Source organism: Labrus mixtus, chromosome 1 (genome assembly GCF_963584025.1).
Source record: "Labrus mixtus chromosome 1, fLabMix1.1, whole genome shotgun sequence".
Lineage (NCBI taxonomy): Eukaryota > Metazoa > Chordata > Actinopteri > Labriformes > Labridae > Labrus > Labrus mixtus.
In genome coordinates this window covers 28,050,699-28,122,787 of record NC_083612.1, presented here as the reverse complement: position 1 = coordinate 28,122,787, position 72,089 = coordinate 28,050,699, and the positions used below count along the sequence as shown (strand labels likewise).

The following is a 72,089-nucleotide window of genomic DNA, read 5'->3' as shown; positions in this document are numbered from 1 at the left end:
GTGCAGAAAGTCAGTGGACAACCCGAGGGGAGGAAAAGTGAGCACACTGTATGGCAGAAATAGAAGGAATTGGAGAAATGGAGTTATCTAACACTCAGTACCAATTTACTCCTGTTTCCTTTCATCAGGTCTGTTCTCCTTTAACACACTGACAGAGATAACCTGCACATGTGTTTGTATGTGGGTTTCTGTGTGTGTTTAAGTATGTATGTTTGAAATGAAAATTAAACTTCTCATTTCAATGTTTTAAAGCTTCTTCACTTCTAATAAGCAGTCAGGCAGTCTAAAGCAAAGCTTTGCGTGTGACATTGAAAGGTCTGGAACATTTTATGCCTCAAGTGTGTTTTTTCCCCCCTTTTAATCTCAAGGTCAACATAAGTCTGTCGAAGGGGAATGGAAATTTCTTCAATTGCAAAACTATCAATCACCTATTACTAGGACTTCTTAGATCATTTTCCATGATCTCACTGGTTCCCTGAAGCTGCACCCTTAGAACAACACATACCATTGTTTTAAAAATGCTTTCAAAAGATCCTTTAAAATGTCTATATATTCCATGACATGCCTCTTCCTAACAACCAGCAAACAAACTACAGTAAATGAGTCGTGAAAAGTTCTGTTCTGATCGCGATACCGCCACAACAACGTTTCTAAGCTCAACCTTCATCACATATTATTCTGCAAAAGCGTAATATTGGTGTCCCAGTTTGTGAATTCACACTGCCTTAAGTCGTTGCAGACGCACAACGTGAAGAGAAGCAGCGGGAGCTCAAAATACACACAGCTGTTCTACCACGCTTGCTCCGCCGATCCTGTCTCACCCCTTTAATGCCTCTGTTACTACCTCCAAAAGGTCCAGAGGGGGGATCACTTCGGGCCTGTTACGTCCCTGTGACTAGACAGTTAAGGTGAAACGTTGCACCTTGAACAGGCAGTCCAGGGAGAGTGTTTTTTTACATGTTTGTACTTTCATATTGATTCTGCAACAGCATAATTTTGGTGTCCCAGTTTGTGATTTCACATTGCGTTATGACGTTGTGAAAGCTTGACGTGTAATCAAAAAGCAGGAGCTCCACATACACACACACTCTGACATGCACACATACACAACGCCTCTCTCCCCCACTGGCTATGCTGGTCCTGTCTCGCCTCTCTACGGCCTCTGTTACTACCTCCGATGGCAGCACAGAGATGGGATCACTACTTCACCCCATTCAACCTCTGTCAAATTCATATTAAAAGCAAGACATCACAATGGTATAAATTCTGCACTTTAAAAAGGCAGTCTGAAAAGGTCTTTAGATTGTCAACTGAGGCCCACACCAAGTAGGAACATCTTCACTGTGAAACTATCTGACTTAAGCTCGTATACTGGCTCATATCAAATCTAGTTTGGAATCTGTGTCACAGTTGGTGGGGCATGGTGGTTTCTGAAGTTTATCTACCAACCCAACAAACAAAAAGTCTTGATCAGGGATACTGGTGTCACACATTCTGCAGTTTGGACTGATTCATGAAAGCCAGACTAAATCAGATTACATTTTTTACCTTGCTACACGTATAATAAGTTTGAATAGATAGATTTGGTATCTATATATCTAAATATGTAATCACACATGTCTCTTTCGCTTTCGGACTTGCTCTCGAGCATTACATTTGAACTTTAATATCTCCCAATAAAAGGTTTGTGTGTGTATAATTGATATATAGCTCCATATAAGACAGCAGTTTTGTGAGAGAAGCAAAGTAACAAAGAACTGTGTGTGATGATGTGTGTGTATAATAGAAGCAAGGGAATTCCTCTGAAACAGGCTGCCTGCTCTGAAATGGTATGTGTGTGTGTGTGGGTTCATATGTGTGTCCTGCAGTCATGCGCTCTACTTTCTGAGAGCACAGGGCGGAGGGAGCGAAGCGGAGCGGGGTGTAATTAGGCCACGATTTGAACTCTCTTAGTTCCTCCCTGAGAGCGGGCACGGGGTCATGCCAACTATTATAAATCGAGCTGGGCTGTATATGTGTTCCGGTGAGTCTGTGTGGGTGTGATATGGTGTGAATTTGAGTGCATGTGTGTATGTGTGTGAGAGGTATAGAAGAAAAGGAAGGCAGCTTCTGATTGGTTCAAAGTATTCTCTTAAATATAGCTTTTTCATGGTAACTGGTTCATGACATGCTTTTAAAACTCACCACCGTAGGGTCACATCACACCGATCTCGTCTCATGCTCTCTCTGTTGACTGCTGTTAATCAAATACAAAAGAGCAAGGTTTCATGGTACAGAACAGTCCCACAGCAGGTTTCAGGTGAGACAAGATAATGCTCGATTTCAGTTTATTTTAATGCATTGGTTTACAGATAATAAGGTATATTTGTTGTGTGTAATTAAACCTGATTCATTGTGTTAATCATTTATTGTTTTATTGCAAGATAGGACATTTATAAATACACATAATAAACTTGTTAAGAGGTCATAGACTCCTGAAGAGTGTGTTGACAGTTGAGTGTCAATAACAGTTTTTAATAACATTGCAAACACATTTATTAATATGATCTATATTAATTTTTTTTCTTTTTTTACAAATCTTTTCTTGTTGTTTAATCGAGACATGCCTGATCTAAAAATCAATGTCATAATGAAGTTTATAAATCCTTTATTATGCATTTATTATACTTTGTTCAAAATGAAAAGTGAAGATTCCTAATCAGATATATCGTATCTATGTTTGCCATGCTCAAGTCTAGAAAACAATACCACAGGGGTGATGAAGCCCTGCTGGTGGTAGAACAAAACAGCTTCTCTGCCTTACTGCGACACATCTGCACAAGAGTTTTAAGAGATCAATCCAGTTTTATTTAATTCAGATAGAGCAAGCATAGCCAAGTTAGCCAGCTACCGGCATTAGTTTCACATTTATTGTTCAGATACAAGTGTTGTTGTCACCACCTTTCAACGACAGATTTCAACTGCAGCACATGAAGTTTATGAAAGAAATAACGCAAGACAAGAAACTTGGTATAGAAAAAGAAGGTCTTGGTTAGAGCATTCCCTTTCACAAGTATATTATTATTTATTACATTCATTTTGATTAACTGATGCAACTGTCCACCATCATTTTTTGTTAAATCTTTTACTTTATCCCTCAGTTGACTGAACTCCTACAAAGCTCCCATATTGGCGCTGTTGCTTGCGGTCTAACATACGTCAGGATAGGTCAGGTTATTGTTCCTTCACCTGATTGGCCGAGGCGTTCAACAAAGTAAAAGCTGCCCTCTTTGCACTCATAATTAGTTAGAGCCGAAATAAAACTGACACCATTCTATAAATTACGTTTTTTTTTAATCTCCAACGTGCTGATAGCCCATTTTGGACCAATGATCAATTAAAGTCTCTTTGTAATCTCCCTGCACCCACACACACAAACACACTCATCCCATTAATGAGCGGACGGCTAATTAAGGCTCCAAAAAGTGGGGGAGTCACTTCTTTTTGATTGATAGCACCCACAGTCTTCTCTTCCTGCTATTTTGCATTTTAATGTTCATTAATAAACTTTTATTGTTTTGTTAATTATAATACCATCCTCCCCTGTTGAGATAATAACTGAACAGTGATTTGTTCAGAAACATTTTCTTCTACATGAAGGAAGGCGACGGACCAAGGGGCTGGACATGGAGAAAGAAAGTGTCTAAATAAGGAAAACAAAGGAACAAAAAAATAAATTAACATAGAGAAAATGGCAAGAAGGGAAGGGTGATGTTTGGTTGTGAGAAAGTGTATAAACTCTTTTTCATTATTAAACATATTAAACAATACAACACAGTCATGATTAGTTTATAATTAAGTCCAAAGGAGAGCAGCCTGTGAAGCAGCATGCACCGGCGATTGAAATCTAGACAACCTCTTAAAGTGTTAGCCCTCTGTTGATGGACTTGAAGCTTTCACTGAGGCTACTTGTGCGGCACTTCTACACAATCCAGAAACAGTTTAAAACTTTCTCTAAACTTCCTCTCTTACTTGAATAATTTTAATAAGAAAGTATACAGTTAATGTGATTCTTTGTGTTTCTGCATGGGGAAAACAATTTCTGCTTCATGTGATTGTTTTTTCTGTCTTTAACACTTAAATGCATCTGCTTGTGTAGGCCTGTTCTAATATGCATATGTGAGCGTATGTGTATGTCTGTGTGTGTGTTAGCTCATTTAAATGTGCGTACGTGCACGTGTGCTGTGGCCCTAGAGGTGCTAGGCCAGGGACGCGCATGATGGATCGTGGAGGCCAGTTGATAGCGCCATTACTCACTGACACACACGTTCTCCCACACGCCCACACACATGCGTTGGTTGTGCGTACACACCTGCCTGACACCTGTCCCCCATGGGGGCCCTCCTGCCCCTGAGGCCATCACCCCGGAGACGAGCAGAGCCCAAAATTATTCTGCAAGACAGCAAATACAAGTAAAGTTTGAAAAAGGAAAGAACTTCAAAACTTTGTAGGACGCAGTCATTCCCATATCACCCGCTCTTTTCCTACTGCAAAACCCTAACCCTCCTTTGTTTGTATGTCTGTCTGTCTGTCTGTCTGTCTGTCTGTCTGACAGAACAGTACAGAAAAATAGCTCATCGGGTAGGACTGAGTCTAAATTGTTAAAAACACTGAACGGTTAGTCTGAGCTCCCCGTGTACGGAGGCTATAGTCCTCAAAGTGGGTGGTCTAGATTTGAGCTCGACCCGTGGCTCCTTTCCCGCATGTCATTCCCCACTCTCAATCTCCCTGATTTCTGACTCTATCCGCTGTCCTATCTCCATAATAAAGGCCCCAAAAAGCCTACAAATAAATCTTAAATCATAAATCATAATCTTACTATTTTGGACTGTGTGAGTATCAGTGTTAATTAACTTCATGGTACTATTTGACTTTCATTTAGTCTTGATGTGCAAAAGGCTCATCACACTGGAATTGACCTTGTTATTGAATTCCATACTTTTCTTTAACACAAGTTGATTTCAATTCTGAAGTCGCAAGTCAAAACTAATCTGAACTTTTTATTTCAAAGCGGGGCTCGACAGTACCTTCTGTTTACTGTTAAGACCTAACACATTTTATTGGTCGACATTGTCAATTATAATAAAATATTTTCGCTCCATGTGGAGAAAACTTGGTTTGTTGTTTGGAATGATACATACTCTAGTTTTTGGAGATCTGAGAAATATCAGGAAATAGAAAATAGGAAAATTTGTTGCATTTTCAGCTTGAATTCAAGTGGTGAGGAGTATCAATACTAAGTCTTTAAAAGTAAAAAAAAACATCTGTCGAAACTTTGAAATGTATCTTTCTCACATTTGATAAATTATGACCTTTCTCTCTTTGAGTCCTTACTTTATGTCCTAAAAGAAACTTAAGTTTTTTTTTTTTTACCAATCTATAATTAACCATTATATGACTGCATTCCCCAATGCCTCAACATAATATTAAAAGTTAAATACAAAGGTCAAGTAAAATTACGTGTGCTGCCACATCAGAAGTTTCAAATGAGGGCAGCATTTGATGCACTGGGCTGTGGGGGATAACTCAAAATCTCTAACCTGTAATTATGAACAGGGATTTGCACAGCTGTCATGTGTCTCTAATATTAGTACATTAGTACACTTACACATATTAAACTCTGCTGTAGAACCGGGTTCTCTGCTGTGTCAGCCCCACGAAAAACTAAATTATGAAATAGACTGTTCCAATTTTGGAACAATTTAGTTGCATATTTGGTGTTGTTGTTGTTTTGCTATGTTTGTTTGATGTGTAGAGTTCAACACTAAAGCTGTTCTCACATTTTCACATGTGCACTGCTGAAAATATCTAGACCATTTCAAGAGGACGGCTCCTGAAATTCTCCTGATCTGGCTGTCCAGACATGACAGAAAAAGAACGACGTGGAGTCCACTGTACAATGCTATAATGATGATATTTGTCTTTATATCAATGCTCTGTGTTGTTCAACGGAACAACACCAATAACAGTGCAAAGAGGAACATACTGTTTAATTACATGCATGGATGTCTTAACGGTTTTGGGCATATGTGACACACTGAAATGTGTCGTCACATTTTGTAATTGTGTTTGGTTATTTTGTACGAATATTATACAGACGTATCAGAATTTTTGTGAAATAAATTATGTTGAAGTTGTTCCTGAATGTGTCAGAAGGGGGAAATATGACATAGGTACAAAAATAAAAATGTCCATTGAGTCGACAGCCTTTTATAGTTTTCAGATAAGTGTCTTACTTCCAATACATTTACCCCGTACAAATGTTGAAACATGTGAAAAAGTTATAACTAGCAGATAACTAGCCAAACAAGTTAACAACCAGGTTGAAATACAGCTATAGGGACAAACTCAGGAATATTCAGACAGACACACAGAAACAGACAGCTAGCCTGGCAGACAGAAAGGAAGCTAATGTTATATCTAAGGACTCGCAGGGACTTTGAACAGCACACAGCAGAGCACCTGGGGACACGGCAGCCATATGTTTAAGCTTTGTCTCGTCCTACAAAACTCAGTCTGCCCTTCACGTGATTTGTCAAAGGGCTGTGTACAGTGACAGGTACAGGAGGACCGAGACACTGAGAAACACTGCAGCTAGAGGAGTGAGGGAGAGAGAGAGAGAGAGGGCGAGAGAGGTGGATGGAGGGAGACCGGCCAGGGGAAGTGGGAGGGTGAGCTGGAGGGATGAAAAGAAAAAGAGAAGAAAGGTGACGTGAAATACAGTAGGGCTCCAAGACGCGCAGAAAAAAAACTAAGGATAGGGAGACCGGCCGGAGACTTAAAGGCATGTTAGGTAACAAAACAAGTGTCTGGGGGTTGTGTGAAGTATTTTAGGAAGAAAGGAAGCGTGGAAGGAGAGAAAGAAGGACAGAAAAAAAGGAATACAGAGCTGGTAAAACACAGCAGGACCACAGATAGGTTGGAGATGAGAGGAGGGTGGGAGGAGGTGTGGGTCAAGAAGCTGAGTGCCTCCAGGCTTCTTTTTCCTCTCCTTCCTAACTCCGCTCCCCCTCCACCCACTCTTCTCTTGTCCCGTCTTTTAGTCCCCCTTACCTCCCACTTACCCCAACCCTACCCCCTCCTCTCTCTCTCTCTCTCTCTCTCTGTCCTTCTGTGCAGGGGGTTGAGGCGCTGAACAGATTATGGCGTAATTAAGGCGCTAAAGCAGCACATTATCCACCTGGTGGCTTATCCAGGGTGGCTAGCACCGCGGCTAGGCTAATCAGTCCATGTGTGTGTAGGTGTGTCTGTGTGTGTGTACAGCCAGCAGCATTGGGGCCCATCTCACCTGATTAAGGCCTCTTATAGGGATGTGTTAAAAGCATTAGGTGAGGACAGGAATGTAATTCGTCATGTTTAAAGGCTGGAAATTGAATCAGGGATTTAGAGGTGGCCAAATGAGCACACATACACATTCTCTGATGAATGGAGGAAAGTCATATCTTGCTTTTTTTCTCTCTTTTTTCTATGGTGTCTCTTCATCAGCCCTCCGCCTCCTTGTCTATCTATTTCTCCATTTCTATGCACTTATTTAATTCCTCTTATTTCTTCTCTAATTTTTTTCTCCACATCTCCATTTCCTCGTTGACTCTGAGGTTATACGTCTTACAGTAATAAGACAACACTTCTCATTCACACTCTGCCTTTTTGTCCTCTCTCTCTCTCTCCTCACTGTCCTCTAAGTGGTTAAATTGAAAATAATTGTGCACACAGACCCCAGAATGCAATCAAAGGCCGGGATAGAAGAGGAGCGGGAATTATTAGGTTGGAGAGAGTACTAAGTGTACAGTGAAAAACCTCAGAGAGTAATTTTATACCTTCAGACTTTATTAAAGCTAATAGGTTTATATATACCTCCCTGAGGCTGGTCAATTCATTAGTCGTAACTGTTAGGAAGTATCGCGCACACAACAAAGTCAGAGTGATCAGATAGAGAGGCAGAGAGAGTGTGTGAGTGAGTTTACGGCTCAACACTATATTCATGTATTCTGTAGACGTGTCAGAAATAACATATAGATAATAAATAGATGTGTTTAAAACTAATGCGAGTCTGTTTTTCAGATCATTCTACCTAAAAATAAAAAAACAAGATTACATTTTTAAATTAGAATAATAAGAGAAAAGGGAAAAAGTGAAACGAATAGTAATTTGAAATCACCATTACAATTTGATTTATTGGCATTTAAATAATTCAGTATATAATACTATGATGTCTTATTTCATGTGTAGTGTAAACAATATTCATACTGAAATGCTGAGCAGTATTTAGCATTGTAATCAGTGATAAGAGAACAATAAAAACTGTGACTAACACCTAATAATAACAATTATAATACAGCACATCTCATAATAATAATAAAAGTAATAGCTGCAAACAATTAAAATTGAATTTGTAAGGTAATATTTATGTATTAGAATAAATGTTAAAACAAGAGATGTGCTCAGTTTCGTTTTTTCTATGTGGTGTCAAACAAATGTTTTTTTTCAAGGATTTGAAAGTTTCAAATAACTGAACTTTAGCACAGAGGCGTCTTTGTCAAGGGGGTCGATTTATGGTCATACACTGCTTTGTAGGACATGCGGACCGGTAAAATGCAGTGAACTAAAGAGTCATCAGCAGTGTGTGTGTGTGTGTGTGTGTGTGTGTGTGTGTGTGTGTGTGTGTGTGTGTGTGTGTGTGTGTGTGTGTGTGTGTGTGTGAGTGAGTGCATGTTTGTGTGTGCCTTCAGGGACAATGCTTTGTTTAACTGAAAATCATCACTTGTTAAAGTACAAATTATGCAGCATTAATTAAAAATAATCATATTGCTTATTGTGTGTGTGAAAGGTTTTCTCTCTAATATTAGGCTACTTAAAATATTTAAATCTAGCTGTCAGGTTTGTTCATGTTCCCTTTTTATCAGGCAGTTTCCTACTGTATTGCCCTTGAGCAAGAGACTGGACTCTCACAGGTTAATAGGGTGTCATTTTGTAGTTTACCTTTCCCTCTGACCTTCTGGAGGAAATTCAACACCTTTTTTTTTACAGAAATTAAAATGAAAATACTAAATATTTTCCTTAAACCTTGTAAGGGTTCAGAGGACATCACATACAACAACACACAAATAATCACAGCTGATTAATAAAATACAGTACAACTCAAAATATTACGAGTGAATTGGTCTTCTATAATTACTGGAGGAGGAACAGTGAGGATGCCCTTGTAAGCACAGTATTTTAAATACTTTTAATCACAGAATTTATGAAAACAAGTTTTTCTTTTACAACTCTGCATGTCTGAAACTTCACCTTCTCCTCCTACCTTTAAACTGGAACAGCACGGAGGATAAATCTCACAAAAGTGAAATTAAAGGAGTAGAGAAGGCATCAATACAGAGAGGCTGAGTCACTGTCAAGGGCACCTTTTAGATATTCAGTGCAGGGTAGGACATATGTGATCATGCATCTGCAGCAACTACTAAATTATCTCTGTACTGTCGGCACCAAGACAGCATATGGTGCACAAGTGTTCCGCAATCAGTGACTAAATTCTTAAAAGACAAAATATCTAATACTCTAATTTCAGTATATGTTTATTTTACTCAAACCAAATGTTGAGGAATTTTAAAAAGTCAGTTTGATGGAGGTTCAGCCCCACAACGTGTGCACGGATTATTAGCAGATATTTATTCATCTCAAATGAATGAGATTCAAGAGCATGTCAGCTAAAAACTACAAATATATTTAAATCAGGTTTGTTAAGAATGCACTTGAATATGATGTCTATGTGTTCATTCATTTTTTAACTATGCATATTCACGTTAGAAATAAGTTTGTGGCTGCAGCAGTAAATCTGTAATGTTTCATGTGTCCGTCCTCTTGTTTTAAAAGTGTCATCATGTTTGAATTTTGAGTATATATAAATGCATTTTTCTGCATTAAACAGTTGTTGAGATCGCAGCACAGTGCATGTTATTTGGTCACATCTGTTATTCTATTTTTAGTCTGGAGTCTCGGAGTCTCATGAAGGTCATTGCACTGACACAATAAAATAAACCGATTTTACCCTGAAAAGTCTTCATTCAGAAGCTGCATTAAAACAAGGTGAATTTGGTGTGACTCCATGAATACCAGAATGAGATGGTGGCAATCTTTAAAATATTAGGGAAATAATAATGTACTATTATTAAAAGGAAACAGCTTGTGATTTGTCCTGTATTGTGTTATTGCTCTTTAAACAATAACAAACAATAATTGTCATTTCATCAAATGCATTATTTTGTGACTCAACATGTTAAAGAATTAAATCACCTTAGTCATCATGTTATTTTTAGTATGAATAACACACACAAAGCAATGACTTTTCGGCTTTCTTTTTCCTGTAATTAAAGTGTAATTACACCGTAACTGCATGTAACAAAATGTAACACAGCTGCTCGCTACCAACAGGCCAATTACTCACCTGACCTTGACTGAATTTACTAATCACACAGGTAGACATGGCTACACCACAAGATATAACACCAGCTGTCCCGAATATTCCTTTAATACAGTTCCTGTAGAACAACTCATAAGTCATCATTTTTTACATTTTATTACTGTCTAATTACACTTTAATTACAGAGACGAGGAAATAGTGATCAACTTAATGGAAATGACCGTATGGTTTAAAAAATATGAAGTCATTCTAATTATTGGGAAAATATGAAATGTTCCCTGAAATATCATCCAAAATTATCATCTTAGAAATAGAATGATAAACTTTCATTTTAACTATAAATATCCTGTGTGGCAGCGCTAATGGCCTAGCGTATGAAGGCCCAAGTACGAAGGTTATGGCCAGGAGGGTGGTCCAGGTTCAAGTCTGACCTGTAGCTCCTTTCCCGCATGACATTCCCCACTCTCTCTAGACCCATTTCCTACTCCATCCTGTCCTATCAAAATAAAATCTTTAAATATTCTGTGTGTGAATGCACATCTTTTGTTTTTACCATTGACTCAGTGAGTAGGTCTGTTTTGTGTGATTTGAGATTTCAACCAGCCACACTGTTACATATTCAGCTTTCCCATTTACCTGCACAAACGTAAAATAACTTAAGAAGCTAAATATTGCCTTTCAATGAGTTGAACACACAGCGGCTTGCAGCACTGGTTAGAATTTATGAACTATGTGAGAGGTTGCAATGATCAGAAGGAAAATGTCACCCTTACTCTGCCAGTCTCCATGATGTAGTGTGCTCTTTCTTTGTTTATAACTTCACTTTATGCGCAGTTGTTCTGTAGCTATTCTGGTGCTGAATGTGCTGGATGACTCTGTCTGCAAGCTCAAAGACAAAGAAGGACGGTCATTAGACTATTCTGTAACATCAGGTACTGTACACCTCACCCTCTCTCTCTCTCTCTATTTCTCACACTTTCTCTCTTTTTGTCCAAATCTGTAACACACACACACACACACACACACACACACACACACACACACACACACACACACACACACACACAAACTTTCCCTCTTTCTTGCTCTATTTTCCTCTATTCTCCCGCTCGCTCGCTCTCTCACACACAGACATACAGGGCCCACACACATTTATTCTGCGCTGCTGGTCCGCATTCCATCAAAGTCCAGTGTCATTACCTGGTTTAGAGCGCCATCTACAGGCACATGGACAACCACCTTTTCTTCAGCTCAAGTCAGATGCTGGTTTCAAAATGACAACATTTTCAGATTCAGGGAAAAGCTGTAGGGAAAGTTCTCAGTGAATAATGACAGTGATATTTCTTAAGAGTCAACACAAATGCATGCATATTATATAATGAAAAAGAATTAAATATATTTACTCAGGACAAGATTTGCTGTTTTGCAAAGAATGGGTAACTTTGGGAAATTTGGGTTGTTGCAAAAGTCAAATTTGTTTTACAAGAAATTATCATATGAAGTGGTATATTTATCTTCATGGGTTACAATTCAAATTCTTTGAGCTGCTTCTTTTCTGTGTCTTACTTTTGGGTTGTGTAACTATCACCAGGGTTTGTCAGGTCTATAAAGATGCATGTTTGCTCTGAATCTGTGTCAATTTATTTCTACTTAGATTAGATTTAGATTGAAAGTTATGAAGAAATTGTAATCTCTGTACATTTGTGGAGTGCACTGAACTGCATGTGCATACTGTATAAATTACATGAGGCTGTGTGTGTGTGTGTGTGTGTGTGTGTGTGTGTGTTGCATGCAGAGGCAAAAATATTCTGTGTGGCTGAGTGAATGCACTGCTTAAGCTTTTGTCTTCTATTTTACGAGCTCCTGCAATAGCCTGTTATATTTGTTAAAGTGATGAATGAGTTTGCCCAATCCATTCTTCATTGTGTGTGTGTGTGTGTGTGTGTGTGTGTGTGTGTGTGTGTGTGTGTGTGTGTGTGTGTGTGTGTGTGTGTGTGTGTATTTCTGCCTTCTCAAAGTCATTGTTTCCCTGGAGAGGGGTCAGTGTGCTGGTCAAAGCTTTCTGCTGCCACGCTCACCTCCCACCACTGACCACAGGGAGGGAGACTCACTTATACCTGTAGTGTAGGGGGATTTAAATAACACTGTGATCTTTCATTGTTACTGCAGTAACTTTAGCTGTATTGGGTTGGTATATTGTATATATTGTAATATTTAAGGTGGAAACAACGGTAGAATAAAATATTACTATCCCTCAACAGAATGCATTTTTTCAGGGTGAGGCCTCATAAACAGATTCTAGGGTTCAACAGTATTTCCAATATTAAGAGAAGAAGTCAAAGAAAAAAAGATAATGTTAAAGTCTATATTATGCAATATACATTATCAGGAAGTTTAAAGATAAAAAAACAAATTTCAGTATCTGTAAAGTACAACATTTCCGTAAAATCTGTAACAGGAGAATCCAGAAATAAGCAGAACTGTTCACAGGGCTTTAGTTGGGTCATAGGCTCACTTCCCCCCAACACACACACTCACATTATTAAGCAGTCTGTCAGGGGGTTGAGTGTGTCGTTTCTCTCCCTCAGTTCACTCACTGCCCCTAGAACAATTTCAATTTTAATAGCTTTTACTATGTATCTGAAGCACTGGAGACATGGAAAGAAAGGACGACACACGCAGCGTGAGGGGGGGGGGGGAGTAGTCCCGCTTGTTGAAAATAGAGCCATCAAAAATGAAGGCCGGCCCAGCACAGCCAACAGACAGACAGATCCCGGGAGCATCTTGTAATTATCCCTGTGGACGAGTTGCCTCTAGCTGGGCTCAGCTTCCCACCCCAACCCCCTCCTTTCTATCATCCCTCCATCCTGCTACTAACCCCTCCGCTGCTAATTTCATCCCAGGGATTAGCCCCCGCTTGCTTGTCTATCTTGTAATATTTTTTGGGGGGGGATATCGCCTTCTTCTACTTATAAAAGGACTTAGTGAGCTGGGCTGGGGCATGTCTGTGCCTCCCTCCCTCCTTCTTTCTTTTCTTACTGCTATTCAGGGATGGGGAAAAGGGTTAAAAAAGGGAGATGAGGAGGAAAGAGAGAGAGAGAGAGAGAGAGAGAGAGAGCGAGAGAGAGAGAACACCCCGGGAAGTGCCGCTGCTGCGACGCAAGCTCTACCGGGAAGTGACCGCAGAGAAGGTGTGAAGGTGAAAGTGAAAGCGGCGCATGCCGGCACAGCGCTCTGGTAGTACCTGCAGGGCAATGCAAGCTGTTTTCTTTATGCATAAAAGAGGAGGAGGTAGGGGGGAAGGAAGGGAGGGAGGGAGGAGAAGACTATAGAGAAATGTGACGCATATCCACCACCCTTTCTTTTGTCTAACTATTCGTTTGATGTTCTGTGATGACTACCTGTATGTCTCTCCGTCTGACTTCGGTCAAGACCTGTCTGTGTGACACTTTAATAACCAACATGTCTGTGATTTTGCTCATGTGACTGTCTAATAGAAATGTGTGACTGTCCAGAAAGACAAGACAATCCAGGGCAGATTAATGCAGACTTTAGAGGGTTTAAAAAGTTGGTGAATTAGATGATTGTAACAGAAAATAACACGATAGGAAGCTTTTATTTTAAGTATGGTTTTTTTTTTTTTTATATCTAAGGTATATAATAGTTTAGATTTCTACTGTAAATGATTTGTAACATTTAGATATTTCTCTGGATGGGTAATCAAAGATACTGAGGTTTTTTTCAGGTGTCTTTGTAATGTGTGGTCTGCTTTTCAAAGTTTGCGTTTTTTCAATTTATTAGTAAAAACTGAAAAAGTTCTGTTTTGTAATACTGTGCAGACATGGATTTAGAATGAGATTATTTGAAGGCCATTTCATCATTAACAAATAGTCAAATCATCCCAGAGGACAAATGACAAATTCTTTACTTGATTGGATGAGCTCATCTTGGAAACATTCACAGAAACTGCACTGTCTGGAAAAGTTCCTGCTTGTCTGGACGTATAAAGGTGCAGGTGCATGCAGGACACTGGGATGGAGATCACAATGACATATACACTGGATATCAAGATATGCTGCTGTAATGTTTTCATTGAAAATCCATTCTAGAGATTGCATTACTTTTGTTTTTTAAAGGGTTAATGTGTTTTTCTATATACATGTATATTTTCACTGGTCCAATTTTGTGTGCATCACCATGAGAACATCTGTCGTCTTTATTTCTGCGTATTTTCATCCATCTGGGTGTCCCTTTATTTTCATATATGTGCCCATACATTAACGCTATCTTTCTACCTGTGTGTGTGTCCGTCCATCTGTGTGAGTGTCCATGCATGTTTGTCTGTTCATACACAAAATGACCTATAGCCCTCTGTCTCTCACACACTCCTCTCCATCACTCCAGCCTCTCATTACAGCTGCAGAAGCCCAGCCTGTCACGTAATTAAAGGCAAAGTTATAAATGACCAGCAGGCCAAAAGCCATATTTCACAGGTGGCCGCATATTTATTTATAATTTTTCACCTTTAAATGTGTTTCTTATGCAAATGAGAGCCAGGACAGTTTTCAATTAACTTTGGGGGCTAGTCCCTCTAAGTACCACAGAAGCTTGTTATCAAAAAAAGAGTATTTTTGTTACCGGCGATAAATTATTCCAGTGTGTCAAAGAAATTGAAAGATGTAATGTATGGGCTTGTATTTGGTGTATTTCCCCTCCCTTAAGGACTTGGAGATTGCTTTCTAGAAATACCCCTTTTTTCATTCTCTAACAGGTACATGTACGATTCATCCTGAACATCCCCTCCTCCCCTCATTTTTTTTCTTCTTTTTTCTTCTTCACCTGACTCTTTTTCTTCTCTCACATACACGCACAGCCAGAGTTGCACTAACACTTCAGGGCAGTTTAACAGTATATTATACGAGCAATTGGCAGGCAGGTAGGTAGGTAGGTATGGTTCTTTTATGGTGACAGACTGAGAGTGTCCCCCTCCGCCTCATTTTCTCCTTAATTGACCTGCTGAGGGAAAGAAGTGAAGCGACCCTGCTATGCGATCACCTCAGGGAGAAAGCGGCAGAAAGAGAGGGAGAGATCCAAACCAGCTCTCTACAAGCAAGGAGAGGAAGACAGAAATACAGGTAGAAGTGTAAAAGAAAGAGAGAACTACAGAAACATGTCCAAACCCCCGTTCACACTGTGAGATGTTTAGGACATGCTTTGAGGTACCCATGTGTACCAATTTACAAGTGTGTTACAATTATAACAATGTGTGTGCACCAGATATTGAGGTGTGTGTGTGCAGCTGTGCCCTCTCCCTGGTGCGTAAAAAACGTCCATTAATTGAATTCCCCCTAATTTCCCGTCAGCCTCGCCTTGCAGAGCGAGACGCCTGCCTGCCAGCCGCGCAACGCCACACTTCAGGTATGGTGGATAATGGAGGATGACATTTCTGTCCCACCATGCCTCGGGGCAGCATGTGATACATGGCTTCCTCTATGAAGGTTAAACTCAGCTAACCTGCCTTTGGCGTTTCATTACCCACTTGTTAAATACTCTTTTGGTAATAAAATGATTAAAAATTTTATTGCTCCTCTCAAATGAGGCCTCTTTTCAAAGGGATTTAATGACTTTGGAGATGGATATGTGAGTGTGTGTGTGTGTGTGTGTGTGTGTGTGTGTGTGTGTGTGTTTGTGTGTGGGTGAACTCTGTGTGTGTGTGAATGCATGCGAGTGTGTGCGTCCAGATAAGTGCATCTCCAGTGTGTAAAAACCTAATGAGAGTGATATGCTTTACAGCGAAACCACCATTATTCTCCAGCAAACGACACGGGCCGTCATTATGTGTAAAATAGCCATACCTGCTCCCTCTGCAGGGGCACATTCAAACAGATACGTTTTACATACAGTAAAGGATGTGTCTTCAAGCGGACTCAAGTATTTATACTGAAATGAATGGGCCTGACTATTTTTACATCGCAAGCAAAGCAACCAGGCTATAGCAACGGGACATAAAATATTATATTCAGCCCATTAACAGGAACTACAAGTCTCGCCTCGGCCAATATGGCTCCACAGCGACTGAACAAATCATCGTACCCAGTGTCATTTCGGCTGTAAAATTAGCAGTAAAGGGACCCCAGAAACTGATCTTGAAATCCCAATGAAGCAGTTTTTTAAGGTCTGAGTCAAGAAATAGAAAAAGTTTTAAGGCCACCCAAATTTATGGAAAACAATAGGATCGGAAGAAATGTAAAGTAATGATTTTTTGCAGCTAAAAAAACAATGATGCTGCAACATTTTAAGTAAAAAGTTCATATTGAAGTTTCATTTGACTTCAGTATGGATTTATTAATGCAGTGTACTGTCAGCCCTTACATTTAATCTTAAATATAAAGGCTTTAGGCACATCTGTCTCTAATTATGGTACACAATGTCAAAACAATGTGTCTGTTGTGGAATGTAACATTTAAAATTGCTTCAGGCAAAAAAAACAATATATATAGTTTTTTTCAGGGATTTGAAAAAGCCACCCCCTTGCTGGGTCTTTGGGTCCAGATCAGTTTAGTTGGAGCTCACTATGGTACTGCTGCTGCCCTCACAGAACCTTTACACACACACACACACACACACACACACACACACACACACACACACACACACACATACACACAGACACAAACAGACACACTTAATAAATGGCCGGGTCCCCCTCCCTCAGGCCAGAGGAGTCGGTGCTGGCCGGTTTAGCTGATATATCATGGCAGGCCGCTCGGCTTTGCTCCACTGGACCCTGTCCAACACCTGTTCTCCCATCAGGGGATGTTGTGTTGGCGTGGCGTGGCTGTGCCACTGTACAGATTGGCACTGCCCAGCCAGGGCAGCAGAAACGATGAAGTATGAGTTTCCCAGTGACAAAATGCAAGTTGTAATTAGGAGGGAGGACCACAGAGGAAACGACAATGACTTTAATAAATATCCTCTGCATTTCATGATTTAAGTTTCACTTTGCAATAGTATTCTTCCAAGACTTTGCAACTGATTAATTAACAATTTCATCCGCAACTGAATTAGCTATTAGTTAATAGATGGATTAAGCATTTCAGCTGCAGTCACATTGTTTTTTTTTACAGTATTCTCATTAGAGAGAAACACCAAATAATAACTGTGATCTGAATTACTGTCAATAATCCAGTCATATAAATAAAGTCCTAAATACTTATTCAATACATTCAAGTGAAACATTTTTTTCAGCTGATTTTATTTTTTTCTGACAACTCATGTAGTTTGCATCTAAAGACGAAACTGCAATTTTGCATAACTGGCAAATCCCCAGTTCTCATCAAACAAACTTAAAAACAGAGACATTAAGTTAATGATCATAAGTTTGAGGCATAGTTCCAAGATACTCATTGTATGCCAGTTTAAATGGCTCAGCTGAACCACAGTTTCAACACAAATCTAATAAATCACTGATCCATAACCTTTTAATGTCTTGTCATCACTGAAATTTAGTTTCTGGTAGCACCAGGACTTAATATGGAATGTATAATAGAGTTATAGGATGTGTACGGATGCAGAATAAGAAAATATTGACAAAGCTGGTGAAGTGCATTTGCATCTGTACATCAAGGTGATGGAAATGTAACCTACAAATATTAGTGGCTAATTTAAACCCAGATATTATCCCCATATTTCTATCAACATGACCTGGATAAATGGGTATATTGCATCATTAAGGACATTACATAGTCACCTGTCAATGTGTTGGTCTGTTGTATCAACAAGAATATTTAGCAGAGGGCTCTGGGAGGTCCTCCTCCTGTCCCATCATCTGGATAGATGCCCTGAGAGAGAGAGGAGGCAAAGACTGAATGACTGTTTTTTTACACCGTCACATAGAAAGGGTCTCTCTACATTACTAGACAGCTGATTTGAAGTAATGGTCATGTATGACCGTTCATTACATTGTGTTTCACTAAATCTTAGTAAATGTAATGCTAGCAAATGTCCTAAATTGGAAAAACAGACCACATAGTTTGGAGATGATTCTAGTTGTTCATATCAGTGCAGATATTTTTCCTATTTTTGATGTAAAAAATAACTACTTGAAGAAAATATTTGAGGTTGGGAGGACAATATTTTATTGTGTGATGACTTGAGATACTTTGCATTCCCTCTCCTGTCCTACGTGTTCACTGAAAGTCTACTTTTTGTCCAGTAGAGGGAGACAGATATGTATTGCTTGTTGCAGGGTGTGTTTTGAGTTCCAAACAATGTAATTTACTTAACTTTGATACAATCAAATAGTGCTATGTTACAGATGGTGAAGCAGACTGAGACAAAAATAGTAGGCTACTTTTGGACGTTTATTTAACTTGACTATTTCCTATTGTGATAAGCAGGCTATAAGTAGGCTATGTAAGTGTAATTTAAAACATGTAGTCTAATTTGAATTGGCTAAATATAAACTTCCATAATGCTTCAAGCTACCTTATGTAATAATTAGGTTAAATTCAGTTCTGTCAGGTCTCCCAAACACATGGCAGTTTTGAATTTAGAGTTAGGCCTATGGGAAAATTAGGATTAAAACAAAGTTAAGACGAAAATAAATTCACACTACATTACAAACTAAAGTGCTTCTCGTTTATGGCTACAAAGGGCCTTGGGCATATTTTGAAGAGGGTGCTCTTTCAGGTTGGTCCATCTGTTCCAAATAGATAGCCTACTAATCAAATCTTAAACAAACCCAAACCAGGCAGACAAAAATATAGGCCTACGTTTGAAAAAAAAAAACATTGGGTCAAACACACTTATAAGGATAGCAAACGTTTATGTTAGAGTTAGCTTGATAAGTGTTAATATCTGATATAGAATATCCCAAAACTTTTAAGGTTTTCAAGAACTACCCCCGCCCTTTTCTATTGCAGTCTTTTCTTCCATGTTTATAGCATAGCCTACAACATTTGTAACATCATGTTAGCCATGATATGGATTTGACTTTTCTAATCTACATCATTTAGCCTGATAAGTCAGCCGCAGTAAGTGGCATAAAGAAAGTGAGCCGCAGCGTGGATCATACCATCTCTGTGGAGGAGGAGGGGAGGGACCTTTCGTCGCAGAGGATCAGAGGTGATGACACGCGCGACACCCAGTCCCGCCGGAGGTCTCTCGCCGGAGACATGATGACAGCACATTGGGTCAAGTCGCAGGTTTTTCTTAAGGAATAGAGCTGCTCCAGCTGGACTGTAGAGGTAAGTCCTTTCTGCTGTTATATTTACTTACTGTTTCGTTGCAGTATTTAGTGCAGGTAGAGCAGTCAGGCTACCTTGTCTGGACTCAAGATAATTAGAAGCAGACCTTCACTGTCTGCTCAGTTGTTGGTTATGTTGTAACACTCGTCTAATCCCTGCTCATTATGTTTTAGTAAGGGTTGAGCTCTGACTCTGGCTGTTGAGCTGTAATTTTTTAGATGTTTGCTGAAAAAAGATGTGATTTATTTGTTTTCACACATACTGCATGCTTACACTCTTAGTTATAACGCTTTAAATCGCTGTTCCCTGTGTAATAGATCCCCTTCATATACAAAGGGTTCCCCCTTTCTTCCCCTTTTTTACGTCTAAATCCTAAACTATGGTACACTTTCTCAATCATATTTACAATTGTTGCAAACTGGTTACAGTTTATACCTAACCTATATAAGACGTTTATAAGTTCAATTTAACTTACTTCCTTTTAACTCTCTGTCTGGTATTTTTCTCTGCATACCTCGTCTGTTATTTTGTAGGTTTTTTTTTTAAACTCAGGGCTGTTTATTTACAGTATTGCCCATCTTGTTGTACCAAAATAGGTAATTGCTCTTTCAATAGTTAGAAAGATTTAAGTTACGGTTGGATAGGCCTTACTATATGGCTGAGTTTCTGCTGTTCTTTAACACAGTATATGAGGCATCACAATCAGAAAAAAAAATGATGCATCTTGGGGGGAGGGGGAGGGGGGGCTCAAAGTATTTAGGTGGAATAAACACAGAGATGTTCCTCATGCATGGGGATCACCCAGCTCATGTTCAAATTAGTTTCACACATGCAGCTTAAAGATTGAAACCCACACTTGGGAAGACTTCCAGCCAGCTGTATGCCTGTTGATGACACAAGCTCTCCTGGAGTTATGCAGGATAGAAGGGAGAAGAAAAGAAAACTGCTGAAGGATATGGAGCATTATAGTGAACGGACCTGAAGAGCAGTGAACACTGAACATGCCAGGAGTAGGAGGTTGAAGTGCCTTGCAGGCTTCTGTTCTCACTAGCTCAAACTGGTGTATTTCACAGTATGTGGCCACACACACACAGAAGACAGACATTTAGCATACATGAATGTTTCCCTTCGTCTCACATAGCATTCAGTGGAGTAAGATTTCTGCGTTTTGTGTGGGAGAAATTGACATTGCAAAGATGGAAACATTCTATGCATGTAAAAGTAGAGGAATCGTTGTAAATAATTAGTTGGAAGATATGTGCAGGACAAATGTCAGAATAGTTTGAATGTATAGTTTTCTCAGAGCTCTCAGGTAAGCTGACCAGATAGGTGTGTCTGGATGTAGAGGTTGGCCAGTTGGCTGGCAGGCCATCGATCCAGTGTCTGTTGAGCAAACTGTGAATGAAAGCGTTTGATGTGGGTCAGTGGTCAGGGATGAGCCCGTGTGTGTGTGTGTGTGTGTGTGTGTGTGTGTGTGTGTGTGTGTGTGTGTGTGTGTGTGTGTGTGTGTGTGTGTGTGCAGCTAACGTCCTTTTGCTTATGTGCTGCCCTGGGTCAGTGATCACAGAGGGAGCATCTGCAAGTTGGACTTTTTTCTCTCAATTCTACTGTTCAGGCCTGAAAGAGATGCTGCACCCACCAGCTGACACTGCTCCACTTTATCTCCCTCTTTATCTCTCTTTCTTTCATACACACACAGACAGACAGTGACACAAAACCACACATGCGCACACACACACACACACACACACACACACACACACACACACACACACCAGCTTTGTTTGACTGTGCATTTGTACAAACTTTATAGAGAGCATCTTTGTAAAAGATTCATTAACTTAATTGTGCACGTCTGAATATGTGTCTATGTGTGTGTGTGTGTGTGTGTGTGTGTGTGTGTGTGTGTGTGTGTGTGTGTGTGTGTGTTTGTGTTGCAGAGTAATATGATCAGCTATTGAAGTTGGGGAAGGGTGGAGGATGGAAACTGCAACCCTTCCTGTCAGACTTAACAGAAAGGAAGAATAGCAGGGATGCTGTGTGTGTGTGTGTGTGTGTGTGTGTGTGTGTGTGTGTGTGTGTGTGTGTGTGTGTGTGTGTGTGTGTGTGTGTGTGTGTGTGTGTGTATAACTGGTATGTGGGGCCTGGCCAGCAGAGAAAGAGCCCAGGGTTCTTATCTGACCTCTCCCACAATGACCCTTCACCCCTCAAGACAAGCCCTTTGTGTCCACTGAGCCTGAGCCCATGGGTGAGCGTGTGTGCAGTGACTATGTGTGTGCATTCACATAGGTTTGTGTGTGTGTGTGTGTGTGTGTGTGTGTGTGGGTGTGTGGGTGTATGAGAAGTATAGGCCACATCAAAGTCTTACTTAAACATTGTTATCTGGATTCCCCTTTGACCTTTGGGTCATGAGACATCCCTGAAATAAAAACATCTCTGCCCTCACCACAGCAAGTGTTTATGTGGTTTTACATACATTAGCAAGGAGCTGACAGCATTTAAGGACCTGATAAACCATGCATAAACCAGTACATCAAACCTTTCTTCAATACTTTAGTAATCCTTTGATTGCAAATGATAAATTCTAACAAACAGTTTAACTCGTGTCCAATTACTCTAATTAAAACAGATGGATTTGTTTCCTCCTTTAGGCTTTTAGATCATCTGGAGACAGCAATATCCTCAAAATCCTTTTTTTAAAGAACACTTTAGAAGTGTTACAATACTGGTGAAAAGGTTGTATTGTTGTAGTGCCATCTGCAGATTGCACGGGGGCTCAAAAGGATCCTACTACAGTGTGAGGTTGGCGTCTCTTTTAGGGAGGTTGTGGGAAGGTGGTCCAAGGGGTCATAAAACACCACAATAGTGTCTCTCTCCCCAGGGGGAAAGAAAGAGAGAGACCTAGAACAAGAGGAGGGGGTAGATGAAAGGATCTCCCACTTCCATGCAAAGGAGAGTTGAAGGAGGGGGATATATGAGGAGAAAAGATCAACAAAGCTCAACATTTCTGTCTCATCTCTTATTTGTTTACTCTTTTTTTTTTTTAAAGTGCTTTTATACTTTATGGATCCCAAAGGGGATATCACAACTTTTCACTCAGCTTTTATGAGACATGCTGCACACACACACACACACACACACACACACACACACACACACACACACACACACACACACACAGGCCCAAAATATACACAAGCACAGGAACTAATAGACATGCATTTATGGAGATATGTCAGAGTGAAAGGGCAGTTGGGGGTGAGGTGCCTTGCTAAAGGTCACCTCAGCAGAGCAGGGACTTGAACCGGCACCCTTTGTTCCTGAGCTATTGTACCTCAGGTTCTTTGCGATTTATTTCACACAGATATTTTTAAAACAATACAAGAGCAAAAATGCAGCTCGAGATTATGTGAAAGTTTGTCTGAAAAATGCTAGTCACAGAACGAAGCTCCTTTGTCAGTGCACGCCTGCTACTTTAGGCATGTTGGTTAAGATAATAGTATTAAAATCACTGTAACCTGCATCATTACCTAAAGGAATGTGTCTTTGATTTTATACTGATTTGTTTAATTTTGAGCACAAAAACATTTTCTATGCAAAGCAGCTCCAACTTCTAGAAGAAATCTCCATAAACAGCCTTTGTTCATTAGTTCAAATCTGCACCTATACACTACTGATCTCCATTTGGTCCAAAGATTGGGTTTTTGGTTACAGTTCAATAAAAAGAGGAACACACCTCTCTACTTTCATCTCTTTTTTGCTTCTGTCCCTCCCTGTCTCCTCTGTTTCTGGTTGTAAAAGATCAGGGTGCTCTTTGGGAGAAGGTGTGATTACTTCCTCTCAGAGCCGGCTGTGTTATGACAGGGCTTTTTGTCTCCTCTCCTCTGTCATTCCACAAAGTGGTGCAAGGCTTTAAAAGTCTGCAGCGCTTCTTTACATATGAAAGTGTTAAAGCAGAAGGTGGCCCGTTTAAGGTGTGTGTGTGTGAGCGTGAAGGAGACAATGTGTTTGTGTGTGTGTGTGTGTGTGTGTGTGTGTGTTCATTGCTCACATGGTTTTATCAAGGACAGTGGGCTTTGCCTATTTACATCCTTGTGTGGAACTATTTTGGATAAGTCTGAATCTCAACCATAGCTGGCACAATCTGCAAAGCTGAAGGTTCAGTTCAGTCCTGTTCTGTCAGCTTTATTTATCCCAGAAAGACAATTCAGTTTCACACTTCACAGCATGTTTCAAGGCAAAAGCAGATTCCCTAAACATCAGTAAATAAATTCCACAATCATTGATACCAAAGGTCCAATGTATGCCATGCTAGCTTTATCAATGCTGGTATTTGAAATGTAGCAGCAAAGAGTCATGTCTGTTCAGTTTTACACGATATAATCTTTCATAAGAGAGGATGGCTCATCTTGTACTTGTGCTGTATCTAACACAGTTTGACCTCAGGTTGTGTTTTCATTACTGTTACAATCCACATGTATTTTTATCACTAACAAAAATGATAATTTTTTGTTTTACAATTGTATTCTTTTTCTGTTTTGGTCGTACAACTGTGCAGCATTTTAAAGAAGTCTACAGTCTACATTTACTTTGTAAAATGAAGAAATTTAAGAATTTCTTAAGCCTCGTTAGTTCCTGTTTGGATGTTTTCTTTTAAAATTTAGAGGATTGTCAAAGGATTGCAACCCAGACTCCATAAATGTTTTCCTTTTCCTATTCAAAGTAAACTGCAAATGTGAATGTGTTTGCTGTAGCAACAGGAGATGCAATACATGAGTTTGTATTCCATCATCTGATCATCTGAAATCTGATCAAAGTAAAGCTGTTATTTGACTGGCAGCGATGCTTTTATAAATGCTCAGTCTAACAGAAAGCTGCAGTCCTTCTAACCTGAGGAGTAAGCTTTGAGGCTGTAATCTGACATGTTAGCCTCTTCATTAATCTAAGATGCCGGTTGCTCACTGGTCAATGAAGCATGGGACGGTGAATCCGGGTTTGTTTTGTGTGTGTGTGTGTGTGTGTGTGTGTGTGTGTGTGTGTGTGTGTGTGTGTGTATGTTGTGTGTGTAGCAACAAGCAGATGGTGAGGTTTAGGGGAGCAGGATTAAGTTGGTGTCACTGTCAACACTCTAACTTTGTTATTTCCCTCCGTTGACCCTGTTTGTTTCATCTTTCGATCCTATAAAAAACATATTACGCCCTGAAATCTTAACTAGTGATGGAAACACATTCATTTATCATCTTATCAAGTGCAAGGGGACAGTATTTTAGATTTTTCCAAATTAAACTAACAGATCAGTGAAGATTTCTCTTATGCGTTCACTTAAACATGAACATTTGAAAAAAAGATTTCTATGTATGGTGTTATGTAAACTTTAACCATAACAACCTTATTCAGTGCACATAAACAAAAGTATCTGCAAAGAATTACTGCTTTCTTTCTTCTTGGAGCATTTCTCATCTGTTGGAGAGCAAATGAAGGAGGCGAGCCAGAGAATAAACCACAGAGAGAGATGGTTGGAAAGGGAAAGTAGAAAAACAGAGACATGGAGGAGAGTCTAGGTCAGGGTGCCCTGACTCTGTCAGTGCATCTGATTTAATGGCATGCTGTCTGGACCGAGGCCATCCACTAGTTACTACTGTGTTAGTGTGCAGGTCTGTGTGTGTCTGTGTGAGAAGTTGTGTTTCTTGACTCCAGAGTTTGCGTGTGTTGATGCAGATGTTTTTATATGCTTGTGTGTGTGTTTTGCTAAGGCTTGGCAGCTTTAAGGAGCACATTATTCTCATTGTCAGACTCTTTCAACAGATGTAAACAGGACCGTGTAGTCATGTATAACTGGGATAAATTATGTTTTATGTTTTTTTTTTTCTGCTGCTCATTCTGTCAGGACTTTGATACTTAATCTTACATGATAATGGCACGGCAGGTTAATCTGAACCTACACAATCAGAATCAGTATTTTTAGTGGACGTATGTAATCACAACAATTTACTGTCAGCTTGCAAAGGCCTTTTTTTCCCGTCCAACACAATATTGTTGTGTTTTTGCAGGACACCAATGGGGAACTCGTATGCGGGCCAGCTACGGACCACACGCTTTGAGGAGGTTCTCCATAACTCCATTGAGGCGTCTCTGAGGTCCAACACTGTAGTGCCTCGTCCTGTGTTCTCACAGCTGTATCTGGAGACAGAGCAGCCGTTGACACATGATGGTGGGTTTTTGTGGATGCAAAGAAGAAGAAGAAGGAGTATAATAAAGAGTTCTTGGCACCTCTGTAGCATCTGCCTGTCACTCTTGTCCACAGTTTAGAATTATATTTTTTATGTGTATGTCCCCGACAGGCCGTGCAGAGAATGATGATGAGGATGATGAAGATGGGTCAGAATCTAACAGTCCTCCTATACCCTATCAGATGAAGCCCCCACCTGAGGGATGCTGCACCACAGATGGTTTGTTCATGAACACATATAGAGGCTCTCAAAATCTTTCATGCGTTTAGTGGTCAGGTTTAAAAGAGGATGCTGCAACCAATGATCACGTGTGAAATAAAGTGTTTTATCCTGTCTTTGCTTCCCCCACAGGCTTCTGTCAGGCAGGCCGAGACCTGCGCCTGTCTTCACTGGCATCAGATCCCTTTGATGTGCCCACTGGGTTCATGTTGGTTGGGGTGAAGTCCCCCTCCCTCCCTGAGAGCCTGCTGGTCTGTGCCGTGGACCACCGCTTCCTGCCAGATGAACGGGGTCACAATGCGCTGCTGGGTGAGAGACTGTAGACTTGAAGGAGCACACACATATCATTAGTGTTTGTTAAAAAGTGAAAATGACAATTTAGGCCTCTTTCAAAGACTAAGCCTTGAAAGTTGTTCTCACTTGTGTCTTGAGTAGACATGAGTTAGGATATGATAAGCCAAACTAGGCATCAAGACAGGAGGTGAAAATATATCTTCTGTATGTGCTCCCTCCAGGTTTTTCAGGGAATTGCATGGGCTGTGGAGAGAAAGGCTTTCGTTATTTCACAGAGTTCTCCAACCACATAAACCTGAAGCTCAGCACGCAGCCCAAAAAACAAAAGCACTTGAAGTACCTTCTCTACAGAAACAACCAGGGCCTGCTGGTCCAAGGAGCTCCCGTCTTCTGGAGGGGACACGGTAAGCGATGTACATGTATTGTATTTGGCAACTGAGGTCACACTTCAATTTAAATCTGGGCCCAATTTTGTTCTGAAAGCATTTTAGTATAACTGAGAAACATGTGGCCTGGAGTTTCAATTGTTCTCCAGTTGTTCTTCATCTCAAGCATCCAGTGGATTGTTGATTAAGTGAAGGCATACACTGAGGATCTGCTTTTGGTTATCGCTCTTTTGAATTGCATTTTGCCCAACTGAGAAACTGAAATGAAAAAGGTCTGAACAGCTGGACTAGTAGTGAATCCTTAAGGGCATGTGAAAGGTGACACGACAGAGTGTACAAAGACGCCACAGCTTTGCGGCAACACATCAAATGGAAATAATGTGAAATGATTTTCCTGAGTAAAAGGCCTGGTAGATGTAGCGTTCTATCTTGCTTGTCTCTCAAGGTCCTGTTGTTCCTGTTGTTCCTGTTGTTCGGGAGGGAAAGCTATGGGAGAACTATGGGAATATCAATGTTAGACACTAATGTACCTCTAAGGTAATCCCTTTAGATTTGAAGTGTGAAAATGGTTTTTTTTAGGTTTTATTCACATGTTTACTAAGTTAAGTCATTTTCCTGGGTTGTGCCATGCAGCAATAACAAATTATTTACAAACCCTGTGCTTAATAGAATCTTAAATCCTTCTGTAGTCGTGATGTACTGACGCTGATATTATAAAATAGTTAGAGCTGTAATGACAACGGGGGCTATGCTGAGCCAAGTAATTCTATTAAATGCTATATCTTCTTTCATGTTTATGATCATTTTGCTCTGAGGAATAATGAGGGAACTTCTTCGTCTACTTTGAGAGATAGAGTTTAAGCTTTGTGGAATTTTAAGTGACTTGTAATCTACCTTTTTAATATATATATATATATATATATATATATATATATATATATATATATATATATATATATATATATATCCCTAACCGGCATATTGTTCTCCTCTGATGTAGTTGTTGTGTTTTATTCTGGCATTTTACCTCATGCTATTGTTGCTGCATTTAATGGTATACACCTGAATGATGATTCTTGATACTGACCTACTGTAGTTGCTGTTGCAGGGGTATTTCTTGCTTTGATTAGAAAAATCTGTACATATGTTTTATATATTTGTTATGTTTTATGTGTCAGTTATTCAAAGAATTCAAAGCCTGGCAGTCAGAGCAGATTTAGTTTGTTTCTAGAAACAGCTTTACTGAGTTATTTATATAACTTTGTTTAACAGGTTCTATGACTCAGTAAACCAGGTAGTTCATTTATTACTCAGAATGGCCTCTCTTAGTTCTCCAGAGCCCACACATATGAGGATCATATGATCAGATTAGTTATTTTTGTGTGAATGTTTGGGTTTCAGAATGCAGGATTAGACGGATTGCATCCACCCTTGCAGAAGGTCATGTGACATCGGATGGACAGCCACCAAACATTACCCCGACTCACCCATCACACACAGGTAACACACCAAACAGATATATGGAGACAGTTGAAGATGACATCTCAGTGGTCAAGATGAAACCTTTATTACTCTCATTGTCAATTGTTGTCGTGTTGGTTTTTTGTTTTCTCATTCTTACAGCGCTAAAATTAAATGATGTCTGGTTGTAATGTAGTTGTATTTATTCATTTTTTCTTTTTTGTAAACAGCAGGAGCACATGTGGACCCACCTGTTCTGCCACAAATAGCTGATGTTCCCCCCTCGCCGGCAAATGGCAATCATGCTGTTCCCTCCTCTATCACACAGCCACCTTTAAATCAGTCAGGGCCGGGAAGACCCTCAGCTACAGGTACACCCTACGGTACACACTACCATCCTCCTCATATATGGACAACACAGGAATTGTCTTTTTTTCAGATTGAAACATTTTGAAGTTACTTCTTTTAAGTTGTGCTTAAATTCTTATCACAACACCAATGTGTGTGACACAACCTTGAGGAAGGTATTTACTGTACATGTTGATATGTACAATTGATTATTTATTGAGTAATCCTCTTGAACTATCAATGAATACAATTTGAATGTTGACTGATATAGCTAATACTTGTGCTTTATGTTAAATATTCAAAAAGTAAATTAACAGTTTTTGACTCAAACTAAATGTTGTAAATTCTTGTTAATTTTGCGAAGCGTCCTCATTGCAAAAAATTCAAATTTGAAACTTGAGCCTCTTTTTGAACAGTTTTCACGTTTGTTTTTTACTCAAACTATATATATGGAGCTATTTTATATCTACGTTTGTAGCTTTTGTAAAAGAAAAAAAAAGTGTTACATATTATCTAACACATTTTTAATTACATTTTTTGCTGTAACCTCCTTTCTGACCATTAGCTGGCTTCTTGAGTTCATGCTAACGTGGTCAGTTTGTGTCTGTTGTCAATAAGCCCCTCGCCTGGGTGTCTTCACACCTCTGAAAGGGAGAACTCCTACCGCAAGTAGCCCAGTGTGTGTGTGTGTGTGTGTGTGTGCGCGCGTGTGTGTTATTCATCCCTGCTGCAAGAGCCTGCCAGCTGCATTGTGGGTTGGGGGTTGTCCTTTGTCTTTCTGTCTCTCTCCCTCCCTTTTCTCTTGTCTGTCACCTTTATTAAACAGGGTTGTAAAATGCTCTCTCTGTCTCGTCTTTTTCCCTGTCTTCTCACAGGATGAAAAGCTTCCTTCCTGTTAATGTTGTTTTTTTCATGGCCCTATTAACAAGTTGACCTTTTATGTGTCTCCTTATGAGCGCACTTTAACACAGCATTGAGGGGAAAAGGAAGAGTCGGGTTAATGTGTGACCTAAAAACACAGCTGCCTTCCAATAATGTTTTACCAGAAGTCCATCATAAAACATGTAGTGTAGCTTCTGTTGATTTTGGGGTTCTTAAAACTCGATTATAATTCAAAGAAACAAATTGTAGAAAAGTGCTGTAACTAAGCTCAGCCATCATCACGTCTTTGTACATTGATATTGATTCTGCGATGGGGTAATATTGGTTTCCCAGTCTGTGAATACACTTTGCATTTCGGTATTGTGGAAGCACGGCATAGTGGGAGCTCCATATACTCACACAGTCAGACGTGCTCCTACACACAGTGCTGCACTCCAGCCTGGCACAGCTGATCCCATCTTGCCTCTGTAACGCCTCTGTTACTACCTCTAAAGGCGGTACAAAGCGGGGATCACGTAGTCCCCCTAATACGCCTCTGCAACATTTAGATTGAAGACGAAACGTCACATATTTCATTTTGAAACGCCAGTCTGAATACACCGTTGTAAATACACCAGTCTGAATACACCAAGTGAAACTACTATAGTTAAAATCAACAAAATGAACAGCAGTGATTCATTTAAGAGAATCTCTTAACTGGGAAAAAGCCGGCAAATCATCACATAGTAGCAGTGTTTATAGATAAAATATTAGTGTACCAATGATTTACCATTATATTTGAAATTTATTTATTCGTATTACTAGTGGTTCGAGGGATGAGAGGGTGTCTGGGCAAAATGCATTTCATTGCTGACTTACTTCTAATCTTATTTTCTATTCTGTAGGTCCACCTGCAAATGCTGGACCTCCAAAAAAGAGGCACAAGGGCTGGTCCCCTGAGTCCTCTGCCAACAGTCTGCCAGAGAGCGCTGTGAAGACACCTCCATCTTCATCCACCTCAACAACAATACCAGTTTCTTCTGTCATAAGTAGTGGAGCCAGGCCAGGTACAAAGGGGGGAATAAGAGTAATCATGTTGTTAAAGTCATTTATTCAGTGTAACATGTTTACACAAGACAGTAGAGTTACCTGAAGAGTACTGTTTTTATTTTTAAATGTAAATATGTTCATGTGCTTTCTCCAGAGACAGCCGTTCCACTGAGCTCACCGCAGGGTTCCTCAACCCCAATTTCTCCCCCAGAGCTGTCTGTAACCATCCCTGATCAGCTGCTACACACCTGCAGACTGCAACCTGTCATCTTTAAAGGTCAGCTTTATCATTCTATCAGTTATTTATGTTGATAGAATACACCTCCAAGTTTCTCAAGATTTTCCGTGCTCTTGACAGGGTTGAGTAACATTTTGAAACCCTCTCCCAAGCAGGTGAACAGATAGAGTTTTCAGTAACCACCTACCAGATGGTCAATTAGCTCCCTATTTCTCTCAGGTTAGAGGTCAGCCAACACCCCAGTCTGTTTCTCAGCCTGTTTGCCTTCCGTCATCCCCTCCACCCTTTCAATCCTTTGTATCACCTGTCAAGTCATCCACCTTTCCTCCCACACCTCTTAGCCCCGAAACACTTCCTATGTCCTATGTTGTGTTCGTTTTCATTACCTCACATGTTTGATGCCGCCATCCAATAAACATATTACAAGCAATGAGCTCAAACACAGGTTATTAGGAAATATATGAATAATTTGCATCTAATGAAAGAGGAGCTGATAGGCTTAAAGACTCAGGCTATGAAGTCTGCATTGTTTTTATTTTTTGTTGTTGTTTTTTTAAAGGCTACATTTAACATGTACATCTATTTTAAATTGTTGTGCTCCATCATTTTTTTGAATGCACAACCATTTTGCCATCTAGCCATCAGTAAGGCAAGCACCTTTTCCAACCCTTTATTACCTGATATTATTTGGCACATCCTATGTCCCAAAGATGAAGTGATAGAATTTGGATTCAAGTTTCTTAACCATATATAACTGAAATAAAAATATGTGGAAAGGATGTGGGGATTTTCAAAGAATCCATAATGAAAATGGCTGAAAGTAATCTTAGCCACCTCTCCATGTTCATCCTTGTTTCTGCCTGCCTCCCACTGACACAGGTCACGGCCCTCTCCCTCAGCTAACTGGCAATGTCAGTGAAGTGCTCGTCAGTTCTTTGCTCCAGAGCTGTTATCTGAGCTCCCAGACGCTCCCCAGAGTCTACCAGCACTACGGACCATCACCCATCCAGCCGTTGTCAACTGAGATGCAGATTCTACTCACGGTGTACTACCTCGTTCAGCTAGGTCAGTGAAAATCCTTTTTCCAAAATACATGCTGTAATTACACACAGTTCAGTGGGACTGAAATTCAGTTAATATTAATTTTCTTTCCATGATACTATTGCTATGCCTTATAATGGCCACCAGGTGACAGAAAAGAAACAAACATCAAGTTCCTTTAAATTGAGTTTTAGTGACTTTCTTTTTTTGTTTTTACATATTTCATATCATTTTTTTATCCTCCCAATAAAACCATCCAAGGTCCAGACCAGGTGCCCCTCATTGAGGACTTGGAGCAGATTTTCATGAGGTCATGGAGGGAGTCCCACCTCAGCGAGATCAGACAGTACCAGCAGCCTCAAACAGCTGCCACCCAGGGGAGACTATATGGCATAGAGGTGAGACAGGGTGCCTCACAGGTGTCTTACAGACGTGTAGGTATTTCTTATAAAGGAATAAAAGAACTAAAGAAATCTTTTTTTTTTATATTTAGATTCAATGCTCTAAACTTTCCCAATTTTTTTCTTTTTTTCCTTGTCCTTTTGTATTCCTCTTATAATGCCATCCTTTACCTGTACTCTATGCATATGGTAATTCACAATTAATGAAAAACCTGCTCTTCTTTTTCTACCATTTTACCAGACCCTGTCCACCCTGCCTGGCCTCCCGCAGCATCTCTCATTACCGCCCCAGAGCCAGCAACCTCTGACCCCTAGCCAGCTTCCTTGGCTGGCCCAGCTGGCTGCATCATCCTGTGGAGAAGGCGTGGCGGTTGTAGGCGAGCAGATTGGATCTTTGGCTCAAGGCATCCAGCAAACGTTCAGCAGGCTAAAGGAAGGACGGCTCGAAAACACCAACTATGTAGTAATTATTGTCACTGCACCAGGACAGGAAACACAATCCTGTGTGATTGTCACAGGTAGGGGTTGTGTTTTTTATTATGTGAATGTAATAAAGTTTCTTGAAAATGAACCAAGAAGCATATATACAATTTTATTGGTGTGTTTTTTGGTGTACATTTTGCAGGTAAACACCAGTGTCGGGCTTTGGCAGAGAGCATGTACTCTCCCAGTGAGGGACTAAAAGAAATAAACCAGCAACTTTCCACTGGTGTTGCCCAGGAACTCATCCACTACTGCAACTGCCTCGGACAAGGTTTGTCTGACTGTCTGCTTTCAATTACACGCTGAAATGCTGCTAATGTGTATACTTATAATAATTTACCAACATAAAGTGCATCTTTCTGTTTATCAGATGGTGATTTGGACTCCCTGCTGGACAGTGCCACCGTGGACAGTAACGAGCAGTCTCCCATGTCCAGTAGTCAGGAGTCGGCTGAAGATAAGAGTCTAAAATCCAGGCACAGTCCAAAAGATGTTCAGAGACCAAAAGAGTCACAAACACAGGGTTCAAAAGACTCACCGAGCACTAAAGAGGGAGCTTCAAGTCCCAAAGACACCTGTTCAGGTGAGACACAGTGTGAAAGTGATCTTTGAAAAAGTCTGTCTGACATGATCCCTCCTTTTGCCAGCAAGTGTGCACTCTTTATACTAGATCCATTATAGTATTTTTTTAAGAGTTTGTTGATATGAATTTGTGCTTGTGTGTGTAGAATACTCTGTAGATTGGCGTGAGGTTCGTCCCATCCAGCTTGCAGTTGCCAGAAAGCTCCTGTCCCATGTTTGTGCGATAGCCGACTCCAGCACTCAGAACCTGGACCTCGGCTCGTTTGACAGGGTCAGCTTCCTCATCCTAGTCCCGCCCTCTGAGGTCACATTTCAGCAGACAGTTCTTCACCTCTGGAGCTCTGGTTTGTAATATGACTCGTTTCTTGTCAGCAATTGTTTTTATCCATTATTGTCTTTAATGAAGAGTGATTAGAAACATCTTTTGGTTTTATGTTTGCACCTCTTACATGATCTGTTTTTATATTAAACTGTACAACAATTGTTTTTTCTTTGTTTTACTCAGGTGTCCTTCAGGAGCGGGGGGGTTTAGACCAGGAGTGTTTGTCTCAGCAGGAGGCTGAGCGTTATGTGGTCAAGATGGATCAGAGCGCTCAGACACGAATTGACAACCTCATTCAGGAAGCACATAGGAACTCCTACACGCTTTACATCCTGGTCCATGACCATGCCCACCGGGACATTAACATGTGTGTGTGAGAAAAAGAAAGAGGGAAAAAAAATCAAATGTGATGCAAAATAATTAGTGTGTTCACTTTGTATGTTACACCAGTGAAATATTGTGGTCTAATGAGAGCAGTGGCAGACAAGTAAAGTGTGTTTGATCTTTCTTTCTACTTTGTCTTTATCTGTTTCTCTCATTCAGTGAATCCTGCAGTAGCTCAGACAGTAGTTTGGGTCTGGTGGACCAGCTGTTAAACTCCAGACAGGTCCGAGATGCTCCAAACATCCTTATTCTCCACGTCACTTCTTTCCCCTTCGCCCTGCAGACGCAGTATACTCGCATCAGCCCTTACAACGAGATCCACTGGCCCTCTGCGTTCAGTAATGTAAGACCGTACACACTTTGTATTAAACTTACACTCATTGCTATTGAAATGAAGTTCACACTCGATTCAATTGCTTGTATCTGTGTGTAGGATGTGGACTTGTACCATGAGAGGACGAGGTACTTTGGTGTGTCAGAGCTTTTAGAGTCAACGCGTTCAGGCAGCAGCCTGCCTCTGATGCGTTGTGATTCCTCCTTTGAAAGTATGGCATCTGCTCTGGAAGAGAGGTAACTCTAATGCACACATGCTTAATCCTTGCTTCTAAATCAAGTTTGCATTTTTTGCAAGCTCACAGAGAAATGAGAGCTGTATATCTCTTTCCCCCAGGTTCCCAAAGCTGCACAGTGCTGTGATCCGGACTACAGTATTGATCCAACACTACTGTGTAGCTCTGATGGCTGTATCTGGCAGAATCAGCGGCTCCCACAATCTCCACAAACACACGTCTGTAGAGACCCTAGAGATTGTACAATCACTGCTCACTGCTGCCCAGCAATGTCCCGCCCACCATGGCCACATGGTCCTGCTGCGGATACCCTCGCTGGCTCTGGCAGCGTGGGCCCACAGACGGCTGTCCAGAGTTAGGAGGCAGCTTGGTCTGGAGGAGAGTTTTGAAATCATCATGGGGAATCCAAACCAAGCTCTGACTATTGGACAGAACTTCACTGACCAGATCAAGGTGGGATAGAGGTGTATTCTAGCATGGAGTACTGGATAGACATAGATAGACTGTGTATATGAAATAGATGTATGCGTCATGACATTACCCATTAGTAAACCCCTTTTTTGAAGCCTTGATTTTAGCATTTTGCTGCCACCCTCTTGGTTTTTGCTTGAGGTGACCATATTATGATGGCAGAGTGGATATGCATTGTTGTCAATTTCATCTTGCCATACCCTATAATAAACATGACTTTTTGCTAGGTTCATTTGGAAAAGGACCATTATTCATAAAATAAAGAATGCTGTATTGAGGAAGATTTAACCCTAGCAAACCACAGACTCACAAGTTTTTTAACAAGCTTATGAATCAGATAAGAAGCACAATCATTATCTCATCGGTTTTCTTACAATGCTACTTCCTTTTCCAACCAGGGAGTCTTCCCCTGCTGGATATTAGAAAGAATGCAGGTCTTTTGCATTTCTGCATATATTTCTCTATTGGAACCAAGAGGCTCAGTCCAATTTGTGTTTATAGTTTGTGAGGATACATTGTTTTTAAGATAGATGCTCTAACAAGTAGATGACAATAATGACAGTGAAAACTTTGGGGTTTCTGAGCTTGCGTTTGTGTTTATATACTGCAGACATGGCTGAAGATCCAGGAGGCTGACTGGGTTCCTCGGACCTACCTAGAACTGGAGGCCCTCCCCTGCATACTTATCTTGTCAGGAGCTGAGCCTCTGGGAGAATCCCTGCCCAGGTACACACAGTAGCCCCTTTTATATTGCCTGTCCAAGATGGCACTGTTACACCTCTGTTACCCCTCGCCATCAATATAAATACCACAGAGATGAAGTGGGGGGACAAAGTAAGTAGTTCGCTAATCTGGCATCAGAGATAGTAACAGAGGTGTAAAAAAATGAAAAAACTGTGTCACTTTAAAGTGTTTGGGATGGCAGAACAGCTCTGTGTGTGTGTGTGTGTGTGTGTGTGTGTGTGTGTGTGTGTGTGTGTGTGTGTGTGTGTGTATCTGATTATTATTTGTTACCAACATCTGTGTACTCTCGTTTTATAACCAATTGTTAACCCCTGTTATGTGAAAACAGGTTTGCTGTGTAGCAACAGTGAATTCAAAAGAGTAACATTATTTTTTCTTAAGAAGCAGCTCAAACTAAAATGCATGTTATCTTAAATGTTGACAGTGAATCCATTGTGTTTACAGATCACTGAAGTACTGTGATCTCAGAGTGATAAGCTGCTCCTACCTCCAGAGGACCACACTTGAACAAGAGCTAGGACTGGCTGCTTATCTAGTGAAGGCAGAGTCCCGACCTCCACACAACCCAGGACCAGGAAGTGACCAGCTGGAGAGTGATGCAGAGAAACTCAGCAGTACTGACAATGAGGAGGAGGAGGGACAAGAGAATGGTGAAGATATATGCAATTTAACTTTTTTATGTGCTTGTGAAATGTAATGTAATATTTAGTATTGCAATTTAGATTGATATCTCAACTAATTTGGTACCTAATTAACTGGTTTTTTTGTTGTTGTTTTTTTTCCTCCTGCCTTATCTAGGGGACTCCCCTCTGTCATCCAGTCAGCAACTTCGGTCAGGCCCAGACAGTGGAGGTTCAGATCCCTTCCCTGCACAAAGCACCACCTCTCCAAATGTTCAGAAAAGGACCCCTGATACCATAAAGTCTCCCTCACCATCACAGACTCAAAATCAACCCCAGCCCCTGTCTCAGTCTCTTCTGTGTCCTCAACCTGCGCTACACCACCAAACCCTCCCTCAAGTGCAGGGTCACTCCCAGCCCCAATTTCAGGGTCAAAATCAGTCACTAGCTCAACCAAATTCCCAACATTACAATCAAACATCTTCCCAGCACCAGTCCCTCTCCAACATGCAAGTACCTCATACTCAACCACAAATACTTCCCCCTGCACAGTCTCGCCGCCAACACTCCAAGTCCACCTCCTCTGGCTCCTTGTCCCCCCGAGCCTCCTCTCCTCATCTGAGCTGCTCCTGGGCTCGAGGAGTGAGTCGACCGCCCTCTGTGCTCCTCCCTCGTGCCCTCTACGATATCATCACAGCTAGCGACAGCAGCGGGCTTCCACGATGTACTACATTCCTGCCACACATGTCCGTCGCATGGGCCAGCAGCTTTAGGTAAAATATGACTGTGACTTTTTTTTTACACACCACTACTTTAAAACTGATGGTACTGATACAAAAGCTGAGTAATCATAAACCAAGCACTACTCTACCTGTGGGACGTTATCACTGTTATGAACTTTGATGAACTGCTGGTGCTATGCAGAGTTACCAGAACTTGAAAAAGAATGGTAAGTATAATCAGTAAAGGTAGATCTGCCCTTTTTGATCATTCTAATACAAACTAATATGTCTACAAACATGACGGTCTGATGGCCTCCTTCATCTACGTTTAAGGCAAATAAGGCAGTCCAACATTGTGATATATCTCTAGATAAACAATGTTTCATTGGCTTATTTAGTTACTTTTTTTTTATAGGAAATGACTTCATTACTCCTTCATTGTCAAAATGAGTTTTGAATCTTGTTTTAAAGATATGTTACAAATGTGTAGAACGCATAGTTATATAAAGGTTTGTATGTGAATGTTACAGGTCTCACTTGGAGAAATCCAGCTGTTCACTTTTCTTCTGTGTGCAGGCCATTGCTGAGTAAGATGATGACGTGCACAGAGCAGTCACTGTACTATCGCCAGTGGACCGTGCCTCGCTCCTACCACATGGACTGCAGCAACCGCACTGAAGGACGAAGTGACAACTTTCACCCTCGCAGACTGCTGCTCAGTGGACCTCCACAGGTACCTGCTGACCTATTTTCTTTCCTTTGTTCAAACTAAAGCTCATTCTTTGCTGTTCATTTTCATGTAGCTGCTTTTGTATTTTCCGTGGGTCAGGTGGGTAAGACAGGAGCGTACCTGCACTTCTTAGGTACTTTGTCTCGGATGCTGATCAGACTGATGGAGGTGGATATCTACGATGAAGAAGACATCAACTACAGTGAGTATACTCCCAGTATTAGTTACCTCCTACATTAGAGTAATAATGGTGGCTAGCCTTATCGCATAACTTCTGCTCACTTTTGATTTTTTCCAGTTTTCCTTACCTTTTCTATATTTCAATGCAATGCTTTTGCTAAGATCATATGATTGTATCTATGATTTACTGGGTCAATCCAGTTTTAATTTTGATTATCAATATTTTTAGTACTTGTATGTAATGCATACATTTTTAAATGTGTTGTGTGTCTAGGTGCTCAGGCAGAGGGAGTGCAGTACCACCCACCCAACTCTCGCTGGCCCAACCCAGATATCATGAAGACTATACACTTCAACTACACCATCCATGATCCCAAATATGATGACATCAGCTCTGTCTATTGCCCTGAATACAAACCCAGTGCTAAGGGTAGGTGCGCACGCACACACACACACACACACACACACACACAGACAATATCAGTATAAAAGCACTATATTGACACAACATTCATCTTTATGTCTGCTGCTTTTAAAACAAATTCTCAGAAGCTATCTGTAAATGTGCTATTCTCCTAATCCATCCTCGCTCCTGTTGTCTTTTCAAGGAAACCCAATGCGCCAGGAGGATGTGTACATTAGACGGCGGACATCTAGGATCAAGCTGTCTAAATATGCAGCCTACAACACCTACCACCACTGTGAACAGTGTCACCAGTACCTGGGCTTCAATCCAAGATACCAGGTCAGCAGAACACAACAACACAACATGAAAAGTGACACTGTCACTTCTTTTGAATGATAAATGTCAACATGTACAGTATGTTGCATCTCCTTTCCATTCTTATATCCAGATGTATGAGTCAACACTGCATGCCTTCACATTCACCCATCTACTGCTCGGGGAAGAGATCCAACTCTACTTCATCATCCCAAAGTCTAAAGAGCACTACTTCAGCTTCAGCAATCCTGGAGGCCAGCTGGAGAGCATGAGGCTGCCTCTCACCTCTGACTGGGTAAGTCCCTTCTTTGTTGAAGCTTAGCTATGAACCCTGAAATATTAGCGTTTCCTTTTTTGCCAGATATGTGCAGAGTAAAAACAACAACTGGAAAAATTCCAATGTATGCAGTACACATGTAGTTCGATTGGTACTGTGCACAACAGCCTCTAGCGAGGACTTGGTGAAAATGTCTTGTCGGTGATAAACTTGTTTGTACATTTTAGATTACGTAAACAAAGGGGGAAAATAAAAGATCTTTCAAGAGAACTAAACGCACAGCTACATTTCTTCACCCCACACAAACGGCTTACTGCTTGAAACTGTTTTATTATCCAACATTCACTTTCAGTGAAGACTAATGGTAGCTTAGACTGAAGATCATTGCCAACAGTGTGAATGTCAGCTGTTTGTGAGGGTTATTTACAACACAATGAAAGTGAATGTGCCAAACTGTCCTGTTTAAAACTTGGTCAAAGTCGGAGTTGTAGCAAATCCTTTTCAAGTAAATGCACTTATCTCAACACGTTACCCTTGCCTTTAAATATATATGCAGATCAATGCAGCATGCTTGCACTCCACTAGGTGGTGCTACATGTTAGACTATGGCTAAGAGGCCACTAGTGGAGATCCAGGTCTTGCCTGTTACTGGGTTGAAGTTAAAGCTTTAAAAATCCCCTTTGGTGGTACTCAGATGGCCTAGTGGTTAGTTTGTGTGCCTTGTGTACAGAGACTTCAGTCCTCAAAAGCTGGATGCTCAGGTTTGAATCCAACCTGTGGCTCCTCTACAGCCTGTCAATACCCACTAAGTAAGAGAGAGGACATTTTGTTAATCGAGTGCTTTTTAAACACCTTTTTTTTACAACTTCTGACCAGAAAATGTATGAACCTATCTTTATTCTCTGGTTAACTTTTTTCATACTGAATCATTAGAGACCAACACGTCCCAAGATCCCTAATCCAGTACACAGATCATAGCATCTAGAAATTAACAACTCATGAGATATTGTGATTGCAGTAGAAATGAGTATTAATTTTGTAATGTAAAAACTGAATATGTTCAATGACAGTAATATCTTACTTTTTGCTCTGCCTGTTTCAGATTCTCTTTTATTCTCTTAAAGTATGTAAGATATTTGACACATTTTGTCAGGGGCTAAACTTACAAATATGTTTTCTTTTATACTTTTCCAGAGCCCAGACTGCATCAAGAGTCCAATCTTCACCCCGACCACTGGCCGTCATGAGCATGGGCTCTTTAACCTGTACCATGCTATGGACGGAGCCTCTCATCTACACATCCTGGTGGTCAAAGAATACGAGATGGCTGTGTATAAGAAATACTGGCCCAACCACATCATGCTGGTCCTGCCCACTGTCTTCAATGGAGCTGGAATAGGTATGTCATTACTGCTGTTAAATATGTAGAGAATCCTTAATTTCATACATTTTTAATAAAGGCAAATTAAGCAATTACTAAAATGTGATTGTCTGTTTACTACTAGATAACTCATTCTCTTTCTACTTCAGGTGCTGCTCATTTCCTGATTAAAGAGCTCTCATATCACAACTTAGAGCTGGAGCGCAGTCGACGTTTGGAGGGAGGGGGCCCAGCAGGTGATGTCTGGCCTTTCATCATACTGGCTGATGACTCCTGTGTTATGTGGAACGCAGTGGATCTGGACACTCGAAGGTACATACAGGCATGTTGTTTAAACGAGTAATCGTGTTGGACAATAAATCTGTTGTTTTTAATGAAACTAAAATGTTTTGATGTAATTGTTTATGAGTTGCTGCTGTTTGTTGCTGTTAGTGGTGCAGTGGAGCACGCTGTGTCACTGAAGCAGGTCCTACAGCACATGGAGGCATGTCCAGACCTGGTCCAATATGGACTCTGCGGGATCAGGAAGTGGAGCAGCCGTGGACTCACAGGTTAGAGTCATGATGTCACATACCTTTAAAAAACGGCAAATATTTAGACAAAATTGCAATATTTTCAAATAATATACACATTTACTTAATGTATTTTCTCAGATACAAGAGTCAAAAGTAAATTCTTATGGCATCCTTAAGAATTACAATTAATTACAAATAAATAAATGAACATGTAACTCTATGAACTTCACTATTAGAAGGATGCACAGGACACCTCTAGAAAATGACCAGCATCAATTTAAGGCGTATCAGGGTTCTTTTCTTAAGTGAATTAAAAAGTTGAAATGTTTGTTTTTTTAAATCCAGGCAATCCAAGGAGAGAGCCGTTCTCCAGGGGTCACCTTCACGACTTCCTCCTACTCAATGTCGACCGCAGTCAGAACGTGCAGTACGACCAGAACCGCTTCACCTGTCACGATGTGGACTTCACCCTGAGGCTGCACAGTGCAGGACTGCTCGTCTGCCGGTTCAACAGCTTCAGCGTCATGAAGAAGCAGATCGCCATCGGAGGATACAGGACATTCATCATCAAGACCAAGGTAGAAGCTCAACACACATAAAGACAAAACCAAATGTTACTCAGGAGCAGAGCAGAGAAACAGTTGTAACTTCAATAAGACAAAAAACAATGCAGTTGTTTTCGTGCCAGGCTAAAAAAAAAGGTGCAAATATTAATCAAAAAGAAAATATGTTGAACAGATGTTGTCAGAGAGCACATAATTGTATCTTTTAACCTGATTGCTTTTGGATTAGAAATCCATCAGTTAACATGATTTGAATCTGTGTTTGCACGTAATGGTAAGTCATCAATATTAAGTTACAAAATCACATGTTGATAACATTTATTAACGTCAATTTGAAATTTCTCCAGATGACAGATGTTCCCACCTCAGTTGGGCCATCGCAGTACGTTTGTGCCCCAGACAGCAAGCACCTTTTCTTGGCTACACCTGCTCAGTTGCTCCTGGAGAAATACCTCCAACACACCAGCCAGAAGCTGTTTCCCCTCAGCACCAAGAACTACGCACACCCTGTACTGTCTGTGGACTGCTACCTCAACCTGGGGCCTGAGGTAGACAGCACACACACACACACACACACACACACACACACAATGACACACATGGAAACATACATTTTGCCCTTAATAAGGACATTAATAAAAACATAAAGAGATGGACATTGTGAAGTTTTGCCTATAAATAAAGGTCTCACTCTTCTCTCCTCTTGCAGGTGACGGTGTGTTTTGTGAGTTCCAGACCTCACTCTGTCAACATCAGCACTACAGGGCTACTTTTCAGCGGCCTCCTCCTCTGTTTTGCTGACTCCTTTGTGACTGCTGGGTTCCTCAAGAAGTTCACCTTCCTCCAAGGTAATAAGGCAGATACAGGGTAGCGCTGGCCCAGATGCAATGACGCATTTTTGGGTAGCGGTACTTTATTGAGAGCCTACAAGTTGTAAATGGCCTCTTTGATTTCATTTGAAAACGTATCTGTGCTTCATGACAGACGATTAAAATATTAAAAAAACATGGCCACAGGGGGGAAGATCACGCACACACACATTAGCCCAAAGTTTCTGCTTGTTCCATAGCATACCCACTTAAAGTGTAATTAATACATGAGGTTGAAAGAGGTTGATTTCCACAGCATATTTAAAGTCTGTGTCCCTCTTCCTCCTGTTTGCTTCCCTGTAGGTGCGACTCTGTGTGTCATTGGTGCAGATCGTAGCTCCTTGAGGCAAACGGTGGGCAGGCTGGAGCTAGAGGAGGAGTGGAGGTTCAGGCTCAGTGACGAATTCCAGACTGCCAACGCCAAAGAGGACCGACCACTCTTCTTTTTGACTGGAAAACATATATGACTGAAACACTAATAAAAAGTTGACTACAAAGAATCGGACAAGGACTGATATCAGTTCAACTACCAAAGAAGAAATGTACCAGAGTGTTTTTTAGAGCATGACAGTAGGCACTGACCCTACACTTAACGTTCACCTGTTTCTGTGCAGAGACTCTGTTCAGAGTGGAGACCACAGCGTCGACCAAAAACTCAGTAGAGGGATCTTGTGTCTTATCTAGGATGGGATTGCTCTGGGATCTGCCAGGAGGAACTGAAAAACATTTCTCTAGAGAGGCATGACTGGAAATTCTTGATGCCACAGCAACCGAGCCCTGGATAAGTTGAAGACAGACAAAGGATTGACCCATGAGACTCACTTGAAAAGGAGTGTTTTGGAAATAAAACTTCATGATTATTAAATGCACTAACACCAACACACAAAAAGGATTTGGAGGGATGAGGTCCTCTTCTTGGCTGCAAACGTAAAGACTGACAGCTGTGTCCAGTGAGGTCATGGTCTTCAAAAATATGAACATGTTTTTGCCAAGAAATCAAGAGGTAATCATTTTGTGTCATATGTTTTTATGTGACTTTTATTAGGCCATGTGAGTTAGGAGAATAATGTACAGGAAACATCAAAATTTCAGAAGAAATTGTTATTTACCTTGAGGGTCGTCCATAAATCATCCAATATGTCATGACCACTATCACTTTGTAAGAGAATATTTTTTGATTGAATAGAATTGTTACTTATTCCTCTAAAACAAACAAAGAAATTGTACTGTGTTGATAAAGTTGATTCAGATTATTTTGATAGATACATACACTATCTTTAATAATAATAATAACACTATATTTAAAGGAATAGGAAAAATATCCTATCAAACAGGCTCGCTCGACTTAGTTATTTTAAGCTTCTACTTTTCTATATCTCATCTTTTCTTTGCATGTTAACCTATGTGGAAGTTTTACAGCAGTGTAACAGGGTTTTGAACACTTTATGATGCACACGATATGAGAAGCTTTATTAAAGAGTGGATACAATCATCTATGCTATGGTAGCCATTTTTTTTTTGGCTGTTTGTGTGTTTTTCGTGTCATTTTTTAAAATGAGTATTATCTTGAATATGTTTTCTCCTATTTGCATAATGTTAAAGTTATTAAATGTGTGAATTAGAGAAAAAAGGATTGTACGTAGAATGGTTTAGTGTTATGCTCTGTAGTTTGTACGAGGTAGGTTGTATTTGTAACTCTTCAAGAAACAGGAGTCCACTGCGTGTTGGCAGTATTTACACTTTTGTATGCCTTTAATTGTGTATATAAATGTACATATTTTTTTTTACATTTGTTTTGTATGTTCCTATAATGATTCAATCATAGTCATTCTCAATACCCAGATTAAACATTTTTACTTTACAGTTTATAGTCTAGCATGGATCTTTTTTGCACACTTGTTGTCAATCACTTCAAATTAAAAACATGGCAGAAGCACATATTTATTTGCTAATCTTTAAGATCTTATGTTTACCTCACTCAGACTGCCAGGTATAGCCTGTTTACTTCACTTTGTATGACTTACATATGCGATATAAAAAACCACTACATTTCTTAATTGCCAGAGCTTCTTCAGTCTGCACCATAAAAAAATGTAGACTAGATGAAACAATCTGAAAGGTACACAAAAAAAATATTGTCCCCATATTTCCTGCAGTACCTGTACTAGTTTATTCGTACAGGTACTAGTAGATATCTGACACTCAAGTGGAGCAAACAAAGTCTAAATGGCTGTTAGCACGAGTATCACGGGGAGAAAGTCAAGTGGCAAACATTATGCTTCGATGACGGAACACGCTGCTGCCCTCAGATGCACCCTGTGTCCTCACGTGGAGGTTCAGTGAGTGCGTTTGTGTGTTGGGCAAGGTGATTTCAAAACTTGTGGGTTACATACAACTTTTTTTTCTTTTTACTTTTTTTCCCAACAATCTGCCAGAAAAACATATAGGTCATTCAAAATGTTACAGCGTGTTGAAAGTAATTAATTTGCATAAAGAATGTATGTGTCCTGTGTGTGTGTATGTGTGTTTATGGGTGTGTGTGTGGGGGGACTGCAGTTTCAAGCAGTGGGTACAGTTCAGCCACTCTGGACCCTCTCAGATTTCCTCTAAGAAGTCCATTCCCAGAACGTGATAAATTTAGTTTAAACCGTTCACTCAAACAGTCTCACTGATTGAAGAGTCAAAGGACTCAACCAGAACCACCAAGAGCATTCACACCATCTTGAACAGATGCTTATTCAAAGTAGTAGTGTACACTCTCAGAGTTAGGCACAGTGCATTTAACAAGAAAAGATCTCAAACTGTGTTGAACTAAAATATCAAGATTTGAGAGAAAGCTGACCAGGAAAGAAGTGACAGGAACAGATTTTTGACATCCACCTCGAGTACTGACCACCTCCTGTTTCAGTCTTGACTGCTGCAACTTTTTTTTTTAAATATATCTACTTGGACAAGTAAGAAGGACCCCCACAGATTATCCTGCAATGTTCTGAAACTTTTCACAACAAGAGTCTGCTCAGCAGCTCAGGATTGTGAACAATGCGACATGAAGCGACCCACGTGGAGGATGGAGAGCAAGACTTCAGCAGCCACGGTGAAGATGACAGTCCCAATTACAGCTGGTCCTTGGTAACAATTTTTTCAGTTTTTTTGCCATTTGTTTTTTTAAATATAAGCAAATAAGAAAAAGTTGCTCTCAATTTCCAGAAAAAAACTAGGAAGACTTCTTTAAATGTCTTTTGTCTTAGCGACAGTCAAAATCCAAAGAGAATAAGTCAGTCTTTAAAGCAGCAGTTATTCACAGTAGAGAAGCTGACCAGTGGGTCTCTTTGCTTGTAAGTTTATGAAATTCTCAATACTTTGCATTTAGCTTTTTGTCTGTTGTAAACATCCAGGACAAACTTCTCATTCCTGGTCTTTATCGTTAAGCTACATAGAAAGTAGACCAGTGGGTCCAACATTAACATTTAACTTTTGAATTAAACAAGTTAAAACAAGAATGAAAACAAAACAAAAAAACAGTTTTAGGTACACAAAAGATTTATATTTAGGAAGTGTTGCTATTATCAATTAACAGAATCATGGGAGATGAAGTGAGGCGTGAGGAAAGAGGGACCACTTGACCAGTCAGAAGAGAGCTTGTGTCTTTAAAAACACAATGATCAGCTAACTTGCTCATCCTGTGTCCTTTTGTTGTATCATGCACCCGTTATCAGTGTTGATGCAGGTTTCTGCAGTCAGAGCATGTGAGCTTTAGTCTGTTAGTGTGCAGTGCAACCATGTGCTCTATCAACAGCTCATATCGCCACGCATGACCTCAAGCCCACTCAGGTACTTATAAAGGCATATTACACCACAGTCAGTGCACCTATTACATAATAGTCCCACCATGCAGAGGCCTGTGAGTGGCTCTGTGGGCTCAGGCAGCACCTCCACATTCCCTCTTCCTCCTTTAGATCATATCGGACTGAAGTTTATCTTTAGCTGAGGTTCAGTAGACATTATTTGTCTTGCTGTTTACTCTCTGCGAATGTTGGTGTGTATGCTCCTTTTCATATTCAGATCTTTAAAGCATTTATAGTTCTGATTTTCTCCTATTCAATATATTTACCTAAGATCCTCTAAACACACATTGTGATGTTCATAAATCATGCTTCATCCTTTATGCTGCCATCAAGAACTTTATCTATTAAGGGACGAAATACCAGAGTACAAAAAGTCCCCATGTCCAGTCTTCAAATGTAAAATTGTTAAAAGACATTTGAACAGAATGCGTTAAAAGAATCAAGTTTGTATCAATACAAACATGCATAGTTTGGAAGCCTTTCTGGTTCACAGCCTCTGATTAAATGCCACCCTATCCTGAAAATTCCAGTCTGTTGTATCTTGCAAAAAATTACCCCTATAGGCAATATGCATTGCATGCACAAAAAGAGTACTAATTTATGATGCTAATAAACCTTGGAATCTGACAGCGACTGCTCATTATGTAAGAGAGGCTTTGCTAGTTCTGCCCTCTCCTGTAATTCGGCCTGTGGTCGCACTGACTGCATTCTCTGAAGGTGAATTTGTTGGTTTGGTTTGTCCAGTTGGAACACTTGGGGTTTAGTGGTAGCAGTAAGAAAATCTATTATTGGTCATACCTGGTCCTTGGAAGCAAACTAATCAGTTTTCTAAAGCCAAGCAGCATGTCTGCTATAGGACACAGGGGCGGGTTGAACAATTCAGTTCAGGCAACCCTCTGATTGGCTCGTGAAGACCATCCCCCCAAAACACCCCTGTCGCCGTGGTGATGAAATGAATGTATTCTTGACCTCAGAGAGAGTTCCTGGGAGAGATCAGGCTTTCCCTGTCGCTGCAAATCACATCTTCCTTCCTCTCTCTCTCTCTCTCTCTCTCTCTCTCTCTCTCTCCTCACGTGTTTGCTATAAAGCAACACCTCAGGCTGATAGTTGGAGAGATAGAGAGCAGTTTACAGCCAGCACATACACACACAATCTCACAAACCGTAAACACACACACACATACACACACACACACATATATATTGTACACATACTGCTCATGCATGCAGAGAGCAAACATTAACACACCCACATAAACAAACAGAGCACATGGTCACATGTACTGCAGTGAATGACATTCCTGAAATTACACACAACTTAAGCCTGTGTTTACAGTTTCATTTTCTTCACACTTGAACATGCTTCTGTTAAATTTAATGATAACGCTGTTAAATCCAACAGAGAATAAATAGTTTGAAATTTGAGGAACAGTCCTTTAGGCTTTCATGCCAAAAGAAACAAGAGAAAATTTACTCCGCTGTCTGTTTGTTTTCTAGCTACGGCATGTTAGCTTAACTTAGCCTAAATACTAGAACGAGGGAAACAGTTTCCCTTACTTAAATTGTTAACAGGTGAGCTTTAGAAGCATTGGTAGGTAGACTTTGTTACTTTTGGAAAGGGCAAGAGTGCTGTTTTATTTTTACTCTTAATGCTAAGCTAACTGTTTGCTTAGCTTAGCTTCATTTTAACTTCAACATACATATTACAGTAGTATCGATCTCTGAAAATAAAATCAAATATATTTCAGTTTCTGAAAATAAAAAGTGAAGAGTAAAAGCCTTTTTTTTAAGAATTGAGGATAAATATAATATGTGATTTACTTTAAATATATTACCATATTTCATTGTAACTGTAAAGATAAACCAAAGCCTGAGTAAATCCACTTAATCAAACAATCTTCCTGCACAGTGGAGTAAATAAACCAGTTCTTCTCCTCTGTTGCCCTTCAAACTTAAACGAACGTTATTATTCTGCACACTCCCTCGCCTACTTTTCAATCTCCATATTCTCTCTGTCTGTCACTCCCCTCTCCCTCTCCCTTACCTCCCCCCTCCCCTCGTTGGCTTCTTGTTGCTCCCTGATGAATGACTCAGTTCTTGGAAGTCCCAACACGTGTTTCTCTGTTCCCTGTCCCGCTGCCTAGTGCTGATAGTGTGTCTGAGAGTGTGTGTTTCTATCAGAAACTATGAGGAAGTGAGTAATCACATGGTACTGAGTTACACAGCACAATTATGTGCACATGCTGATTAACAGCAGAATGACTGACATGTTTTGGTGGAAGTGTTGTGCATACAAACACAAAAAAACACATTCTCTCGCTCTCTGTATGCTAATATTCCTTGAGAGACGCCTTTTCTACTCCTCTTTCGTTGCTCACAGGTTGAGAAAACCTAATTTACACTCTGTGGGTCCCAGAGTTGTATCACAACTTTCTAAAAAAGCAGCAACAGTTGGATATGAGTGTGACTCGGAGGTCCAGTTCTTAGAAACATTGAGTAACAACAAAAGCCATGAGACCCTGGTCAGGGGAGACTCTGCGGGGAGGCAACTTTTGTGTTTGATTCTTTAAAGTGGGAACTCTGTGTCCAGACTTGACTCTGAGGTCAGCCAATATCTCCTTATATAACCTTACTATAATCTGATTACAGACGTAAGGGACACACTGCAGTTAGGAAAAACAATCAAATTGGTATCATCATTTTCTGCCATGGTCAGCCGCAATTCTTTCGTTTCTTAAATTAGGAAAATGCCTTTTTTTTCTTTGCTTGTAACTGTTATGTTATTCTCATCCTGAGGATAATTTGATAAGTAGCCTTGCATTTGATCTATAAATAGAAGTAGGCTATCAGTAGAAAAAAATAACATACTTCTTGAAACATTCTTTATAGCAAATATGTATTTGAACATTTACACATTTCATCGAGCAGCTGTCAGCATCTGGAAGTGTTAGGCCTGAAATGCCATTACTGTTTTTATTCAACTTTACAATCAAAAGCAAGCAGCTAGCTTAAATGATTGTATGGTAACCTCAGGATCAAGAAAATACTCTTAACACTCACTGCTTCTGTGCAATGCCATACTGATGTACACATTATACTACAGTTACTAATTGGTGAGCTTCAGAGGTAGTCGTATGCAGATTTGGGTATTTACAGACAAATACAAAACAATACAAAGCAAGCTGTTCATACCTGCTTGCAGTCATCATGCTAACCTTAGCTAGCTTCCATTAGCAATACAGACACAATAATGGCATTAATCTTCTCATGCAACACTTTGCAAAGGGAACATTTTTCGCTATTATCTTAATGTGCAGCTGAAATAACTGTGCTTTCCTGGCTGCTCATGCTTATCTGTAGATGACCTGAACTTCCTAAAAGCCTGCATTATGACACAGAGATCAGTTAGGGTTGCAGTTTAATGGTTTTCAACATCAGAACAGTTCAATGTGACAGTTTTACATTGCTGTGGTTTGTATAATATTAAGTAGGTCCTTTTGAAATCAAAATGCACCAAAGAAAATGAATACACTGACAATGTCTTGGTCTGGCATTGAGTGTCAGAGCAGGTGGGTAGATTTACATTCTGAAAACTGAGAAGCATGGCACAAATGCAGAGGCCTTCGAGCCTCCTGAATGTCACTGCTATTCCTGTCTGCTCAGCTCCATATTACACATGTATTTCTTAGGAATATGAAGCTGTTTACTCGTGCTCTTCTGTCATGCAGGAGAAATATATGCCAAAACCTTTGCTGTTGTGTATTCAGTTGTGTTAAATCGCCAACATCAAGTGAATTTATCCATTCAAGTAATTACTTTTGTTGGTTTCCACACATTATGGACAATAACATGCATCCCTTACACAATCTCGTGTGTGAACAAAAGAGTGTTTTTAGTGGGAGGCTACGGCAGCTAAGCTGCAAAAAGGACAGATTTAAAAATACTTTTTTACCTACTGCAATTACACTTTATAACGACTCCCCTTTAAGTAAGGACAGAAGACATTTAAACTTTTAAACTTTAGCCTGAGTTGCATATATCATATATCAAACTGTATTGTGGGCTCATGTTTTTTTGTATGGGTGGGATATGTATGTATATATGTGTTGTGTTGTGTGTTTGTATGTATGCTGGCTGCTGGAACACCTACATTTCCCTGCTGGGATGAATAAAGTATATCTTATCTTATCTTATTATTTTTTTACTCATACAATGACAACAGATAGGAAGACATTTTCAGACCATTCACATTTATTGGAATGTGATGATTTAATTAAAACTTCTCAGTAAAACACTTCAGTAAACCTCAATCACAGGCAAATTTCCTACTGGGAAAATAAAGTGAATCTTATCTTATCTTTAAATGAAACATCAGAGAAGCTGTTTAACCTGCAGCTATATACCTGCATCATACATAAATAAATCCAGAGCCACTTTTACTAAACATGACCTATATAATCCTCGAAAGATTACAAGTCGATCATAAAAACTTTAGTGTGAAAAGTCTCAAGTTGTTTAGGGAAGTCAAAGTTTTTAAACAAGCAGTTAAAGCATTGTATCATTACTGCTTATACCATTTAAAACATTCATTTAAATCAATATATTTTTAATATTCAAATTTGGTCAAGATGCCCTGCAGCTCATATTCCCCCCGCAAGGTCAGAGGTTGAATAGTCAATTTTAAGGTGTTGTTCTGATAAGTTTAAACTTAATCAAAAAAGAAGATAAGTTTAATTCTTGTGAGCATAAACAGAGAAGACATTACATGCAGCCAAAAGTGTTCACTGTGGGGTCCATGTATGATTTAAAAAGCTACTATAGAAGACTTTATAATAGGCTATAGTAGGCTAATTAGGCTATTTGATAGAGCCATTAATTACCATACACATCATTACAAAAGGCTTTAGAAAACAAAGGCCAAACCTAGGTCGAAGTGATAGTAAAACCATGGAGCAACGAAAGTACAATCATAAACAAAACTCACTTTAAGTGGGAAGATTTCAGTCAGCAGTGTGACGTCAGCGCTGACTCAGCCAATCGGGTGTCTCTCCCCCTGCAGTCCGGTGGTGGTGGGAGGAATAATTCAACCGCGGTTTAAATAACGAAGCACCCTTCAGAAGATTCAAGATCAGATGTAAGGAATCTACCGACAATGTCTGAATTGAGGATTTGACACGTAGAGGACTTAACTGTACACAGGACGGTTGGTGTGTGAAAACAAAAAATTGGATGGCGGAAAAATCCCGGAGGGAAAAGCGAAATCAATAAATAATGTAAGTAGGAATGCTGGATTGTGCAGGGACCTACTGTTGGCTAAATATAACAGATCCCAACATAGCCTACTGCAACATTCAATTAATATCATCTTGATATTGAGGCTTCTTCCTTCACGCTTGTTGTTGCGTGTTGTGATTTGCGGCTGTTTGAATGAAGGCAGAGCTGCGGTGCACACTGCAGAGCCTCACCCCGTGTGCAGATGTTTACACACAGGCCACACAGAATACTACGAGCAAATCAACAACCTCACATTGTTTTTATTTCACATTACCTTTCGTATTTATTAAGTCCTATTTCCTACCCAGCATTGACATAGATTTAGATGTTTCTCATTTATAAATACTATGGTAATAGACTATAGCCTATTAAAAATATAGTTTTAATGTTAATCAGAATGAGATAGGCTACTGAAAATGAGATATGTCCTTGTAACCATACAGCTGTATCGGTCAATAATCACAGAGTGTCAGACTGCTGCTTTTGTCACATGAAGTTTAATTGGATAATCCTTCACATCATCATCTGTCTAGTCTGTTAATCCCTCAATCTGTCCCTCACCTCTGTCTGCCTCTCTGTTTGTATCTTCGGGTCTCACTTTATGTGCTGCACTGAGAATTAAATTGAAGGTTTATTTTCACCGAGTTTTACTAAAGAAGCATCTGTGGAATTTGCTGGTTCTCGCCATAGACTCCAGGATTTACACTTGACTCTGGCTCAGTGTTGTTGACAATGAAACAGCATTTTTTTTTTTTTAAGAATAAGGGTCCTTTAACATCATCGTGTTGTTTATTTAGCTATCATTTGCAGCATTGGCGTTGAATGACAATGAATGACCCAGAGTCGACCCAGGATTCAGGGTCGGTTATATTACATAATGGAGACATTGTGATTGGCTGTTAAACTGAAGTTTCTCAGAAGAGTGGGCAAGGCTTTGTGTGTGCATGAAATGGTCCTCTCTGTTTGCACGTGGTCTGTGTTGACAATGCAGGCAGGTCAGTAATAAGTGGAGAATGAGTGCATGAGCATGAGTTTGTTTGTGAGAAGAAAAAAACAGTAGGTAAGTTAAACTAAAGGGTCAAATAATGATGTAGGTATTGTCAAATTTCACATCTTTGGTTAGTTAGCAGTCAACTCAGAGGTTAAAATGCAATTTCAACCAAATGACATTAATATGTTCTAACATCAGCAGTGTTCAGTTAGACAGAACTTTTTATATCCTTTCACTCAGGTTTTGAGGTGTCTTGGTTTCCACAAGTCAAATACTCTTTCACTTGAAACAATGTCATTTAAAACACTCTGCTATGTTGTAATTAAAAATATAGGAGTTTGTCCTCAGCAAAGTTTTATCAATTTGATGTATGACTTTACTTAGAAAACCAGTATATTGTCGTTTGACTGATTGACTTGTAAAAGAAAGTCCAATGTATCAGGCACCACTGTTAGTTTAATGCACATGTGACATTTGTGTAAACATGATTTAAGCAGTGGTATCAGGTGGGCAGTCTGGACACAATGACACTGTTGTTGTTGTTGGTGTTGTTGTTGCGTACTGTGTTGGTGTAGATGGCCTGTTAGAACAAGTCTCACATGGGTGTGATGCCGGGTCTTTAGAGCGGAGGCACCTGAATCCTTGATTCATCATCTTCTACTTTAGAGGTTCCCTGCCAAAAAATGAAGCCATCTGTTTGGCAGGCTGTGTGTGTGTGTGTGTGTGTGTGTGTGTGTGTGTGTGTGTGTGTGTGTGTGTGTGTGTGTGTGTGTATGTGTGTGTGTGTGTGTGTGTGTGTGTGTGTGTGTGTGTATGTGTGTGTGTGTGTGTGTGTGTGTGTGTGTGTGTGTGTGTGTGTGTGTGTGTGTATGTGTGCATGTGTGTGTACCAATATCTGAGTCAGCCAAAAACAGGTGGAGATGTTATAGGACATTTTGTGTCGCAGACAGGGCAGTAGTCTCTCATATTTCGTGTTTCCTGTTATCTGCGTCCTTGATATCTTTTGTCTCATCATCAGTTTCTCCCCTGATATTCTGTTCTTTCCCTTACCTTTGAATGGGTTTCAATCCTAGTGCAAGACAAATTCCAAATCCCCTCTCTATTGTCAAATCCAGTAGTTTGTAAAGTATATTATCACACATGTTTGGTGTTTTAGGGCACATAGAGAGAAAGATGGAGTACCTGTGTACCACATACTCTGACTGATGCTGCAGTTGCTTCAATGAGAAAGGCATCTCTAGGGGCTCTGAGGCCAGTAGCCTTCTCATATAGTCTATGTTATTTTATTTGCATAAAACCATTAAATATCAACTATTCTTTATCAAGAAGTTGTTATGAATTCATTTTCCCATTCTCTCTCTCTGCCCATGGAATCAAATCACCATCATGCACATCAGTAAATGTTTAGAGGCTGTTTGTATCAGAGAGACTGGCAGAGCATCACATTATTACTCTCATCTCTACTCCTAAGGGATGGATTTGCTGGATTTACAAAGGGGAAAAATCACCTTTGGGTATCTCATTTGATTTTTGATATCTTCATACAACATAAGCAACAAAACTAACTGATTAACAGCCATAAACACACCCAATGCTCAGCACACCTCATACTCAGAGAAGATCTAAAAGTGGCACTTTTATGATTTAAAAAACCTGCTTGTTGTCTGAGATGGCAAAGCTGTGGGCACCTATTGATTTCAGTGAATTGATATTGTGGTTTAAAAATGAAAGAAAGATAGCATGGCCTTGCTTTTAAACAAACTGTCTCATTTGTAAGTAGGTAGGTGCATCAAATGTGATTTTCCTCCTTGTGTGTGATGTTCTGTACATATCCTACTAGAAAAAAAGAAAAAGAACAAAAAACAAAAAGTTAAATGTTTAGGAGTAAGTAATAAACAACTCTGTCCCCCTCTCCTCTCCTGTGTGTTTCCAGTTACAGACCATGAACTATGTGGGTCAGCTGGCGGGTCAGGTGTTTGTGCAGGTCAAGGAGCTGTACAGGGGACTCAACCCTGCAACACTGTCTGGATGTATAGATGTCATTGTGGTACGGCAGCCCGATGGCTCCCTGCAGTGCTCCCCCTTCCACGTCCGCTTTGGCAAGATGGGTGTCCTGCGGTCCCGTGAGAAAGTGGTGAGATTATAGGGTGTCACAGTCTCCATACATTCACTCTTTTTATTGCTCTATAATCCCTGTCATGAGTTTTTGTATGGAGGTGATTTGACAGTTTAGAGACTGCTGCTCACTGACAACAGCAGAAAACCAAAGGCAAAGTAATGATGAAGTGAGATGATGCTAGAAATCATTGATAGTAGAAGTGGAAAGAGTAGCTGTTCAAAAATGTTAAAAAAGAGACTTTGACAAGTGAAAAATCTGCATTCAAATTTTTTATATATTTTTTCCCCTTTGAGGTTAAATTTCAACACAAAATGACACCCAAAAATACTTTTACAGACATTCCTGCCCACAATTTATTTTAAATCCGTATGTTTATATTTGTTGAAGGAAAATCCATGTTTAACATGTTAAAGACTCTGAATTGTGTGCTTCAGGTGGACATAGAGATTAATGGAGAGCCGGTGAGTTTGCACATGAAGCTTGGGGAAAATGGTGAAGCCTTCTTCGTTGAAGAGACTGAGAACACTCTGGTGAGTAATGAGTCATGACTCTGATTTTGTGAACACTCGCAAATATAGGACAGAACTTACACGAAGGTCATGCAGGACCGATGAATCCTCATGTCAGCGAGTGCTTGATGTGTGCACATTTCATTTTTGCCATCTTGAATCGTTCTAAAAGAGTTCACCAGTCTCAAATATGTGTCGTTATAATAGTTTTCATGCTGAGACAAGCCCAGAGGATACAGAAACGTGCCCCTCTTCAACTGTAGTCTAAAATGCAACATGAGACTAACACGATCAAGTTCTGCTGAACAGCTGCTGGAGGAGCCTGCTGTAAAATCTTTTTACAGTTAATTGGCTGTTATTACAGTACAGTAACAGTGTGACGCTTGGCAACATTCAAAAACATGGTGATCCTAAAAAAACAACCTTTTCTATAAAGTCAATTAGTCTACATTCAAGTTATAGACAAGTAATGTCAGACAGATAGCATCAGATATTTGTTTGTAAATTAGATGTTATTATTTAAGTCTGACGTTAATTTGAGAAGATGACATTTGAAACAGAAAATTCAGTTTGAAAGATCATAAAAGTAAATATAGGCTGGAGATTACAACTCTGTAGTAGTAAAAATGACTCGTACTACGAACAGATCCAACAACACTTAAATATTTCCCAGAGTCTGTATGCTTAGACTATATGTATGCATTTGCTGTAACACAAGGCACTCTAAGGCAAGTATCTTTCATGTGATTTTTTTTTAGTTCTTTGAGATGTGCATCCAGCAAACTGCAGAACAGAAAAGAAAAAAAAAGGACATCATTTAGGCAAATTTTGCCCAGTGAATGAAACTCCAAAAAATGAAGTGCAGAGAGGCGGTATGATTAATCCCACGGCTTTATTCTGGAGTCTTATTGTGACACTGTCATGTCAATGTAAATAGTACTTTAGTTATGTATGAGCTGATAGGATTTGGAATAAACTACTTCATACCATTCAATCTGCTCCTGTAGAAGCTATATTCCAAATGTGAATAGTCATTTGCTGTTTAAAAAAGTATGGAAGTCCTGCTTAAAGATCTTGTAATACTGGATCATGTCACATGGAAGTTGTTCAGCACAAAGGCAAAGAGCAGAAAATGATCTGACCTGGGAACATTTCCTGTTGTTTTGACTACAGATTCTGAAAAGTGATAGCTATGATTTCATGGGAAGTTAGAGGAGCGATAGAGGGGGACGAGGGAAGTTTGCTTAGAAGAACAGCAAGAATGAGTGGCAGATGGTTTAAGAGTTGATTTTGTTTCCAAGTCAGGAATTAAGAGGGAATATCCTAATTTTACTCATTCTAATTCCTAATCTGAAGGATTACATTGGGCTATTTTTTGTTTCATTATTCAACCTCTGTCTTCCTCAGTTTTGGGAACCTTTTCATATCAAAAACTTGCCTGTCCTCTTTAGAGCAGATCCTAAAACAATATGTTTATGGGAATAAATAATTCGGAAAGGCTTAATCAAGTTCAAACAAAAACTCAGAGAATTTTATTCTGATTCTGTTTGACTCAGGACTGTCACAGTTTTTATGCCTTGTTTCAAATCCTCTCCTTGACCTAACTGTTCCTCTGCAGAGTGGAAGACCACCACGGGGCTATTTATAGCTCTACCAAATTCATCTTCATCTACAGTCTGTCGCACACAGGCTGCAAACAGAAATTGGCTGGCACTGTGTGCTGCCTGTACAGACATGAACATAGAAAGATGGTCACACAGACGTACATAGACAGATAGACAAAAAGCTAGACACTTAGTTTACAGCAGTGAAGCCCAGCGTGGGTTCCTCACAAATAAACACATAAAACGATGAGGATTGACATACAGTGGTCTGTTTAGTTTGAAGATTGTTTCTCTTCCCTAAGTGTTTTTCTTTTATGCCACACTGATGTGATTGTAGAAAAAGATTAACAACAACATCAGTATTTGGCACTGAGCCAGGTCTTCTGTGCCTCTCTTCGCCTTTTTTTATCTCCTGCACTGTTCTCATGGCTGTAAGGTTAAATATGAGGATTGGTTGGGACTTGCTTGGAGGGATATAATATGCAAATGCAACATTGAGGAATTGACAAAGCAGAAAATAACCTGCAGGCCATAAAGGAACAGGAATTTCTGAAGTGTGGTTAGATAAAAAACAAACATGGTGTAATTCATTTTAATATGGTTATGATGAAGTGCTTTCTAAGAAGAAAAAAAACAACAACATAAGATTCCTGGTTTATCTAATCTTTTGCTAAAAATAATTTTCAGTTTAGGTTTTAGCTGTGAGTAGATGAGCAGTGACCTGCCAGTGTGACCTCTGTCCCCTTCTCTACCTATAAAATGAATGGGGCTGTGTTGGATTGTGTAAGGACATGTGTAGTGCATGTGTCAGCGTGTACTGTTAAAATCATCTCTTCTTCTTCATCTTTCTGTCTCTGTGTGTTTCTCTCTGCAATATTTCTCCTTCTGAGTCTTTATACAGAGACGGACAGGCTGATCTGTGTGATTTTGCTAATCTGATTTCAAACATAAATTCTCACCAGATTAAACACACACACGCACACGCACACACACACACACACACACACACACACACACACACACACACACACACACACACACACACACACACACACACACACACACACACACACACACACAGTTTAGTTGGAAGTTAATGACAGATTTTGAACGTTCGTTTTTGTAATTGCACTCTTGACATCATTGAAAATTATTTTTCGAAGTTACAGTGAATACAAGTTGAGGACCTCACATGATCATGCCATGTTCCTCCACTGACAGGAAGTAGTTCCGTCCTACCTCGCCACCTCTCCCATCATGTCCATCGGGGAGCAGTTAATGGAGTCCCAGCTGGGCCGGGGCAGTGCTCGTCACCATGGTAGGACCTGTTGTTAAAATGTATTTTGGAAATGTTGTGTGTGTACTTTTTTCTTTTTTTCTTTGAACAAACTGTTGTCATACTATTCTCTCTCATCACATAGACACAATCCCATGCAGCTCACTCCCTGTCCTGAACCTGGGACCACAGCAAAGTGACAGTGGCATTTCCAAGAAGAGGAGGAGGAGGAGGAGGAAGGCACGGCAAGATGCAGGAGGCGGAGGAGGAGGGAGACGAGAGGAGAGCGGAGAAGAGTTCTCAGATGAAGAAGACATGTTTACTATCGACTTGAGCTCAGATGAGGAGAAAGAGGGGGACGGCAGCAGGTGTGTGCCAGATTGATTGTTTAATTTTGTGTATCAGATTGGAATTAGATTTTTGCTTTCAGAAGTGACGGAATAAGTAAAAATACCTGAGTAAATATTGGTTCTGCAAAATTAATTTCCCTCCCACTAGCCTCACTTGTACCATCTTTTGCCCCAAGTATCAAACATTAGGATACCAACTTGCTGAATGTAATGTTAACATGCTGAACACTGTATATATTGTATGTAGCATCCACTTTGAGATCATGTCAGCATGTCTACTTAGAAAGCCCCGAACACCATCACCGAGCATCTAGCATGGCTATAGATGAAATTTGTTCTGTTTTTTTTTTGCTTTGGTTTTAATATGGTAAGGATTAGGCTTGTAGAGTTCAGGAAATCATTCAATCGAGTTCTTTAAAAGCAAATCTGTTTTTGGGACACTCTCCAGGGATATGTCCTGTTCCCACAGTGTTCCCTCACTTTAAAAATAATAGCTCACAGTGCATCCTTACTGCAGGAGTTCAGAGCCTCCTTTAGGAAGTATGCCCACAAGGCCGAGTGGGAAAATTCCTTAAACCCTGAAAGACAGGGAAGAATGTGTGTCTGCCTTAGGTCAAGCTACTGTGCTTATTTACAGGCTGGTTATGACGTGTGGTTACAGTCAAACAGGCTGCAAAGGTCTCGTAAGGGTTTTTTCAACGTAAGGTGGAGGTCAACAGACTGTCATTGGTTTATTTAAAGCACTTTTTATGAGAATGAATAAATCACCTACAGAGACTTAATATGGTGTGTGCACACAGTTTGAGAAATAATTAGTCTGTGTTCATGACTCTTTTTCTTGCATGTGTGTGTTTAACAGACCTGTATTTGGGGATCAGGGGTCCACAGCCAACCCTCACGCCCGCCCCAGCACTGATTGGATCCGTTCACAGAGGTATTATTTTGATATAGAGATAAATCTGCTATGATGAACTAGTTTTCTACTTCTTGAAATGTCTTGTAAACTCTTCTTATCCTCCATTCAGTTCTGTTTTATTCTGTTCAAATTGTGCTTTGCATTTTAATACATTTTCTGTGCTTATGATGACTAGATAATAATCACAGTCACCGAGTCTCTCTATTTGCCTCTCCACCCCTCCTGCTTAATGTCTTGTCTGTGTCTTTTTCTCTTCCTGTAGTAAAGGCATTCAGGAGACTCTCTCCATCCCTCCACAGTGTGGTCTGTCCTTCTCTTGTCCTCAGCAGACCTCTCACTTCTCTTCCCCTGTTAGGTATTACCTTCAATTTGAGCATCTCTGAATCACTGAAAAATGCAACTATTTGAAGGAGTCAGTCGCAACATCTGAAATGATTAGAATGTTTTTATTGTGATTTCTGCTCCATGCTTTTAGACTTCATGTTGTTGTTAAGCCTTTTCTCATGTTCTTATTCCAGTACGTTCAAGTGTATTGTAGATATGTAAGACTAATCTGTGGTATTTGGGTGTTGAATATGGATTACTAACTTATCTAAATTAAGATTCTGTCACATCCCAGCATTCCTGATGAGTCACGGTCATCAACTCCGAAGAGCGACTCAGAGCTAAACAATCAGAACAAAGATAACCCTGAGATGCTTTGGACTTGGGGGGAACTGCCACAGGCTGCCCAGGTAGGTTATAAACATAAACGTGTCACATGTTGTTTAAGTTCAACAAATATATGTAGAAGTATTTGAATACTATTGTAGCAGAAGCAGGGACATGCATTCTTTCAGAGTAAGATGAGAAGATCAGTACAATGTTTATGACTGTATATTGAATATAGAGCTACCACTAGGTTGCTGTTCCCTTAGTTTAATTTGTAGATTCAAATCAGCATGACTTTGTCTTATAGTAAAACATTCTGGCACCACCTATAAAGCTAATAGTTCAAAAGATTATTATTCAATTAGCTTGTGCCAATGACCAACAGACACACAAGAGGGGGCGTGTTCCCAATCAGATAATAGTCAAGCTCATAGCCAACCCAGAATGGAAAATTAGTAATTTTGCACCTTATTTTGCACAGTTTGCAAACAAAGGGGTATAACCTTTATCTTTGTGGGTGTTTATGCTGCTGGTAGATGGATTTGATAAACATTAGATGGAGTTAGGTTTGCTGTTTCCTGCTGTTTAACTGTTTTTATACCAAGCCAGGTGTCCAGCATATAGTACAGACATGATCGTGGTACACAGTTTATTCAAACAAACAAATAAGAGTAGTGGAAATTAGAGTCATATAAAGAAGTGAATGGTTATAAGTGTTTCTGACAACAACACAAAAAACAACTGAAAGATCTAATCTCTGTCTGCTTCTTTTTTACAGCCAGCCTTCCTCACTTCCCATCTAAAGCAGGACCCAGTCACAGCAGTCTCCATCCCGGTGTCTGCCTGCACTCACTTCAGAGCCATTAATGACACTGGACCTCCCTCCCTCAATCTCTATGCTACTGAGTCAGGAGAGACGGCTGCTCACAGTGAGGACAAGGACAATATGACCGGGGACAGGGTCGGAGGAGAGCAAGGTAGTCACATTGAGGACAGATCAACAAATCAACAGCCTTATCAGAGTGGTGACTATAGTAAGTGTAGTATTGCAGAATCCTTGAAGAAAGTCTAAAGTGAACCTCATATGTATCCTATTGACCGATGACTTTGTTTTTATCATAATCTATTTAATCTGTAGGAAGAGCAGTGGAAAGTGTTGGACCATTGTGTGCAGAGATGGAGGCGTTGACAGCCAGTTTAGCATCTCCTAGGATGCTCCTCGATCATCTTGATGAGGGGAGTAACAGAGGAAGCCCCAACAGAAGAACAGATTCACCATCCAAAAAGAAAGGTATCATTGCTTTACCTCAATGTAAAGGCTTTTCTTGAATTAGTTTATGTCTGCCCTGTGATTGTATTTGAATAATGTTCTTTACATTGTGTTTTTTTTCCAACTGGGGTGATTTGCATGTTTGACCACACCCACCATCATAATAAGATCTATGCCTATTAGTGTGTAAATCTATTTTTATATGTGTGGCCCCCATTTTACAAAACTATCACATGACTGGGATCATTTGGTCGAAACATTTTGGTCATTAAAACTTTTTTTGGCAATACGTAAGTGTGCAGGCATGTCCTTCTTTTCTTGCTGCTGTTATTTAAAAGATCTGTACCTGTGTGATGTGCATATATATATATATATATATATATTTATATATGTACATATATAACCACCCTCTATCTGCATGATTTTGTCTCTCTTTAGAAAAGAGAAGCCAACACTTGGGTGCTGATGGCATATACCTGGATGATATAACAGAGCTGGAGCCTGAAGTTGCTGCTCTCTACTTCCCTAAAAGGTTCATTATAGAACATATACACTATATATGCCAAACGTGATTGTGTATGCCTTTACATGAGAGTACAATAGAGGGCTTTCATTGGCTGTAATTTACTGTGTGGTGGCAATCACGGAGGCCCCTCAAAATAATTGAACAGAATTGAAGACACTTTCGTTGTAATATTTTGCCCACACTTTGTTCATGTGGAAATGTTAGATTTTCCTTATTAGCTGCTACTGCTGAGATTATTTGGACATTTTAGACTTTGATGATAATATCGTAAAACTGTCCAACATCATCACAACAGAGGTTCATTTCTGTGATGGGGTCTCTCTCTCTCTCTCTCTCTCTCAGTGATGGAGGCAGCAGCTCCATGAAGATGGACTCAGAGATGATGATGATGGGAGTGCGGAGTGCTAACCAATCCCCACAGTCAGTAGGCAGCAGTGAGATGGACAGTGGTGTAGACAGTTTGTCCGACCAAATGGGGGACATGTCTCATGTTGCTATCTCTTTGTGCGGAGGACTCTCAGACAACAGAGAGATCACAAGAGGTAGGAGCAGGACAGTAACAACAAAGGGACTAATATGATCAAATGAAACAAATTTGAAACACGCATGAGAAATGATGTTTTAATACTACTTTCTGAATCTGTGTGTCACTTCTTTTTTTTTTTTACTTGTGCTTGTTTCATGCAACAGAAGAGTTCCAGGAAAAGGCAATTTCATACCAGCAGTTTTCTGAAAACCCTTCAATGATCGATGACCCTAACCTGGTTGTCAAGATAGGAAACAAGTATGTACTGCCAAACTTTATTCATTATGTTTGATGCACATTTAGAAAAAGTGTAGAAAGTGTTCTCTTACAATAATATTATAATCTAGTTTTTCTTCTACTGCCTGAAAACATGAAGACACAATCTTTTGTTTATAGTTTTTTGGTTTATCTGTATTAAGAATTTTAGCAAATCATCTTCAGATGTATGCTGTGCTATATCTTAAAGGTATATTAACATCTCAGACAGTATTGATATGATCATTTAATCTAACCTGCAGCAGAAAACAAACAAGTGTCCTAGCTGTCATAAGGTCCCTTAAGAATCAAATATCTCAGCTGTGTTGTGTGAGACACTAACCCTAAGTGTGAGGTGTAGAGAAGTGCTTATAGCGCCCTCTGTCATCTATTGTAGGTACTACAACTGGAATACAGCAGCTCCAGTCATGTTGGCCATGCAGGTCTACCAGAAACCTCTGCCGCAGGTAAGACCACCACAGTGATAAACAAAAATATAATCTAATTTGTTGTCAGTTTATTGTAAGGTTTACACATCTGTATGAGCATGTGACTAATACAAATCTTGAATCTTTATGTTTTTTTCCTAACATAAGGGGTGGAAAAGTGCTCTGATTTATTAAAGCTAAAACAGCCAGTGCTAATTGGCAAAATGTCTTCAAAGTACGGAAAGTTAAACAGAGTGGCCCCTCATAGTTTGATGTTATAATGTATCATATAACCAAATAATTATTATCAATGCTATGTGGGCAGCATTTCATAATATCATTTAATAACTTATTTTATGTTTGTATCAAAAATCCCAATCATCAGAAAGTGTATCTGACAGTGTCAGGTAAAAGCAGTAAAATGTACAATTCTTGTCTCTGAAAGAGTAGTCTGTAATATGATACATTTTGTAGTATTGTTGAGATACACTATATCATAAGTCTGTCGTTTTTAAATAATATGTTCAATGCTCAGTATCATTAGAGTCATTTTGTGTGGTGGCACAGCCTTAAATAAAGTAGCAAATTCAAAACAACATTATGATTCAGAAGTGTGTTTCATTGTAGAAATCATAATAGCTTTATCATGATTTGACATGACCTTCATTTGAGTATGTTTTACATATATATTTGTTAGGTGGTGTTTTCTGTCTGTTAGTGTTCTGCTGTACCCCTGCATCACTTTCTCCTGTGCACTCCCAGAAAATGACTGGCTTTGATCTGATGTTTCACTCTGGTTTAGTGTTCATCATGAGAGTCCTCCGAATAGTTCATGAAAATAATAAGATAATGTGTTTAAATATTTAAATACTTGTCATTGATATCCCCCCAAAAAACGGTATACAATAAACATTTTTTTGACAGCATTGTCACTGATGCGCAGTGACAGATATGTTTGTGAAGATGGAGAAACTCTTTGGTCTTAGACCACAGTGAAATATGGCTTTACATCTCTTTTCCTAACACTTTAATAATGTCTTTATCCCCCTCCTTATTGTTTCCTTTACATTTTCTCCTCCCATCATCCATTCCATGTTTGCGTGTACTAAGTGTTGGTGTTTGAGTTATGTGTTTTCTGCTTTTGGCCTCTTCTCATACTGCCTCCCTGGTCTTTTCGGCTCCAACCCTGCCCAGCCTGTATGACATTTTAACGCTTTTCTTGGACATTGCTCACCTGGCATGTCTGTCATTTCGTTGTGGTGTGTCTTTTTTACAAATGTCCCACAGTTTTCATACTACTATCCTGTCTATGTATTCAAAAGGCTCTTCCTTTCAGTTTCTCTTTTTTTATCTTTTGCTCTTTCATATCTTGCCATTGCACTTTCACTTGAGTCCTTGTAATTCAGCGTGGTGTGAATGTGCCCTGTTATGTTTTGCCTTTTGTATTCTTATTTTTCTGTTCATTTCTTACTTTTATACTTGCGTTCCCTACCTCAATTTGATTTGAGTTTATTTCATCAGCTTTGAGTTACATTTCAGTCAGTTTTGAGTTGTATGTGAATGGTTGTCTCCAGGCCTCAGTGGAGAACATCATGAAGGACAAGATGCCAAAGAAAGGAGGACGCTGGTGGTTCTCATGGAGGAGCAGGAACAGCGACTCCAAATCAGTAAGTGCAAAGAAATGCACATTTTTGTTGATTTTTAATTTTAATAAACATTATTATCTTCTTCAATTATAAGTGATGCTCTGTTTATTGACGTGACCCCTAACCTTGTACACAACAGGAATCAGTGGAGGCCGGAGACAGAGAAGAAAGCTCAATCCCCATGCCTTCAGTGAACAGGTAACTTTAGACCAACATCTGCCTTTATTTATATATGTCACAGCCCTTCAATCACATGCCATCATATACTTCTCCTAAACCAAAGTATTTGTCTTTGATTAACCAGAGTGAAAGATGAATCATCCTCAAGTGATGAGGATCACAGATCGTCCAATCAGGCGTCAGGGTCCTGCCTGGCTGATCCCCTCACGAGTTCAAGCAGTGTTTATTATAAGAAGACTCTCCGGCTCACCTCAGAGCAGCTGGTACGTGTATCTACCGTTTTATTCCCCTTAATGGGAATAGAAACGTTTGGAGTATCCAAAGCCCAGTGCCCACATGTTGCACATAAGGTTGCTTATTGCAACATGAATACATTGGGTTCCCTTCGGCCAGACTCAGGCTATATATATGTTCTTAAATAATAATCAACAATAGAAACATGTGGTTTTATGGATTATATTCTCTGTTACTGCAGGAAACACAGAGATAAAAGATGATTGGCAAGATTAAATGTATCTTTATTAAATGCATCTCTGAAAACTATGTATAATGAACTTCATTTTGCTTCATGTTACAAATGTTAGGCTACATTTTGCTACAGTAGAGGAATAGCCCTTAAAATATTGTGTGTGTGGTCGTGTTTGCAGGCCAGTCTGCAGCTAAAGGAGGGTCCTAATGAGGTGGTGTTCAGTGTGACCACGCAGTATCAGGGCACCTGCCGTTGCAATGGCACTATCTATCTTTGGAGCTGGGATGACAAGATTGTGATCTCAGATATAGATGGGACAATCACCAGGTATGACAAAGTCTTCCTTTCACGTCTATAAGCCAGTAGGTGATATTTCCCTGCAACGACAAAGCAGCTCATGATAGAGAGCAGTATATATTTTCACCACTAGGTGTCAGATTTTACCTTCAGTGTAAAGATAAAATCCATATGTACTGACTGTGGGGTGTTCCTCTAGGTCAGACACACTGGGTCACATCCTTCCAACTCTGGGCAAAGACTGGACACACCAGGGTATCGCACGTCTCTACCACAAAGTCAGCCAGTAAGTGCTATTCTGTTCAGGATACAGATGTAAAGCAGCTCTCATAGTCCAAACTTTACATTATTTTGTTTTCTTCATTGTTTGATTTTCTTTTTGAAGTTGGGTCATTATTCTAAACCTTTCTTGTTTAAACCAGTGTGCATGACTAAGTTGAAGCTCTCTTTCTGTCATAGAAATGGATATAAATTCATGTACTGCTCAGCAAGGGCTATAGGCATGGCTGATATGACGCGAGGCTACCTGCACTGGGTCAATGAGAGAGGAACCATGCTGCCAATGGGCCCTGTGCTGCTCAGCCCCAGCAGCCTTTTCTCTGCCTTGCACAGGTCGGACACACAACATGTACTGAAGTGCCTCATTTTAATAATAGGAATTCAAAAACAGTCATCTGACAAATATAATGAATCACATTTTTTATGACATTATTGACCTCTAAACATGTTGATATTTTATTTTGTAAATATTAGAACTATACTTTGAGGGAGCCTGGGAACAGATAGCAAAAGAAAATCATTAAAACTGTGATGTTTTGTAGGGAGGTGATCGAGAAGAAACCAGAGAAGTTCAAGATCCAGTGTCTCACAGACATAAAGAACCTTTTCTACCCGAACACTGAACCTTTCTACGCTGCTTTTGGCAACAGAGCGACGGTGAGACAAACACGCATGTTCTTATTCAGTAACAAATGGCCTTGTACTGTGATATGTGATGTGATAAAGAGTCATTATCTGCATACATTTTGTGAAATAATATCTTCTGTCAGTATTGTCATGATTGTATAATCTTGTTTTTGTTGGTAACGCTGAGTGTGATTGTGATTTCAGGATGTGTATTCCTATAAGGAGGTGGGCGTCCCTCTGAACAGGATTTTCACTGTCAATCCCAAGGGGGAGCTGACCCAGGAGCACGCCAAAACCAACATCTCCTCGTAAGCTTTATTCTGGGTTTCACATGCTTTTGATTGATGTAGTCTGACTCTGGACACAGCTGTATAAAGATGTTTGATTGTCTTAATTCCGCTTTTTGTGCAGTTCAATTCAGTTATCTTTGTTTCTTTGTGTCCCTCTTAGCTTTGGTGGTCTGTGCGAGGTGGTCGATCACGTTTTCCCTGTCCTCCCCCGTGCTTACACCTTTGATCAATGCAACTATTGGAGCGACCAGCTTCCTGATGGCACCAGCCGGGATGAAGATCCACAGCCTCTCAAAACAAGCTGAAGAAAAGCCCATCAGATCCAGCACTAAGGACGCCGCTTTTCTCCACAACACAGTCAGGCACGATGCTGTGGTCAGTGGTTTTGTGATACACTGGTACGCCTGGTGCCCAGATCAAGACTAAATATGCTGATTATTTCATATTTAAAAACTAACACAAGAGATCTGTCAGAAACAGCCATCAAGCCAACATTTACTCTTTACTATGGAGCTTTGGGGCTCATCCAAGGCTCAGAGATGTCGTTTAAGATTAGTTTTTGAGACTACTGAATCAAAGAAAACAAATGTGTTTCAGTGTCTCACATTCACATCACATTTTTTACAGAGAAATCTCAGATGAATCTCAGCAGCAGCTGCTTCAGGGATTTTACTGACACAAACACATAGACACAAGGTATTCCATAAAAAGTACACCACAAGAATAATTTGCCTCGCTTCATGCTTTTCACCTTCCCAAGAGATCTTTCAACCACATCATTTATTTTTTACTTGTGGATAAAAAGCTTGCATACAAAATTCACAAGGAGTGAAAAATCATTTTCATTCTTACACCACTATGACTTTAAGATACTGGTGTACCAATATGGGTTTATACCCACTGTTCACCTGGTACCTTTATTTGTTCAGACATGCCTGTCTTTAAATGATCCACTAACCTACGTTGAGGTTAGCATCAAGAGAAGTTCATGAAAACATCAAGCCTAATAGGTGAATGAACTAAGGAATGATTTACTTAACAAGTCAAAGTCTCATCTCAAATCAGCCTGTTGTTTCATCGTGCATTCTTTATCTTTTTTTCTGTTACAAGCAGTACTTTCAGCTAATAGTAGAGACTCTTGGTTAAGGTGTTAGCAGACACAGGGATGTTTCTGTTGTATTCTTCAGGTACAGCAGATACAGCACAAAACTGTTATAACAGAAGCATCACTTCACATCACATTGCACCTAAACCATTCAGAACTTGCAAAAATAGCACAGAAAATGTATCCAGTCATCCTCTGTGCCCAATGTGTGGGGTCCTCTGACCGTGCTACTGTGAAAAAATGTGACCCTTGCACATTTTCTTACCAGGGTACAGTGACAATACTCAAGGTAAATGCAGTACAATGCAATTAACTTCTATGTTCAGTCTGTTTTTTTTAAATTAACTCCAGTGATATGCGAATGTAGTGTATGAATCACTCAGTGTTTGTTATTTTAATGACTAATGCTCATCAATGCAATAACTGTATAGCTCTTACAGGACATACAGTCATTTCTTTTCTGTTTTGGCATGTGGTGTCCACACAGAGAAATATACTTTTACAGCACTTATCACTTCTGCCTTGGACACTTGCGTGCATACAGACAAAAGAAATCTCTACACAAACAGTTTTAAGGTCGTTGTTTGTATATATATTTTTTTTATCAGTTATCTCATGTTTTTTGTAAATTTAAAATCTACTGTACTGCATTTCTGTGAGATGGAAACCTGTTTATTTTAACCACATGTATCACTTTTAATAGGGAAACCACTATAAATAATAATTCACATCCTGTTTTTTTTTAAACCATATGAAGTCAACTTAAAAAAAAAAAAAAAAACTCTGCTCATCTTCTGAGGGGTTTCCAGTATTTAAAAAAACAATGTTACTGGTGCTCATTCTAATGCACTTAGAGCCATATTATGCTTTCCTTTAAATGTCTTTTTAAACCAGCGGCCTCCTATCTCACTTTGAAGTGGCAGTTCCACAACGTGACCACTAAAGCAGGAGGTAAAGTTGCAGTGATTTAGAGAAGCCAGAGGATGGATTACCTATTATTAACCCTTGCATTTTGTTGAATTCCTTTGAAGCGGTATGTTTGATGACACTTGTAACTCTCGCAACAAACAGACAGTGAACGAACGCACATGTTCATCTAAATGCAAAAGTAGATTATCGTGAGCAACTTTGAATACAAGACTGTTTCAGGAAAAGGAACAAAAACTACAAGAAAAAATGAAACAAACAACATGTTTAAGTAAATCACATGATTTCAATAAGAATGTATGAGAATAATTGAACTCTGATATGAATATATCCCATATTGATCAAATCAGAAAAGCTGAATACTTTAAATGAGCCTTCTGATTGGTTGTGACTGAGTCTGTTCTACTGTTATATACTCTTTGTGCATAGGATAGATATGTCTGAATCTGTTCTGTGATTGACTTTGCCTAAAGGAAAAACAAATCAGGAATCAACCTGATTTACATTTAAAACTATTGATGTGAACAAGCTTTGAGTGAGTCTAATGTAGTGAGGAAAAATACAACGGACGCATGCTGTTGTAATGTGCAGATGCAGATTAATGTGGATGTTATGATCACTGTCCAGTCACTACATCTGTGTAAGGAAGAACCTCCCTTTAACAAAGGAGGAAGAAAAGGAGATTTAAGAAACAATGGCTTCCAAATTTCACATAAAAAGAATAATTTCCCAACATTAGGAGATGAATCTGTCATTCTGACTTCATAGCCTTGGCCTCATTTCTTGGTATTTTAAGTATATCATATAGCACATGTTGGAATATTTCAGTCCAAAAGCACATTTTGATCTGTGTGAAGACAGTACAGAGTTCAAGAAGATCTTTTGAACTATGAAATATGGAAGTCAAAAGTAAGCTGCATTCTCCTTTTAATGAACACCATACTCATCTGATTATTTTGTGTAATCATCTTTTAGATGTTTAGCTCCTAATTCTTTCTATGAAAGATTTATTTAAGCTCTGGACCAGTTATCCAGTCTGTCTGTGGGTTGTCATGGATGTGGAGCCTTCCCTCCCATGTAAAGCAGCAGCCTACAGAGCAGTGTGCAGTGTAAGCTATTATGAACAACATGATGTGAATGAAATTGTACATTGAACACATTTTTCAATAAAATCAAAGATGATTGCTACTTGTTACCTCAGACTCTTCTTCAGCCATTGTTGTTTGTGTCTTGCACCCACCATTTCACACATACATCTGAACAGAAAGAAAATTTAGTCCTATGATTACATTGCTGTCTTCTCATTTTTAATTTGTATTCATGGTCTCATTTTACTCTCTGAGGTTAGGGAAAAGTTTATCACTGCAGAAATAACCAACTCCTAACCATTGGATAACTTAATCCAATTTACTTTTATTGGCATGAAAGAGAGAACTGTATTTTACTGTGTTTTGTACCACAATATTTAAAGCTCCTGTGATTAGTTTTAAGTGACATACAAAAGCAAAACAAGCCTGCTGTATGATTGATGATGAGCCTATAGCCTAGCAGTTAGTGGGCGCGCCCCCATGTACTTTACAGAGGCTGGAGGAGGAAGTCCTCGAGAGCAAGTGGCCCGAGTTCAAATACGACCTGTGGCTCTCTCTCTTCCAGGTTTCTGACTCTATCCACTGTCCTATCTCTAAAACAAAGGCATAAATAGCCCCAAAATAAATCTTGTAAAAAATAACAAGGCCTCCATGTAGGTTTTAGACGAAGTGAGTTGTTTCAAACCACTTTTTTTACATTTCCACAGTATAGATTCAAACTGAGTGATACATTTGAGTGTTGGAAAACAACCTACATGTACAAGATAACACCAGTAAAGAAGAAGAAGATAGAGGTATTGCCTCATCCATAGTGGGCGCTGAACTTGATACAAACCAAAAGTTCCCTACAAGATCTTTAAATATATATAAATTTAAACAATCCAACTGTGTGTATGTGTGAGTGTGACTGAGTGGGTGTGTGTGTGTCTGCAGAGGGGACATTAACAGTACTGGATAGTCATTGTTCATACAACAATTTTTCTTCTTGCCCAGTGGCGGGTCAAGTTTCCCTGTGAGCTCTAGGTCCACCTTTGGCTCTCTGGATTCCAGAAACACCTCAACAGACATCTTTACATGCAGAGTAGAGGCTCTTTACAAAGTTTCCTCCAGATTTCTCTTTACTCTATGTCTTGCCCTCTGTGTCAGCTCTCTCTTTACAAGGATGGTTTGGTACAACACGTGCAATATTGTCGATGGCCCATGTTACCCTCACTTTGGAACAATACCCAGGGAAGGACTTCACTTCCCTAAATTGAAGCAGGAAGTCACTCACCAACCAGAGGAAGAATCTAAAGTTTCCCAACAAAGAACCATTGCCTCAGACTTAGAAGTGCTGACTTTTATCCCCATTGCCTCACACTCAGCTGCCTCCAGCCCCCAGTGTCTGACTTTTTTTTCAAACTTTATTCTATGTAAGATTTAACATGATTGAGAATGATACACTGACCAATTACAACATTAAAGTAGAAGTATCCTGAGAGTCATTCTTAATATTATATGCATTTGCACTACTGTACAACTGTATGTTGTTTTGTGATTACTTTTGAACACTTTCAGTTGTATTCAAGCATTTTTAGACTGTTGTCCGGCCCCTCGTATACTTAAGTAAAGGATCTGAATACTTGTCCCTGCCTGGGAGAAGTAGTGCCTGAATGCTATGTTGTTTTTCCAACCAGAATGCATTTGACTCTGCTTGTCTATTCATTTGAAAATAGAATATATAGATAGGCCATGTCATATTGTCAATTTGTATTTGTAGATCTTTCCTTCTTTGAAAAGTCGCTAGTGAAAACGACTCAAACTAAAAGAAAAGGGGAGTACATATCCATTATTGTGGGGGTCGTCCATACCCTGTGAACATGGAGAAGGATTTTGTGTTACAATTCTGGACACAACAGGGAGGGGGAAATGGAGTCTACCCTTTACTGTTTTGTTTAAATTATAGCAGCTGTTTCATATTTAATAGCTAAGCCCAACCTTTCTTCATCTGTTTCTGCTGTCTTCTTTCCCTCTTGTCCACTTTCTTCTCACACTCCTTTTATTTTTTTCTCTGCCCTTTTAATGTCAGCTCTTGATGGAGCAACACAGAACCATGCTACTCTAAGGCAAGCCAATACGATTGTCAGTGACCCACCACATGTTCTACATACAGACTACGAGCTTCTGCCCTCTGGTTAGAGGTTCAGAGTTCCCCTTGTGGACCGAACAGGTTTAAAAATGTATTCATCCCTGTGTCTCTAAGGCTTTTGAATTGTGACAAATAAGACAGGATAGGC

General features: G+C 39.8%; 2 protein-coding genes across 5 annotated transcripts; both read left to right on the top strand.

Moving 5' to 3' along the window:
* The first annotated feature begins 25,702 nt into the window (after positions 1 to 25,702).
* On the top strand, positions 25,703 to 44,436 carry greb1 (growth regulating estrogen receptor binding 1). The gene is made up of 33 exons (XM_061041039.1): positions 25,703 to 25,915; positions 26,046 to 26,153; positions 26,286 to 26,462; positions 26,669 to 26,851; positions 28,235 to 28,333; positions 28,525 to 28,665; positions 30,409 to 30,570; positions 30,708 to 30,830; positions 31,671 to 31,856; positions 32,094 to 32,230; positions 32,475 to 32,751; positions 32,859 to 32,987; positions 33,087 to 33,299; positions 33,445 to 33,642; positions 33,804 to 33,987; positions 34,164 to 34,347; positions 34,438 to 34,574; positions 34,675 to 35,026; positions 35,655 to 35,770; positions 36,233 to 36,438; positions 36,587 to 37,181; positions 37,707 to 37,863; positions 37,960 to 38,062; positions 38,315 to 38,470; positions 38,649 to 38,785; positions 38,895 to 39,056; positions 40,233 to 40,437; positions 40,569 to 40,731; positions 40,852 to 40,970; positions 41,280 to 41,512; positions 41,845 to 42,045; positions 42,207 to 42,345; positions 42,670 to 44,436. Exons 1-33 carry the CDS (start codon positions 25,762 to 25,764, stop codon positions 42,831 to 42,833), a joined length of 6,000 nt encoding a protein of 1,999 aa, XP_060897022.1. The 5' UTR covers positions 25,703 to 25,761; the 3' UTR covers positions 42,834 to 44,436.
* A 601-nt stretch (positions 44,437 to 45,037) lies between these two features.
* On the top strand, positions 45,038 to 69,920 carry lpin1a (lipin 1a). 4 transcript variants are annotated; one of them, XM_061041035.1, is made up of 23 exons: positions 45,038 to 45,495; positions 54,409 to 54,609; positions 55,029 to 55,124; positions 57,929 to 58,025; positions 58,129 to 58,351; positions 59,193 to 59,267; positions 59,512 to 59,604; positions 59,869 to 59,983; positions 60,679 to 60,934; positions 61,039 to 61,191; positions 61,609 to 61,702; positions 62,039 to 62,238; positions 62,387 to 62,480; positions 62,875 to 62,944; positions 64,480 to 64,572; positions 64,691 to 64,749; positions 64,856 to 64,994; positions 65,379 to 65,527; positions 65,697 to 65,783; positions 65,957 to 66,109; positions 66,319 to 66,433; positions 66,608 to 66,711; positions 66,854 to 69,920. In XM_061041035.1, the coding sequence occupies exons 1-23, from the start codon at positions 45,406 to 45,408 to the stop codon at positions 66,996 to 66,998; spliced, it is 2,901 nt and encodes a 966-aa protein (XP_060897018.1). In that variant the 5' UTR covers positions 45,038 to 45,405; the 3' UTR covers positions 66,999 to 69,920. The 4 variants fall into 4 exon arrangements, with proteins under 4 accessions (XP_060897018.1, XP_060897019.1, XP_060897020.1 ...); XM_061041037.1 differs by lacking the exon at positions 45,038 to 45,495 and adding an exon at positions 51,290 to 51,483; XM_061041036.1 differs by lacking the exon at positions 59,512 to 59,604.
* The last annotated feature ends 2,169 nt before the right edge of the window (positions 69,921 to 72,089 follow it).

Bases quoted from the DNA above. Each gene is read 5' to 3' on its own strand.
- greb1 (XM_061041039.1), top strand. From the start codon at position 25,762: ATGGGGAACTCGTATGCGGGCCAGCTACGGACCACACGCTTTGAGGAG. The intron at 30,831-31,670 runs GTCAGCTTTATC...CCACTGACACAG, and splicing joins GCAACCTGTCATCTTTAAAG to GTCACGGCCCTCTCCCTCAG. The intron at 40,732-40,851 runs GTACATACAGGC...TGTTGCTGTTAG, and splicing joins GTGGATCTGGACACTCGAAG to TGGTGCAGTGGAGCACGCTG.
- lpin1a (XM_061041035.1), top strand. From the start codon at position 45,406: ATGCGACATGAAGCGACCCACGTGGAGGATGGAGAGCAAGACTTCAGC. The intron at 60,935-61,038 runs GTAAGTGTAGTA...TTTAATCTGTAG, and splicing joins TTATCAGAGTGGTGACTATA to GAAGAGCAGTGGAAAGTGTT. The intron at 62,945-64,479 runs GTAAGACCACCA...GGTTGTCTCCAG, and splicing joins ACCAGAAACCTCTGCCGCAG to GCCTCAGTGGAGAACATCAT.